Raw genomic sequence first — 60,948 nt, forward strand, 5'->3', positions numbered from 1 at the left:
ACTTAGGTAGCATGGTTTCACTTTTGAGTTGTGGGTGATTGTTTCCTGTGTCTGTGTTTGTACCACACGGGACTGTTTCGATTTTAATTTGTTCATTCACGTTGTTATTTTGTATTTTATATATTATTAAAATGGACACTTACCACGCTGCGCATTGGTCCGACCTCTCTCACTCCTTGTCAGAAGAAGAGGACGATCGTTACAGAATCACCCACACCCAAAGGACCAAGAAGCGTGGTCATGGGGAGCAGCAGCGATCTCCAGACTCCTGGACATGGGAGGAGATCCTGGATGGCACGGGACCCTGGGTACAGCCGGGAGAGAATCGGCGCCCCAAGGCAGAGCTGGAGGCAGCGAAAGCCGAGAGGCGGTGGTATGAGGAGGCAGCAACGGCAGCGCGGTTGAAAGCCCGAGAGGCTGCCCCAAAAATGTATTGGGGGGGGGCCACACGGGGAGTGTGGCTAAGTCAGGTAAGAGACCTGAGCCAACTCCCCGCGCTTACCGTGGAGAGAGGGGGACCGGGCAGGCACCGTGTTATGCCGTGAGGCGCACGGTGTCCCCGGTGCGCAGGCATAGCCCGGTGCAGTACATAGCAGCGCCTCGTATCGGCCGGGCTAGAGTGGGCATCGAGCCAGGTGCCATGAAGCCGGCTCAGCGCATCTGGTCTCCAGTGCGTCTCCTCGGGCCGGGGTACATGGCACCAGCCCTACGCATGGTGTCCCCGGTTCGCCAGCACAGCCCAGTGCGAGCTATTCCAACTCGCCGCACTGGCCTGGCTACGGGGAGCATTCAGCCAGGTAGGGTTGGGCAGGCTCGGTGCTCGAGACCTCCAGTGCGCCTCCACGGTCCGGTCTATCCGGTGCCTCCTCCACGCACCAGCCCTCCGGAGGCAGCCCCCCGCACCAGTCTGTCTCTACGTCTCCTCCCTACAGGTGCTCCCGTCTGTCCTGAGCTGCCAGAGTTGCCCGTCTGTCCTGAGCTGCCAGTGCCGCCCGTCAGCCAGGAGCTGCCAGAGCCGTCCGTCAGTCAGGAGCTGCCAGAGCCTCCCGTCAGCCAGGAGCTGCCAGATCCGTCCGTCAGCCAGGACCTGCCAGAATCGCCCGTCACTCCGGCCCTGCCGGAATCGCCCTTCACTCCGGAGCTGCTGGAGTCTCCCATCTGTATGGTGCTGCCGGAATCTCCCGTCCATTCGGGACCCGTGGCTTGGGTCCCCAGTCCGAGGTCGGCGGCAAGAATCCTGAGTTTTAAGTCTATACGTTAATAACTGACTGATTTACACAGGGTTGAATGCACTATTTCTCACAAACTGCAGGTTGGGAATGGCAAAACACTTTTAGGGTGATTTTAACCACTTCCGGTTGCTCCAGGAAGTTTGGAATCGACACAGGTAGACCTCATAGTGGCCTGATGGACTGTCATCGAAGACAGATTCATAAGACATTCATAACCCACAGAGGCTTCAGGTTGAATTTAGGGGAGCAGGCAATGTATTCCTATGGGGAGAGATGTCATTGTAATCTGTGAGATCAAAAAACCCTGTTTTACGGTTAAGGGTTAATGCCACACGGTCAAGGCTAGGCCTGCACAGATCGGGAGGACCTTAGGAACAATCCTGTGGTTGAATTGACCTTCTAAACTTAACGGTTCTGCCGCTGTCCCCCAAAAGCCCCTGAAATTTAGGGCCAGGCTACGGTCAAGCGGGGCTTCTCATTGAACTCGGCACGGTGTGGAGACTATGGTGATGCCATTTTTAGTGTTGATTTCGGAATGCCATTTTGGTGATGGTCCCTCTCTGTTTAAACATATTGCAAATGTACAAAAGTCAACTAGCAAGTCAGTGTCCATCAGTCAATTAGATGTCATTCTGACACCAAACTGATACCAACTGACACCAAACCAACTTTTTCCAACTCATTTAGAAGCCAACTATCACATATTTCAGAGCAGGCCCACCATTCACAGCGCCTTCAGTTTAAAACATAATACAAACATAAAACACGTAGTTACGTTCTAGCTGCGGGTCCAGTTCTGACAGTAATGTGTAGGCCTATGTGATGCGACCCCGAATCCAGAGTTTCGGCTCGATAGGTCATTCGGTGCCCGAGCACCTTAATTGGTGCTGAAAATCCACTTTTTTCCAAGCCTTGCTACGGGGACCTTGAATGAGCTATCGGACAGAAATGTTGGGGTCCGTCTCTATGGGCCGAGCCGGTTTCAATGCACCTAGTCTTGCGACTCTGGGACTTTTGTAAATGTCAACATTTTAATAATGGCCAAAATGAATTGAAGTCATTGAAATGACTGATTTACAGTTTATGAGGGTTGCCTAATAACACATATTAAGTTTTGAAAAGATCAGACCTTTTTAACCCTTCAAAACAGCACCTATGACACCATTTTAAGGCACTTCCGGTTTACACAGGAAGCTGAAAGTGAACACATATCCTCCTTGGGGTAGGCCCTTATAGAATTTTGAGTTTTAAGTCTTACTTTTTTACGGAGGGTTTAGTGAGTGTGTATTATTTTAAAAAATCACAGAAAATCACAGAAATCTCGCAGAGCTCCGAAGCACACTTTAAAAATATTCGTATGAACGCGCTGCAACTGGATCAACTTTCTTTTTTAAAAACTATTTTTGAACATCACCAATTTCACATTGTACGATTTCTCTTAAATTACGATAGATAAATGGCTGGTTCTTTTTTTATTGACTCCGTAGGTTCCATTACTTTGACGTGAAGCGGAAAAATTATTGCTCTATTTTCATTTTTTACCTTTAATCCCAGAGAAATGGCCATAACTCAAAAACTGTTGAGGCCTAGACGCCATCTTGTTCGGGGCCAACTGCCCGTTATGCCAAACCTATGCTCACCAAGTTTCGTCTTTCAAATCTTTTCCGTTTAGGAGATAAGGCCACGTCGTGATTGGTGATGTTTTGTACAATTGCAATATGATTCAATTCGCCCTCTTGTGGGATTTACCGGGAGAGGGAAAATTGCATCCAATTTATTGAGCCAAAAGTATACAGAACGGTGTCGTCTGTGTAGAGGTGGATCAGAGACTCACCAGCAGCAAGAGCGACATCATTGATGTATACAGAGAGTCGGCCCAAGATTTGAATCCTGGCCAGAGGCCCGGACAACAGGCCCTCCGATTTGACACACTGAACTCTATCAGAGAAGTAGTTGGTGAACCAGGCGAGGCAATCATTTGAGAAACCAAGGCTATCGAGTCTGCCGATGAGGATGTGGTGATTTACAGAGTCGAAAGCCTTGGCCAGGTCAATGAATATGGCTGCACAGTATTGTTTCTTATCTATGGCGGTTAAGATATTGTTTAGGACCTTGAGCGTGGCTGAGGTGCAACCATGACCAGCTCTGAAACCAGATTGCATAGCGAAGAAGGTACGGATTCGAAATGGTCGGTAATCTGCTTTTTGACTTGGCTTTCGAAGACCTTAGAAATGCAGGGTAGGATAGATATAGGTCTGTAGCAGTTTGGGTCAAGAGTGTCCACCCCTTTGAAGAGGGGGATGACCGCAGCTGCTTTCCAATCTTTGGGAATCTCAGAGAGGTTGAACAGGCTAGTAATAGGGTTTGCAGCAATTTCGGCAGATAATTTTAGAAAGAAAGGGTCCAGATTGTCTAGCCCGGCTGATTTGTAGGGGTCCAGATTTTGCAACTCTTTCAGAACATCAGCTGACTGGATTTGGGAGAAGGCGAAATGGGGAAGGCTTCGGCGAGTTGCTGTGTGTGGTACAGTGCTGTTACCGGGGTAGGGGTAGCCAGATGGAAATTATGTCCAGCCGTAGAAAAATGCTTCTTGAAATTCTCAATTATAGTGGATTTATCGGTGGTGACGGAGTTTCCTATCCTAAGTGCAGTGGGCAGCTGGAAGGAGGTGTTCTTATTCTCCATGGACTTTACAGTGCTCCAGAACTTTTTTGAGTTTGTGTTGCAGGAAGCAAATTTCTGCTTGAAAAAGCTAGTCTTGGCTTTTCTAACTGTCTGTGTATATTGGTTTCTAACTTTCCTGAAAAGTTGCATATTGATGCTAATGCAGAACGCCATAGGATGTTTTTGTGTTCGTTAAAGGGCAGTCAGGTCTGGAGTGAACCAAGGGATATATCTGTTCCTGGTTCTACATTTCTTGAATGGGGCATTGAAAAAATATAACCAGGCATCCTCTACTGACGGGATGAGGTCAATATCCTTCCAGGATACCCGGGCCAGGCCGATTAGAAAGGCCTGCTCGCTGAAGTGTTTAGAGGGCAAGTTGGTTAGGATGATATCTATGAAGGTGCCCGTATTTATGGATTTGGGGTTGTACCTGGTAGGTTCATTGTTAATTTGTGTGAGATTGAGGGCATCAAGGTTAGATTGTAGGATGGCTGGGGTGTTAAGCATGTTCCAGTTTAGGTCACCTAGCAGCACGAGCTCTGAAGATGGGGGGGCAATGAGTTCTCATATGGTGTCCAGAGCACAGCTGGGGGCAGAGGGTGGTCTATAGCAGGCGGCAACGGTGAGAGACTTGTTTTTAGAGAGTTGGATTTTTAAAAGTAGAAGTTCAAATTGTTTGGGTACAGACCTGGATAGTAGGACAGAACTCTGCAGGCTATCTCTGCAGTAGATTGCAACACCGCCCCCTTTGGCCGTTCTATCTTGTCTGAAAATGTTGTAGTTAGGGATGGAGATTTCAGTGTTTTTGGTGGTCTTCCTAAGCCAGGATTCAGACACGGCTAGGACATCCGGGTTGGCAGAGTGTGCTAAAGCAGTGAATAAAACAAACTTAGGGAGGGGGCTTCTAATGTTAACATGCATGAAACCAAGGCTATTATGGTTACAGAAGTCATCAAAAGAGAGCGCCTGGGGAATAGGAGTGGAGCTAGGCACTGCAGGGCCTGGATTCACATCTACATCACCAGAGGAACAGAGGAGGAGTAGGATAAGGGTACAGCTAAGAGAATTGGTTGTCTAGGACGTCAGGAACAGAGAGTAAAAGGAGGTTTCTGGGGGCGATAAAATAGCTTCAAGGTATAATGTACAGACAAAGGTATGGTAGCATGTGAATACAGTGGAGGTAAACCTAGGCATTGAGTGATAATGAGAGAGATATCGTCTCTAGAAACATAATTGGAACCAGGTGACGTCATCGCATGTGTGGGTGGTGGAACTGAAAGGTTGGATAAGGTATAATGAGCAGGGCTAGAGGCTCTACGGTGAAATAAGCCAATAAACACTAACCAGAACAGCAATGGACAAGGCATATTGACATTAAGGAGAGGCATGCTTCTGTTTTCAGCCACCTCGTGCGTTTCCGTCGGTAGATTAGTGGTGTTCCGTGTGGTAGAGGGGACCAATCCAATTGGCAAAATAGAGATAGTTATAATGACCCAAGAAAATTGTCCGATAAACCTATTCAGATAGCAGCCGAGAAGACAGCTAATGATTAGCGTTCCGCAGATGGGCGTTCAGGTAACGTCACGACGGAGGGGCCAGTTGGATAACTCCCTCGGGCAGAAAACGTCAGTTATCCAGTCGTGAAGGCCCCGTGGGGCTCTGCATCCGCAGTAAAACGTGTCTGGATTAGTGATTGTAACCCAGGAGTGGCTGATGGAACTCTTCAGCTGGCTAGCTTCGGAAATATTGATGTTTGCTCCGGGACCGACATAAGCCAATAGTCACTCGGATAGCAGCTAGCTAGCTGCAAGATCCAGGTGTAAATGTCCAGAGCTTGCGATAGAAATCCGGGGATATGTAGAGAAAATAGGTCCGGTATGCTCTGGTCTGAGTCACGTTGTACAAAACTGGCGATAGCTTTTCGAGCTAAAGGATAGCTGACTTGCCTCGTGTAGTGTGGTGTCCAAAAAGCTGTCCATAATAATATGTTTATTAAGGACAGACCTCTCCCCATGTTTACAACCATTGAATCTAAAGTTTTTTTTTAAAGAAACGTCACTTTTCAGGACCCTGTCTTTCAAAGATAATTTGTAAAAAAAAACTTCACATATCGTCATTGTAAAGGGTTTAATCACCGTTTCCCATGCTTGTTCAATGAACCATAAACCATTAATGAACATGCACCTGTGGAACGGTCGTTAAGACACTAACAGCTTATAGACGGTAGGCAATTAAGGTCACAGTTATGAAAACTTAGGACACTAAAGAGGTTATTCTACTGACTCTGACAAATGCCAAAAGAAAGATTCCCAGGGTTCCTGCTCATCTGCATGAACGTGCCTTAGGCATGCTGCAAGGAGGCATGAGGACTGCAGATGTGGCCAGGGCAATAAATGGCAATGTCTGTACTGTGAGATGCCTAAGACAGCGCTACAGGGAGACAGGATGGACAGCTGATCGTCCTCACAGTGGCAGACCACGTGTAACAACACCTGCATAGGATTGGTACATCGGAACATCACACCTGCGGGACAAGTACAGGATGGCAACAACAACTACCCGAGTTACACCAGGAACGCACAATCCCGCCATCAATGCTCAGACTGTCCGCAATAGGCTGAGAGAGCCTGGACTGAAGGCTTGTAGGCCTGTTGTAAGGCAGGTCCTCACCAGACATCACTGGCAACAACGTCGCCTATAGGCACGAACCCACCGTCGCAGGACCAGACAGGACTGGCAAAAAGTGCTCTTCACCAATGCAGTTTTGTCTCACCAGGGGTGATGATCGGATTGACGTTCATCGTTAAAGGAATGAACGTTACACCAAAGGCCTGTACTCTGGAGCGGGATCGATTTGGAGGTGGAGGGTACGTCATGGTCTGGGGCAGTGTGCCATACTGCTCGTTCTGTGTGTGATTTCCTGCAAGACAGTAATGTCAGAGTTCTGCCATGGCCTGCGACGAGCCCGGATCTCAATCCCATTGAGCACGTCCGGGACCTGTTGGATCGGAGGGTGAGGGCTAGGGCCATTCCCCCCAGAAATGTCCGGGAACTTGCAGGTGCCTTGGTGGAAGACTGGGGTGATTCGGTCCATGAGGAGATGCACTGCAGTATATAATGCAGCTGGTGACCACACCAGATACTGACTGTGGCTTTTGATTTTGACACCCCCCTTTGTTCAGGGACACATTATTCCATTTCTGTTAGTCACATGTCTGTGAAACTTGTTGAGTTCATGCCACAGTTGAATCTTATGTTCATACAAATATTTACACAAGTTTGCTGAAAATAAACACAGTTGACAGTGAGGATGTTTCTTTATTTGTTTTGACCATGACAGTTTACAAGATAGCCATGGTCTATGTCTGAGTGACAGAGTTCATTACACCCCTTTGGGAAATTATATTTTCTTTAGATGCCATCCACCATAGCCTTACGGATTTATTATAAATGTCAGGATGCAGGATGTTTCTTTTTTTGGTAAAAAAAAATATATTATTTGCCCATGCTTACTCGGATGCAGCACTTGTTGATTGTTTTCAAGATCAGGACAAAAAATAATATTCGTCATACTGTACTTATGTTGAAAAGCCAGGTCTAGGAAATCTCTTGGAAGGGGTTAGAGAGGATTATCCCCACTACAATCACAGCAAACCATAGAATCAAACAATATATCTAACATCACCCCGAATATTGGTTTGTCATCACTCACAATGTCTATACATTGCTCTATGCATAGCAAGTTACATAATATCGTTGTGAGCCTCTTACAGAATCCTGGAGTTGGTACTACCTGGCACTGTGTTATACATCCTCACATAAAACATGATAGCCCTGGCCTATTTCTTCCCGATGATAGCTTTTTGGCTTAAAGTTGTATAATATATGATGATGGGATGATTACGATACCAACAAGGCAACTTTAATTGAAATACGCAAACAGACCATAGACTAAAAATGATGGACAAAGCCATCGATGACATCACCCCATTGCTTCCTATGGGAAAGCTCAGTGGGGCATTTGAAGACCAGGAAGTGCCGTTGATGCATGTCGCCCATTGAATTATTAATGTTGTTATTCATTCGTTTTGGGTAAGAGAAGATATGTCCAACACAATCCATGAAAAGCTTACCTTGATAAATGAATGTAAGCACTTTTCATTTTCGTATGTATTGTTGTGATTGCGTAGACAGACAATTCAAAAATCTGCATGAACAATTACAGTTGAAGTCAGAAGTTACACCTTAGCCAAATACATTTAAACTCAGTTTTTCACAATTCCTGACATTTAATCCTAGTAAAAATTCCCTTTCATAGGTCAGTTAGGATCACCACTTTATTTTAAAAATGTGAAAGGTCAGAATAATAGTAGAAAGAATGATTTATTTCAGCTTTGAAGTTTACATGCACTCAATTAGTATTTGGTAGCATTGCTTTAAATTGTTTAACTTGGGTCAAACGTTTCAGGTAGCCTTTCACAAGCTTCCCACAATAAGTTGCGTGAATTTTGGCCCATTCCTCCTGACAGAGCTGGTGTAACTGAGTCAGGTTTGTAGGCATCCTTGCTCGCACACGCTTTTTCAGTTCTGCCCACAAATCTTCTATACGATTAAGGTTAGGGCTTTGTGATGGCCACTCCAATACCTTGACTTTGTTGTCCTTAAGCCACAATTTTGCTACAACTTTGGAAGTATGCTTGGGGTCATTGTCCATTTGGAAGTACCATTTGCGACCAAGCTTTAACTTCCTGACTGATGTCTTGAGATGTTGCTTCAATATATCTACATATTTTCCTGCCCTCATGATGCCATCTATTTTGTGAAGTACACCAGTCTCTCCTGCAGCAAAGCACCCCCACAACATGATGCTGCCACCCCCGTGCTTCACGGTTGGGATGGTGTTCTTCGGCTTGCAAGCCTCCCCCTTTTTCCTTCAAACATAACGATAGTCATTTTGGCCAAACAGTTCTATTTTTGTTTCATCAGACCAGAGGACATTTCTCCAAAAAGTACAATCTTTGTCCCCATGTGCAGTTGCAAACGGTAGTTTGGCATTTTTTATGGCGGTTTTCGAGCAGCGGCTTCTTCCTTGCTGAGTGGCCTTTCAGGTTATGTCGATATAGGACTCGTTTTACAATGGATATACATACTTTTGGACCGGTTTCTTCCAGCATCTTCACAAGGTCCTTTGCTGTTGTTCTGGGATTGATTTGCACTTTTCGCACCAAAGTACGTTCATCTTTAGGGGACAGAATGCATCTCCTTCCTGAGCAGTATGACGGCTGTGTGGTCCCATGGTGTTTATACTTGCATACTACTGTTTGTACAGATAAACGTGGTACCTTCAGGTGCTTGGAAATTGCTCCCAAGGATGAACCAGACTTGTGTTGGTCTACAAAAAAATATTTTGGTCTTGGCTGATTTACTTTGATTTTCCAAAGCAAAGAGCCACTGAGATTGAAGGTAGGCCTTGAAATACATTCACAGGTACACCTCCAATTGACTCAAATGATGTCAGTTAGCCTAACAGAATCTTCTAAAGCCATGACATCATTTTCTGGAATTTTCCAAGCTGTTTAAAGGCACAGTCAACTTAGTGTATGTGAACTTCTGACTCACTGGAATTCTGATACAGTGAATTATAAGTGAAATAATCTGTCTGTATACAATTGTTGGAAAAATTACCTGTGTCATGCACAAAGTAGATGTCCTAACCGACTTGCCAAAACTATGGTTTGTTTACAAGAAATTTGTGGAGTGGTTGAAAAACTAGTTTTAATGACTCCAACCTACTTAGGTAGGTAAAACTTCCGACTTCAACTGTACTTTTCATATCGCTAGAGGTGGTTGCGCGTGAGTTCTACTCCCAACTGGTAGTGGCACAGTCTTGTAAGAATATTTTAAACACAACTCAGAGGACTAGATTTCAATAGGAAATTAACGATCAATGGAAATGTTGTTTTTCAGGTCAACATCTGTTTAGAATCTGTGTGGGGGTTTCAGTCCTGGACTCATAGCTACATGTGGCAAGTTCTCATTGGCTCGAATGGTCTATATATTGAGCCTGAAATTTTACTGAATGGAATTCTAATTGGTCAACCACAGGCTAGGGTTGGGTTATAAATTACATCCTGTCGCTTTGTTCTGTGGAGAATCATTGAGGACAGGGAAGAATGAACATTGACCATCTACTTCCCAGCATAACAACTATGATTTGTTCTCTTTGAAGAAACCTATTTTTCTTCCACTGAATAACATCAACTGCTAACAGTCTGGGTAATGTGTGCAGGTTTTAAAAGTGAAAAGCGCTGGAGATGGGGTTGTGAGCAAGCGGGTCTGGGCAGGGGTGATGTTGTGGATGTTTGCGTGTGTCTGTATGTTTGCATATGCGTACGTTTTGTATTGTTAAAAAAAATTGCATATAGTAAGATATCACATTCAAACTGATCCCAAACACACAAAGTAAATAGCCGCTGGTGTTATAGATTCCAGGGAAAGTGGTGGTGTGCTGTGGCTGTGTGCTGTACGTACGCTGTATGTTCTAATGAGGTATTTTAGACCAAAAGCTTAACAAATAAACTTAAACAGCCATTGATTCTGTGTGCACTAGCCTCTTTCAAATCACATCTTATCAAATTGCTGAGATACAGTGTTGTAAAATAGCTGTGACATGATAATAACATGAGATTAGAGTAATAGCCTACATCAAATTACAGCCACATGGTTTGCTTGTTAAAACTGCAATGACAACAGACAATAGCAAAAACTCACCTTTATTAAAGTGTCAGAATATAAATATCTCCGTCCAAGAACATCCAATGCACCACCAATGGAATTACCTCTGTTAATTAACTGTTTGAGACTGCAATGACAACAGACACTAGCAAAAACACAACATCAAACACAAATACATCCTTGCATAAATTTACGAAGAAGAATGTCCACTGCACATAGAGGTTGTTAATACAATTTTTTTTTTAAAGTGAGTACCTCCTAACTACACTGGCATATTCAGACACACAATCTTTCAACATTGACAGTGCTCAAAACCTGGATTTTAATAGTTTGTCCTAATGTAGCCTCCATCACTGTAACTTAACATTTGGTTAATGTGCATTCATATAGGAAGAATAAGAGTGCCAGTTAGCTAAATTATCAAAATGTTAGCATAAAATCACACCAAAAAGGAAATAGTCTACATGTAGGGCCTGTTGCTATGCCTGTGGGAGACAATGTCAACAACAGAATGTTTAGTGCCAGGCATTGTCCATCAAGGACGTTGCAGAACTCCACAGCGGAACGCTGTGTAGTTTATATAGGTACTTGGCACTTGCAGGAGCTGCCCACAGATATGGGCCACAGGGCGTCTTTGAAGTCCCTTCAGGTCTGTGAATTCAACTTGTTGAATGACAAAATACAACATTTTTGTCATCCTCTCACTGTCCAGTGATTTGACCAACAACTTCCTAAACTGCATTAAGTGAATTTGAGCTGCATCTTTTTACGTTGGCAGAGAGTAAGTCGACCATGTTCTTGTTGGTGGGCTTTTTCACTGCATACATGTGTTTTATGTCAGCTACACTTGGTAGAGTGGTCTTCATGGTGGGTCGAGCTGTGGTGGCCACGTCCAAAGCATACTTGGGTTCTTGGATCAGCTGCTTAAGCACCACCTAGACTATGGCTTATTTCATGTTTCACTCAGTTGGGATGGAATGGCTGCCCATTCTCGAAAGAACATCTAGCTGTTAATCTTCGTCACACACAGCAGCAGAAATGGTGTCTCTCTCAAATTGAGTGATGCACCAATTGAAAAAAAACATTAAGGTTTTGAAAGCCATAACAACTCAAGAGGTGTATTGTTACGTTTCAGGATGTATGATTGTATGTAGGGATGAAAGGATGTAATGGGGGGACTCCATCATTATCTCTGGGGTTAAATGAGCTTCTCCGTGTATGAGAGCTACCATGAAGGACAAAGAAAGATTAATGGGGAAGTAGCTGACTTCAAGGAATCCTTTGACTAGTATGCAGCCAACAGCTTCCCACTGCTCACGTCCATAGTCAGGACACAGCAATGGAACTTTATCTATCTAGCCTTCTGAACAGTTTTGAAAAAATGTTTCCCAGAAGGCTGCAAATGCATCTCTGGTGATACCTGATGTATCCACTCTGCTCTCGTCAATAAACCTCACCGCTAGAAGACTGTTCACTAGGTTTGGATTTTGGAATTCATGAAGTTTGTCTTTCAGTATGTTGACCATTTGTAATTTCAGAACAAGGGTTTCAGGTTGTTTCTCTTTAACACTCTGGGATGGAGGCTTTCCCATAGTGTAGCGTACAGCAGGTCAGCCACCAGGGGGAGACTTGTCGATGCCTGGTGACAGACGGAGTCCTACATCATGAGGCGATGGCTCCCTCTGCTAGACGTGCCAGGTCTCGACGGGCTCTTCGGCCAGGACTAATTGGTGCTGATTGTGGTTGGTGAGTAATCAAGGGCTGATTGCTCACCATCTGGACGAGTCCCATAAGGCTGCCAGAAGGGCAGCACACGGGAGAAGCGACTGGGGGAAGGAAGGTTACTCCTGTATAGTTGGGCACAGTCCCAGAGATAAAAGGAGGGAGCTCAGTTTTTGTTCCCCGCAGGACCCAGAGCCCAGAAGACGGTCTCCCGTAGAGGGTCTCATTCTTTTTGTTTGTTATTTAAATAAACACCCTTGAAACCGAGCTCTGTCCGTGTCTGATCTGTGTAAACGTTTTGACAAAACCAACCTGGTCTGAAAAAATAGTTTCCATTTCTGACTCTTCAGTGTAATTTCTGGAGACACGAGTGATTGCACAGGTACTGAGTCTTGGTCCCGCACTAGTGAGTACCTGGGAATGTCTGGAGGATTGTTACTTGTGTTAACAGTGGCTTTGGATGTGTAATCACCATCTGTTACAGGGCCAAATTGTACCTCATCTGCACCATCATCATCATCAGATATTACATATGATTCAGAAGATATGGGACCTGCAGAAGCCTCCTCTCCACCCGCATTAACCTCTTCTTTCTCTACACTTGCGGAATGCTCTTCTTCATCCACAGATGCCTCTTCTACAGAAGGTTCCTATTCACCTGCAGAAGTATACTCTTTCCCATACTCCTCTTCCTCCAAACAACCTTGATTCCTCACTGTCATCAGATGTGTTACTGTATTTATCTATTTCCTCAGTTGCCAAGTAAAATATTAATTCATCAATTTTTATTGCCAACATTCTTGCCAAAGAGGCATCTCTTTTCTTTGATGTCCCAGACTTTGAAGGAGAAATCCATTTCTGTCCCTTTAGTGGAATGGCCGTTGTAGAAAATCAACTTTGACCAATTTTTGATTGGTTCCTGATTCCTCCACCACTTCTGGTCCTAACCTGTTTGCCGTTATGGATCCATCCCAACTCAACTGCTCGGGTGCTCCTGGCTGCATTCTTGTTTGCCACACTTAGTCTTCTGCTTCATTCTGTTTCCACTTGTTCATCTTTGTCCTCTAGACTTTTTTTTGGTGCGCATTATTATTTTCATCCTAAGTACTTCCAACAGGTCCATCTTTCTTTTTCTACTTACCTTGCTGTGTTCTTGTTGTCTCACCGTGTCTACATTGGACCACAGTGTCACCAAGGGCAGGAAGATATAAAGACAGAAGACGAGACCCAGGTGCAGACACAGGAGGCAGATGGTTGGAGTCTTACAATGTTTAATAATCCAAAGGGGTAGACAAGTGAATGGTCGTGGACAGGCAAAAGGTCAAAACCAGATCAGTGGTCAAGGCAGGCAGAATGGTCAGGCAGGAGGGTACAGAGTCCAGAAACAGGCAAGGGTCGAAACCGGGAGGACTAGAAACAGGAGAATAGCAAAAGGAGTACGGGAAAAACATGCTGGTTAACTTGACTAAACATAGAAGACGAACTGGCACAGACAGACAGGAAACACCGGGATAAATACACTGGGGAAAATAAGCAACACCTGGAGGGGTTGTAGACAATCACAGGTGAAACAGATCAGGGCGTGACAGAAGATAGCTTTGTCATCCAATTACATTATGGCTTCTGCATCAATTTGTCAAATACAGTGCCTTTGGAAAGTATTCAGACCCCTTCACTTTTTCCACATTTTTTTAACGTTACAGCCTTATTCTAAAATGGATTAAATAAAATATTTTCTACGAACAATATCTACAAACAACACTCCATAATGACAAAGCGAAAAACAATTTATTTGCAAATGTATTAAAAATAAAAAACAGAAATACCTTATTTACATAAGTATTCAGACCCTTTGCTATGAGACTAGAAATTGAGCTTATTTGCTTCCTATTTCCATTGATCATCCTTGAGATATTTCTACAAGTTGATTGGAGTCCATCTGTGGTAATATCAATTGATTGGACATGATTTGGAAAGTCACATGTCTGTTTATATAAGGTCCCACAGTTGACGGTGCATGTCAGAGCAAATACCAAGCCATAAGGTCGAAGGAATTGTCCGGAGTGCTCCAATATAGGATTGTGTCGAGGCACAGATCTGGGGAAGGGTACCAAAAAAAAGACTCTTCCTAGAGCTGGCTGCTCGGCCAAACTAGGGAATCGGGTGAAGAGGGGCCTTGGTCAGGGATGTGACCAAGAACCGATGGTCACTCTGACAGAGAGTTCCTCTCTGGAGATGGGATAACCTTTCAGAAGAACAACCATCTCTGCAGCACTTCACCAATCAGGCCTTTTTGGTAGAGTGGCCAGATGGAAGCCACTCCTCAGTAAAAGGCACATGACAGCCCACTTGGAGTTTGCCTAAAGGCACCTAAAGGCTCTCAGACCACGAGAAACAAGATTCCCTGGTCTGATGAAACCAAGATTGAACTCTTTGGCCTGAAAGCCAAGCCTCATGTCTGGAGGAAACTTAGCACCATCCCTACAGTGAAGCATGGTGGTGGCAGCATCATGCTGTGGGGATATTTTTCAGCGGCAAGGACTGGGAGACTATTCAGGATTGAGGGAAAGATGAACAGAACAAATACAGAAAGATCATTGATGAAAACCTACTCCAGAGTGTTCTGGGGTGAAGGTTCAACATCCAACAGGACAACTACCCTAAGAACACAGCCAAGACAACGCAGGAGTGGCTTCGGGAAAAGTCTCTGAATGTCCTTCATTGGCCCAGCCAGATCCCGGACGTGAACCCGATCGAACATTAGTACTGTCCATGGTGCTGAAGGGATTTGGGAAGGTCAACGTTCATAGGTAGCCTACGCCAGGGTTTTCAAACTCGATCCAGGAGCCCCCCCCTGGGTACACGTTTAGTGTTTTTGTTACGACTCCTACCCTTCCCGTTCGGGTGGAGCTCGGCGGTCGTCGTCATCGGCCTACTAGCTGCCACTGATCTTTTCCTCCCCCTCCTTGTCTGTTTATTATTGTGCACCCAGGGGGAACCCCAGGATCGAGTTTGAAAGCCCTGGCGTAGGCAACCTATGAACGTTGACCTTCCCAAATCCCTTCAACACCATGGACAGTACTAATGGTCTACTGCGCCTCAAAAGTGTATTTGAAAAGACAGCTTACTTTTGAATGCATTTTGTCCTGCATTTAGGCAATTCAAAACTGTTAAAAATCCTGGTTCGGTAGCATATGTAGCAAACACATTTTTTTTAAACAAGAGCACTGTCAGCATTGAAGTAGTCTGAAGTTGTGGAATATGCCAGTATAGTTTCGATGTAATTTTTTCATATATTTTTGATACACCCTCTATGTGTGGTGGATATTATTCTTCATAACGTAATACAATAATGGAAATATTTGTTGGTTTCAAATCAAAGTTTATTGCTTGTGTACACAGTTTAGCAGGTGGTATAGTGGGTGCAGCTAAACGCCCAATTTTCAGTTTTTGAATTGTTAAAAAAGTTTGAAATATCCAATAAATGTCGTTCCACTTCATGATTGTGTCCCACTTGTTGTTGATTCTTCACAAAAAATTTTTTATACAGTTTATACAGTTTTATATCTTTATGTTTGAAGCCTGAAATGTGGCAAAAGGTCGCAAAGTTCAAGGGAGCCGAATACTTTCGCAAGGCACTGTACATTCCATTTTAGACTATTGCTCACCTGCTGTGATTTTAGATGTTACTTAAATTTATTTTTTAAAGTGTTTTTACTATTCAAAGAATTTTGGGTTACTTAATTTATTCATGATTAATATGATTCAACTGTGAATAGTGTTAATTCTCATTTATACTGTAGAGTATATGTATTTCATGTGGTCATATGAAAAAAATGATCATTTTCTTTGCATATAAGTTATTTTTGGATCATGATCTTTAAGTGCTTTGCTATTGATGCTGCATATGTTGGCCTGGATCTATCCTCTGAATGTAGTTCACTGATAAGCGTTGGAAGTGTACAGTTAGTTAATTGTACTCTTCCAATTTAATATTAATGGCTGATAAATACCTTGACCAAACCTTGACCATCAAGAAGAATAGAGCACTTGGAAACATGTTCATTTAAATTGTGTCATAAGGTCTGCATGTCTTCATATGGCAGCAGTCGAGTCATAAACCTTTTTAAAATGCTGTAGATTTAAAAATATATATTTTAAACAGATTGTACTATCCATATATCCTGCCTGGCAAATGTAAATCAAACAAACGGTAGCCTACTATCCTCACTGCCTCAAATGTACAGTGGGGTTAGAAATTATTGTCATCCTTCATAAATATGAGAAAAACGGACTGTATTCAAATAAATAATACAAATACTGAGAAATATTGTATTAAAAAAAGAAAGAAATTATATTATTTTATACTAATACAATTGCTCAGAGAAGGAGATTTTGTTTAACAAGTAATACTTTTTTCTCAAAAAGGTAGGGGTCAAAATTCAAAAAGAAAAACGCAAAGTGAGGTATTGAAAGGTACTGAAAACAGGGGCATCAAATGTATTGGTCGAATACACATTTAGCAGATGTTATTGCGAAATGTTTGTGTTCCTAGCTCCAACAGTGCAGTAATATCTAACAATTCACAACAATACACGCAAATCTAAAAGTAAAAGAATGGAATTAAGAAATATATAAATATTAGGATGAGCAATGTCGGAGTCCGGAGTGTGTGTGTGTATATATGTATATATATATACAGTTGAAGTCGTGGGTTTACATACACCTTACCCAAATACCTTTAAACTCATTTTTCCCAATTCCTGACATTTAATCAGAGTAAAAATTCCCTGTTTTAGGTCAGTTAGGATCACCACTTATTTTTAAGAATGTGCCAAAAGGCACCTAAAGAATCTCAGACCATGAGAAACAAGATGCTCTGGTCTGATGAAACCAAGTGTCACGTCCTGACCTTAGAGCTTTTTATGTCTCTATGTTGGTTTGGTCAGGGTGTGATTTGGGTGGGCATTCTATGTTCTTTTTTCTATGTTTTTGTATTTCTTCGTTTTGGCCGGGTATGGGTTCTCAATCAGGGACAGCTGTCTATCGTTGTCTCTGATTGGGAACCATACTTAGGTAGCGTTTTCCCAAGTGTTTTTTGTGGGAAGATGACTTTGTTAAGAGCACATAGCCGTTGAGCTTCACGGTTTGTTTTTGTATGGTTTATTGTTTTTTGTCGGCGCCATTTTTATAATAAAAGAAAATGTACGCTGACCACGCTGCTCCTTGGTCCTCCTCCTTCAACAGCCGTGACAGAACCACCACCAAAGGACCAAGCAGCGTGGTAAGGAGGAGCAGCGTGGCTAGGGGTATGAGACAACCTGGGAGGAGGTAGAGAGGTGGTCGGTCCACCCAGGAAGAGTGCCAGAGCCAACTCCCCATGCTTACCGTGGTGGGCGTCATACTGGTCAGGCACCATGTTATGCGGTGGAGCGCACGGTGTCTCCATTACGTTTTCTTTGCTGGGTGCGCTACATCCCAGCTCCCCGCATCTGCCGGGCTAGGGTGAGCATCCAGCCAGGAAGGATTGTGCCATCCCTGCTCTCCAGACCTCCAGTGCGCCTCCACGGCCAAGTGTATCCTGTGCCTCAGCCAAGGACAAGGCCTCCTGCATGTCTCCCCAGCCTGGTGAGTCCTGTGCCTGCGCTAAGAACTAATCATCCTGTATGTCTCCCCAGCCTGGTGAGTCCTGTGCCTGCTCCCAGAGCCAGGCCTCCTGTGTGTCTCTCCACTCCAGTGATGATCTATGGCAAGAAGCCTCCAGTGATGATCCATGGCACAAAGACTCCAGTGATGATCCATGGCAAGAAGCCTCCAGTGATGATCCATGGCACAAAGCCTCCAGTGATGATCCATGGCAAGAAGCCTCCAGTGATGATCCATGGCAAGAAGCCTCCAGTGATGGTCCATGGCAAGAAGCCTCCAGTGATGGTCCATGGCAAAAAGCCTCCAGTGATGATCCACGACAAGAAGCCTCCAGTGATGATCCATGGCAAGAAGCCTCCAGTGATGATCCATGGCAAGAAGCCTCCAGTGATGGTCCATGGCAAGAAGCCTCCAGTGATGATCTATGGCACAAAGCCTCCAGTGATGGTCCATGGCAAGAAGCCATCAGTGATGATCCATGGCACGAAGCCTCCAGTGATGATCCATGGCAAGAAGCCTCCAGCGACGGTCTCCAGTCCGGGGCCTCCATCGAGTGTCTCCAGTCCAGAGCCTCCATCGACGTTCTCCAGTCCGGAGCCTCCAGCGACGTTCTCCAAACTGTAGTCTGGCTTTCTTATGGCGGTTTTGGAGCAGTGGCTTCTTCCTTGCTGAGCTGCCTCCCAGGTTATGTTGATATAAGACTGGTTTTACTGTGGATATAGATACTTTTGTACCTGTTTCCTCCAGCATCTTCACAAGGTCCTTTGCTGTAGTTCTAGGATTGATTTGCACTTTTCTCACCAAAGTACGTTCATCTCTAGGAGACAGAACGCGTCTCCTTCCTGAGCTGTATGACGGCTGTGTGGTCCTATGGTGTCTATACCTGTGTACCATTGTTTGTACAGATGAACGTGGTACCTTCAGGCCTTTGGAAATTGCTCCCAAGGATGAACCAGACTTGTGGAGGTCTACAATTTATTTTCTGAGGTATTGGTTGATTTCTTTTGATTTTCCCATGATGTCAAGCAAAGAGGCACTGAGTTTGAAGGTAGGCCTTGAAATACATCCACAGGTACACCTCCAGTTGACTAAAAGGATGTCAATTAGCCAATCAGAAGCTTCTAAAGCATGACATATTTTTCTGGAATTTTCCAAGCTGTTTAAAGGCATGGCCTACTTAGTGTATGTAAACTTCTGACCCACTGGAATTGCGATACAGTGAAATATAAGTGAAATAATCTGTCTGGGAACAATTTTTGGAAAAATTACTTGTGTCATGCACAAAGTAGATGTCCTAACCAACTTGCCAAAACTATATACAAAATATAGATTTTGTTAGGTCTTATTCTAAAATTGATTAAATAATTTTTTTCCCCTCATCAATCTACACACAATACCCCATAATGACAAAGCAATTACAGCGTTGAGTCTTCTTGGGTATAACGCTACAAGCTTGGCACACCTGTATTTGGGGAGTTTCTCCCATTCTTCTCTGCAGAACCTCTCAAGCTCTGTCAGGTTGGATGGGGAGCATCGCTGCACAGCTATTTTCAGGTCTCTCCACAGATGTTCGATCGGGTTCAAGTCCGGGCTCTGGCTGGGCCACTCAAGGACATTCCGAGACTTGTCATGCATTGTCTGTGCTGTGTGCTTAGGGTCATTGTCCTGTTTGAAGGTGAAGCTTCAACCCAGTCAGGTCATGAGCAGGTTTTCATCAAGGATCTCTCTGTACTTTGCTCCGTTCATCTTTCCTTCGATCCTGACTAGTCTTCCAGTCACTGCAGCTGAAAACATCCCCACAGCATGATTCTGCCACCACCATTCTTCACCGTAGGAATGGTGCCATGTTTCCTCCATACGTGACACTTGACATTCAGGACAAAGAGTTCAATCTTGGTGTACGGGTGTCGTCGTCAGATGAAGAGGAATCAGACCAAAGCACAGCGTGCTAAGTGTTCATGACTTTTTATTTAAACTGAACACTAAACAAAATGAATAACCGAAACCGAAACAGTTCTGTTATTCTCAAGAAGGTGTTTAGCTTGTCCGGGAGCAAGACGTTGGTGTCCACGACGTGGCTGGTTTTCCCTTTGTAATCCACGATTGTCTGGAGTCCCTGCCACATATGTCTCGTGTCTGAGCCATTGAATTGCGACTCCACTTTTACTATGTACTGTTTGATTGCCTTACAGAGGGCATAACTGCACTATTTGTATACAACCATATTCCCAGTCAATTTGCCGTGGTTAAATGTGGTGGTTTGCCCTTTCAGTTTTGTACAAATGCTGCCATCTATCCACGGTTTTTGTTTTGGGTGGGTTTAAATAGTCATGTTGGGAACAACATCCCCTATACACTTCCTAATTAACTTAGTCATTGTGTCAGTGTATATGTCAATTGTCACGTTCTGACCTTTATTTCCATTGTTTTGTATTTATTTAGTAGGGTCAGGGCGTGAGTTGGGTGGGCAGTCTATGTTTGATTTTCTATGATTTGGGATTTCTATGTTTCGGCCTAGTATGGTTCTCAATCAGAGGCAGGTGTCATTAGTTGTCTCTGATTGAGAATCATACTTAGGTAGCCTGGGTTGCACTGTTTGTTTGTGGGTGATTGTCTATGTTAGTGGCTTGTGTCAGCACAGGTCTCATTTGTAGCTTCACGGTCGTCATTGGTTTATTGTTTTTGTGTTGTGTTGCAGTGTTCAGTGTTCTCTTTATTAAAATTCACTATGAACACATACCACGCCGCATTTTGGTCCTCTGATCCTTCTCGCCTCTCCTCTTCAGATGAAGAGGAGGAAGACCGTGACATCAATGTTATTCTTAGAGGCAACCTGGAACATATTCCAGTCCGCGTGATCAAAATAATCTTGAACGGATTCCGATTGGTTAGACCAGCGTTGAATAGACCTTTGCACAGGTACTTGCTGTTTGAATTTCTGCCTGTAGAAAGGGATGAGCAGAATGGAGTTGTGATCTGATTTGCCGAACGGGGTTCGGGGGAGGACCTTGTAGCCATCCCGGAGTTTTTGAAGTGTGAGTACTACAGGCGAAGTGTTGATAGAACTTCAGTAGCGTTTTTCTTGTTAAATGCGGCCTCAGGATATATATGGTTTCTGGTTTGCACAACGTCCAGTGTAGTTCCTGGACGGCCGTTGTGGTATCGGCTTGAGGGGGAATACACACGGCTGTGACTGTAACCCGAAGAGAATTCTCCCGGGAGTTAATGCAGTCGGCATTTGATTGTGAGGTATTCTAGGTCAGGTGAACAAAAGGACTTGAGTTCCAGTACGCCACACCATGAGTAGTTAATCATAAAACATACACCTCTGCCTTTCTTCTTCCTGGAGAGTTCTTTCCTGCCTGCGTGATGTACTGAGAACCCAGCTGGCTGTATGGACGGGGGCAGTATATCCGGAGAGCGCCATGAATCAGTGGAACAGAGTATGTTTCAGTCCCTGATGTCTCTCAGGAACGAGGTCCTCCCCCTGAGCTCGTCTACTATATTGTCCAGGGACTGAACTTTAGCAAGTAATATACTCGGAAGCAGTGGATGGTGTGCACACCTCTTGAGCAGGACTAGAAGTCCACTCCATCCACTCAGAGCTGCTATGTCTATTGGTGCCAAGTTCATGATGCTGTTGACCTAAACAAGGGCCCCAGGACCAGTGGAAGCAATATAGCCCCATAGCATCAAAGATTCACCACCATATTTTTCAGTAGGTATAGGGTTATTTTCTGCTTATGAATTCTCATTACGATAACAAACCCACCACTGGTGTCTGGCCAAAGAATTATATTTTCATGTCATTGGGGTTAATTGGCCTCTAGACTTGAAATCCGTTGAAAACCTGTGGCTTGAATTGAAAACGGCAGTCCATAAGCGCAGAGGAAGGATATCAAGGATCTGGAAGGAGTCTGTATGGAGGAATAGTATAAGATCCCTCCCAATGTGTTTTCCAACTCATAAAACATTTTAGAAAAAGGTTCAGTGCTGTTTTCCTCACAAGGTGAGGTGTGTGTAAGCATTTATCAACAAATGCTGTCATTTCAATGAATGATTTTTTTATTATTATTTGAAGTTAATAACATTTGATCAACGTGTCTCATTTTACATAACTTTTTTTTAATCCACAATTCATATCAAGAACTTGAAATTAGCTCTCAGTTGTGTTGTCCATTTAGTGAATCACTCTCCTCTCCATATTCTATTAGCTTCTGATAGCCTTCCCCCTCCATTTCCCCTTAAATGTTTTCTTCCTCCTCCAATTCATCTGCTGAACTTTTCCTCTTTCCCTGTTCTCCTTCTCTCTCCGATCGGATGGATGGTATCCCCACACTCCTCTGTCTTGCAAGGGAGAGAGCTATGCCCTTCTCATAGTACGCACATTCGTTAATGAAGAATGGATAGAGTGGCTCAGTCCCTTTGTACTTTAGTGTCTCTCCAGAGAAAGTCTGGAACACAGGGTCATTGGGTCGGAGGAGGCAGAAGTCCCGATCCTGAGAGAGAGGGGGGAGAGAGAGACAGAGGAGTTAAAGAGTGGAGGAGTGTGGGTATACCAAATCCTGACCCAGAGATTGCTTTGCTGTTACTTAGCAAGGAACTATTGTGCATCCCATACTGAGTGAGTGTCCAGTTGTTAAAGTTTCAAGGGCATTGTATACCTGGAGTTGAGGATGAATGGCGGCTGTAATACCGTGGGTCTCAAAGTCTCTTGGGTAGTCCACATTTTTCACCATGGTGTACACATCCACTTTTCCTCCTTCAAATTGGGTACCTGTGAAAGAGAGAGACAGCGAGAGGGGGAGAGAAAGAGGGGAAGAGAAAGCTCTGTGGGATGAATCTGAATGAGGGGTTACAATTCAAGCATGTGGGACAGTGAACTATTTCAATCTGAAAGCAGCGCTGAATTGAATGTTGGAAAGGATTCTATAGGCCATGTACCTGAGTTAAAGAGGTGGACCCATTCTAGCATGTGCTGGACCCCTTCTTGCATTGTGGATAAAATATTGGACCTGACTACTCCATGGGCCTGAGGACCAATCTCAATCGCTGCAGAGGAAAAAAGACACATTTACATGAATTGCATTTCAAATACACATATGACCTAGTATGATTCCAATACATCGTACGCAATTATAGCATGTATTGCAACATTAGTTTTACAATTCCTGCCTTAATCTTTCTCTGGAGAGACACAAACAAATATATATCAAGGGTAGGACAATAAAGTCAGTCACGTATTTCCATTGTGATGGAAATACGTGACTGACTTTATTGTGCTATCCTTGATATATATTTGTTTATGTACAGTATGTACTGGCTGTATATGTGCTTTTTAAATTGTCAAAACAAACTCAATCAACTAAGCACCGTTAAAAATGGAAAAGAAGGTTCCATTTTAAAAGTATGAACAAAATCTAAATGCAGAGAGATGTGCATCATCAGACTACCATGGCAAAAAAAAAATGAAAAATGTACTGGTAGTAAAGAAGCCCACCTCCCTACTAACTCACCAAAGCCATGTTTGCCTACAGAATCGAGGGAATATGCTTCATTGAGGGGAAGGTCAAAGTGAATGAACCTCACAGGTATGTCAGACATTTGTCTCTGGAAAACAAAATCAATTGTCAATACCCCAGTGGTAACCTGGCAGAAATCATCTCAAGATAACGTGGGTAAGATCATAGAATCGCAGATCTTTTTTTCCACCATGATTGTGTGTATCCTCAAAATAGATCTGGTTCAAAGTTCTTAGCATACTTTAGGCTACTATTCAAAGATCATTCCGAATTGTTAGAAGCAGACTAGTTAAGGCCAACCTCATTTTCTACCCTACTGAGTTCCTAAATTAATTGAAAAAAAAAAAAACATTGTATACCTCGTTAACTTTCATTCATCCATATTGATCTTTAAGAATAGAACTATCCCAATTTTCAATCTAATGAGAAAATGCATCCAAAATAATGAGTCTCTGTGAGGATTGTTTTCTCTTGCCTGCAGGTATCTGTAGATGTGAAGAGAGATCCAGTCACAGTCTGAGTAGGCGATGAGGCACAGGCCCATGTTAGCGGTAGTGTTGTGGAGGTCACACACCAGGTCCATGGCCTCTGGACTACCTTTAGGACCTAGTAGGGTGTTCAGCTCCTGGGACCGGACTATCTCATAGGGGGTTTTGTCTGTCACAGGCCCACTAAGAGGGAGAGAGAGAAGGATGAATGGATGGTCATTACCATCAATACTAATACAACTTTTGTCTCCAACCTCATCATCATGCTCTTTATCCTGCTCATTCTCATCATCTCCTTCCTCACTTTCACCATTACCAACGTAAGACCATCATCATGATCAACAACATTATACCTTTTGACATAAATGTCATCATCGTCATGTCTCTTTTCTACATTACTCATAATCACTATAATCTCCACCATACCTTCTCCCTTATACTTTATCATCATAATCATCATCATCAGACCTAAGGGTGGCATGGGTGAAGCAGCGGTTCAGGTCTGTCTCTGTGTATCTCCGACACTGCTGGACAGCACGCGGGTTGGACATCACGGTCACCACGGAGATGTGGTCTTCTTCCACCTTCCTCTTCCTCTTCAGCCGCTCTCTCACCAGGTACACTCCTGACAGCTCATTGCCATGGGTACCACCACACAGTGCAACGCGGGACACAGTCGGCAACACCACCTCCCTTCCTTCCATCTATGGGATGGCAATCCGAGTTACAGTAAAATGTAATTTTAACAGTATCACACACGTGGAAATGTCACCTGTACTAGCATTCTGTTTCTTGATATAGTAGCTCACTAGCTTAGCGTTAACAGTATGACGAGTTTAAAAAAAAAACTTGGTTGCCTTGATGCATATTGTACCCACACCCCTTAGTGACTTCTAGTTCTGTCATTCCCAGCTCTCATCCATTCTCTAATTGGAGGTATGAAAGACTTCCGGTTGCTGACAGAGCAGGTAAACAATACCAGCAAACACCATTGCTGCAGAAATCCATAAGAAATCATGTTGTCAAATTCTTACCTTGGCTTCCTTTCCTGGTCTGCAGCAAGGTGTACGGCCACCTCAAGCTCACCGTGAACGTTTAACCTATGAACTTTCACCTATAACAAAATCACCAAACACACTTTCACTGAATGGTTTGAAATTAACTGAATGTCTGGACCTTGATTGAAATTTACAGATATTGAAACCTTAGATGCAAGGTAAACCTGTGTTTATATTTGTCCTTCACAAAGATACATTTAACTACTCTTTTTTAAAAGGATATCACAATTCTTACCCTTGCGGCTATCTTTCCCTTCCCTCTCTCCTGCAGTTCACCCTCTCCCACCCTCTCCCTGGCTATAATGCAGTTTCACTGATTCAGCGTTCTCATCCCTCCCTCTCAATAGTAATGTAGCCTGTGCCGGCCTGTATGCTGTTGTACAACCCCCCTCCCCTTCTATGACACTCCTCTCCAGTGGACTGGCGGTACTGCACAGTGATGCAGACAGCAGTGTGTGTACTCAATGCGATGTGGAAACTCCACCCTTCCTTTCACACAGCCTCGGTCCCAACGGCTCTGTCCAGTCAGCCTGCTCCAAAGCCCCTCGCCAAGCAGGGTCTCTCACACACTGTACAATGTATAGGATGGTAGGTTCCAGTCAGCCCTTTCAAATGTTGGCTCAAAGCAAATCTGCTCCATTGACAGAGGCCAGAATTACATACTGTATAGTACACGTTGGGAGAGATTGCTAGCCTTATCATAAAATGTAATTCAAATATAAAGACAGAGGTGTGAGCCTGTGACAGGAGAATTAATAGAGAATAGTCATACACAGTTCATTCTGAAGAATTCAATTGTTTTAGTGATAACTTATCTTTGCAAAGGCTACACACCTCTAAATAAATGGTGTCTTAATCAAGTGTTTTTTTAAAAGGTTTTGGACAGTGGACTTGAATTTAAAAGACGTAAAAATCAAGTTAATTACTATAATCATGTTCAATAAAATTAAATAGAAACAAATAGAATTTTTTTTTTTGCCAACCACCAGACCATGGAGGGGGGATAACCGATTCTCAGGTCAGTTGTAATTGGAGAGACTTGAAAAATAGTGTGAGGAATACAACATAAACGATCATTAGTGTATGCGCAGAGATGACTTACAGACATCCCAGCATCCAACCCATTTGAACAGTACCAACATTCGATGTCTTCCTCATAATAACTGCAAATGGTTTTAATGCAACTAGCACAACACCCATCAATTGAAACGATGTGAAACAAACAAAAGGGCGGGGCACACCCTGAGAGAGATTGAGACTGAGGAACCAGGTATATTAAGATCAAGCTTGATCCAAATGACAAAGAAATATATCCAGATACACACAAATGACTTCATGTAACTTTTTTAAAATTTCGTTGTCAAAATCTTAAGTAATCGCCACCAATATCGCACAGCTTCCACTAAACAAGACAGATATATTATTTTCTATTGAATTTCTTTGGCAACCAACTTTCCTTTTTTTGTTATCCAATAACTGTGAAAAATATTCCACATAGAACTAAATAAATGAGGGACAAAAGTATGAAAAACACATTACAGCAACCTGTTTGACATTCTGGTAGTAATTGCTTAAAATATAGTGTCATATGTCCTTTCACACACATGATGATTACTGTTTTGAAAGGGATCTCCCTTTCCGCTTCAGGAAAAAAACAACACCAAAACCAAATAAAACAACCATACCATTATCATCATTACTATTTGGTAATCCATTTTCTATACATATATAACATCATAGTTATTTGCAATGGTTTTAAATGAAACAAAGTAAATCTGCTCCCTCTGTCCTGTTATCTTCTCTGCACTGATTGGACGGTAATGTTCATGTTTTAACCCCTCTCTGTCCTTGTCGAGGTGCCCCAAGGATTTTATTGTTTGTAAAACTTTAAAACAATTGAGAGCTCTCAGTTAACTTTATCTGCCAGCTTACAGTATATATACAGAATATATACAGTACACACACTTACCTAGAAACATATATATTCACACACACACAACCAGTCAAAAGTTGACACCTACTCATTCCAGGTTTTTTCTTTATTTTTTACACATTTTCTACATTGTAGAATAATAGTGAAGACATCAAAACTACGAAATAACACACATGGAATCATGTAGTAAACAAAGAGGTGTTAAACAAATAAAAATATATTTGAGATTTGAGATTCTTCAAAGTAGCCACTCTTTCCCTTGGCAGCTTTGCACACTGTTGGCATTCTCTCAACCAGCTTCGTGAAGTAGTCACCTGGAATGCATTTAACAGGTGTGCCTTGTTAGAAGTTAATTTGTGGAACTTCTTTATGTCTTAATACTTTTGAGCCTACCAATTGTGTTGTGACAAGTTAGGGGTGGTATACAGAAGATAGCCCTATTTGGTAAAAGATCAAGTCCATATTATGGAAAGAACAGCTCAAATAGGCAAAAAGAAATGACAGTCCATTACTTTAAGGCATGAAGGTCAGTAAATCGCAAAAACCATCAAGAGCTATGATGAAAGTGGCTCTCATGAGGACCGCCACAGGAAAGGAAGATCCAGAGTTACCTCTGCTGCAGAGGATAAATTCATTAGAGTTACCAGGCTCAGAAATCGGCAATTAAATGCACCTCAGATTGTACCTCACATAATTCAAGACACTGACATCAACTGTTCAGAAGAGACCGTGTGAATCAGGGCTTCATGGTCGAATTGCTGCAAAGAAACCACTACTAAAGGACACCAATAATAAGAAGAGACTTGCTTGGGCCAAGAAACACGAGCAATGGACATTAGACCGGTGGAAATCTGTCCTTTAGTCCCGAGTCCAAATCCAACCTCTGTGTCTTTGTGAGATGCAGAGTAGATGAATGGATAATCTCTGCATGTGTGGTTCCCACCGTGAAGCATGGAGGTGGTGACATGGTGTGGGGGTGCTTTGCTGGTGACACTGTCAGTGATTTATTTAGAATTCAAGGCACACAACAAGCATGGCTTGTAACCACAATGTCACAAATAATTTGTATCTACCTTTCCAATTACTTTTATAGATTGGGATTCATTTGATTAATAGTATGGTGTTTCTATTCTAAGAAAAACCCAAAACCATCCGGGTTTCTGGTAGGATGGAACTGAAAATATTGTGCTGTACATTGTGACGGCATGCAGTACAGTACTGGGCTATTTAGCTAAAGAATCCCTGTGTCGTGCGGCGTGCGGGAGACCCAATTCCCGACGAATTCCCGTCCTTGTAAATAAGAATTTGTTCTTAACTGACTTACCTCGTTCAATAAAGGTTACACTAAGAGCATAAGATTTCTACACCATAATTTTCTACTGTAACCAATATCCAAACGGAGATTCAGTCAAAATAAAATCTCATTGATTTATCAAGACCAGTCCCCATGCTTGTCTCAGAGCAGCGCAAAACGATGCTAAAATAGTTGTAGGCTATTGCTTCAAATCCTATTGCTTCTAACTTCAATATGCTCTTTAAATAAAAGAGACCTACACCATTTATAACAGCACATTACTCAACAATTACATATAGAGGATTGGAGGATATTTCTGTAATTCAGTGGTATTTATTCCCATAGTAATTCGTTATGGATCCATAACTAAATCAACATCGTCATTTTGAAAGAGTATTTTTATCATTATTTTATTAACGAAAGCATAGAGATGCCATTATTAGTTACATTGTTTTTAGTTTGAACGTGCAGACTGGCTCTAAGAACAGAACATCGGGAACGTTTCCCTAGTCAGTGCCATTATTAGTGCAATGTCCCTTGTTGCCGTGTGCTGGGGTACATCCTCACTCTCCCTCCTCCTCCCTTCCCCATGGGCTAGGTCGGTCTTCTGTGCCCATCCCGTGACCCCTGCCCTCGTGCCTCGAACCTTGCCAGCTTTCAGTGGATACAGCTGGAGACCTGCAAGGCAATCCCATTGTGCACCACTCGGGAGCCATGAACAATATGACCAATATATATTACCCTGCTAATAACAGGGTTAATTATATATCTGTGAGAATATCCAACTGGCTTTTATATAAATAATCCTAACAAAATAAAATAAAAACCTTAGCGTAACAACAGCTTTAGTAAGTAATACTGAAGTTGTGCACAATTATCAGTTTCTATTTAGGTTTATGTCGCCCATTCATTGTCGAGACACAGTAGGACCCAAAAGCATAATCAGTGCTCCATCTCCCCCTTGCGCTGGTCTGGGGCAATGAAGTGCAGGGAACCATACTAAACCACAAATTACATCTAAGTCCCACATCATAATCGCAAAACTTTTAGTGGAGCAACCACTGTACATGTACAGACAATCCATTTGATATGAAAGTAGATCTCTTTAAATTATTTTGCAAGATTAAACTTAAGGACGTGTTCTCTCAAAACACTGTTTCAGGCCTAGAAACCCAACAAAGAACTGGTACCCATTTTAAGCCCAAAAGCAAATTCTGTCCTATGGTTAAAAACTCTTCAATTAATACCCATTGTAGGTTAGTCGAACAAGAAGCCATGTCAGTATATTTGAGAAAAACAAACCACATTCAGAAGAACCGCACTAGAACAGAAGAACAGGAATGAGATAAACGAATGAAAGATTCATCTTTGGTTATTAAATCTGCAGACAACGGGGGTGCTGTGGTTGTTTTAGACTATGAAAAATACAAAGAGATTCAGAGACAACTCAGTAATGAACGTTTCTATAGAAAACTGAGTGTTGATCCACACAGGTGTTCCAAAGGGATATATGCTCTAATCTGGAGCAAGCCCTATTAAATAACCTTATCTCAAAACCTGAATACTGTCAGGATGCACCTAGGGGTCATGATTTGGGGCTGTACAAATGTTTGATGTATTAGAATAATTGATTATGCTTATGTTATATTAATAATAATAATACCCCTCCCGCCTTACATTTATAGGGTCCTAGACTACAGATTAATAACAATATATTAATTATATAGTTTTAGAATTCTTCCACAGTTGTTTTCTCTCTCACTCACTCACAATGTGTGACTGAGACAGAACTCTGCAGGGGAGTGTGGGAGACGAGACTACTCAGACATTCCACACTAAATCAACTTTGGGGAGGGGACATTTATAGCCTAGCTTTTAGATAAACACTGAAACTCTATGTTTATACAGCTGTGGATGCAGGGTTTTGGTCTCAGGAGTAAAAAGGTAATGATGTGGTCAGTGACATCACTAAGGCGGAACTTCGGTTTAATAAAACAACTTGAGACCTTTTGTTTGATGCAGAACTTACTCAGAAACATGCGTGCTATGTTCCTGTTTGTCAACTTCTGTCTGCAATTGCATTAATAAAGGTTTTTGAATTATTTAATTAAAGATAGTCATAATGCTAATTTCACCAATGAACCAATGATTGACAAGAAAGGAAAAAATGAACCTAACAATACCTTTGCTGCAAATGTGACATATATATGTCCATGCCTCTACATTTTGCTGAAATTACACAAACCTAACACACAACAAGGCAATTATCGAGGCAGACCAGTGGTGGCAGGAATGGGCTCAATGTCAGAGCCATTGTTGAACTTTGTAGACTTTTATTAAAACTCATGTGCAAGCATTGCCATCATATGGGAAAGACTCTATATACTTCATAAACAAGATCACACCAATAACGGGTTTAACAGAAGAATGTATTTTGGTCACTTTAGATGTTGGGTCTATATAACAGCATTCCCCATACGGGGGGCTGGCAGCCCTAGCTCACTATTTGAGAGACAGAGATACTAACAAATACCCACCAACAACCTTTATTCTAGAGCTGGCTTGCTATGTTTTGATGTCTAAGTATTTCAGGTTTGATGATGAATACTATCTCCAAACGAATGGAACATCGATTGGCACCACATTCGCTTCGAGCTATGCGAACCTTTACGTGGGTCTTTTTGAAGAACGTTTTGTTAATAATGAAAACTAAAATCAATTTTTGAATAAAGTCCTGAAGTGGTATCGATATATTGACTACATTTTTGGCATATGGGGAGGAACGGGAGAAGATCTGTCAGCATTATTACATGACATTGACCCCAATCTCAAATTCACTATTGAATGTGCTCATTACCACGATATGTGGATTGAGAAAACAAATGGAACCCTGTTTACAACTCTGTATAGAAAAGAAACATAGAAAAGAAACAGACATAAATACTATTACAGGGGGACAGCTTCTACCCTGAACCATTAAAAAGCGGACTTCCAAGACTGCGCCGTATATGCCACTCCACAGAGGACTATCTAGAAAAAGCAGAGGAGATGAGCAATAGGTTTCTAAGAACAAGCTATTCTCCACAATGTGTGGATGAAGCTCTTCATTTGGCATTGGGGAAAACACAAGATTAAATACTACAAAAAAAGAGACCACTAGAGCTAAAGAACACTCTGTAATGTTCACAACCACATACTTTCAAGATGCTGTCAATTTGATTTGATTTGATTTGAAGAAACACTGGCATGTTTTATCATCGGACCTAGTTTTGCCAGCTGGATTTAAGAATCCACCACTTATTGTATATAGGAGAGGTCGCAATTTACGCAATAAATTGGTCCATGCCAACTGCCAGCCACAAAAGAAAATCAGCCAGGCTCTTTTACGCCCTCTTCCAAATGGTAGCTATAAATGCAGAGGATGCGCGCAGCGCAACAATATGATGAAGTGTTAATACTTCTGCCACCCCCATACAGGAAAACGGTTCCAAATAAATTACATTATTACGTGCTCCACAAATAAATTACATTATTACTGCTATGTTATCTACATTATTAAATGTCCATGTGGGCTGGGCTATGTAGGTAAAACCTCTCGTTCTCTCAAACAGAGAATCATAAAACATAAAAGTCCAATTAGGAGAAAAGACAGGGATTATACAAACAGAGAATCATAAAACATAAAAGTCCAATTAGGAGAAAAGACAGGGATTATACAGATTATCCACATTTTAAATTACCTCTACTTTTTAGATTTTGTGGCATAGAGAAAGTTAAGATATCAGACAGGGGAGGTGACATTAATAATATTCTGAGCGAAAGAGAATGTTTGGGGATTTTCACCCTCCAGACATTATTTCCTAAAGGTCTTAATGAAATGCCTATGTATGTTATGTTGTGAATTTGAACATGAATTATGCCCCTATTTCAGATTACTCTGATGGTTTTCTTGCGCTGTACCCAATGATTTATGAAAACTTGCTTGGTAGGTCAATGTCCTCATTGTGGTTTTACAGACGTGTTTAATACGTTTTATGTACACACTTTTTGAATATTTATGAAATGCATATTGTTATATTTGGAAGCACTTGATTTCCCTCAAATCCAACCACATTTGATGCGTGGAACATATGTGGGTGGGGCAAGGTCTACATAAGGGTGCTTAATTGAAAAAACTCAAAAGCTCTGACGAAGGCCATGAGGCCGATACGTAAAGCTAATTAAAGAGCAGTGATACTATCAAGAGCAGTGTGTGGATTCCCTCCTTTTATTAAACTGTTACCATCCACCTGCAAAAAAGATAGGTCAGATGTGCGAGTGCCTTTTGAATTTTGAGTTTAGCTAGAGTGACATTTTCATACTCCAAGGAGAGAACAAGGCACTCACAGCTAGGGTTGCAAAGGGTCGGAAACTTTCCATGTGAAGTTAAGCCCGGGAATTTGGGGAATTTTTCTCAAATTCATCAAAAAAGTTAGCTTATAACAGTGAATCTTTTTTGTGGGTGTTAATATAGTTTAATTATGCCAATGTGCTTTCATCAATTGAAAGCCCTTAATCTATTTTATGAGAATTTGTAAGATTTCTTGTTTGCATAAAATAGACGCAGACCAGTCTTTCAATAATAGGTAATAGAATTTATTCTTGGAGCGTGCTACCACTTAAACACATGCAGCAGTTTATATACAGATCATGACGTCATTTCACTGCTTTAACAGAATCCCCTCCTCTCGACCGGGACAAAGTAAGGTGAAAAGTTCATTCTAACTTACTAACACACTCCCAGATAACTTTTGACCCCTCAACATTATCGATCACCACTGAACTGACAGTTTTAATGAACAGAAAACCTACGAATGCACTCACTGCCTTATCTAAAAAACCCAGAGCTAAGTTTCAGTAGGGTCAACCATAGGCTAACGACCTTATGTGTTTTCACAGTCCACAACCCATTCGTTTCTGCCTAGTTGGAATGGTGTTCATTAACTTTTTATTACTCCTTGTCCGTGTCTCACAATCCCTTCTGATGAACTCATATTGTTAATCAGATATAATAAAACAGAGTATAAGTTTACTTACAGTTCCATTTAAAATGATTTGTTCAGTCATATTAATCATAATTTCCTAACAGTGGGACACACAAGGCAATTCTGGGTCTTGTAGCATATTTTGGTTAAACTACCTCCAATTCAATGGAATTGCAACCCTCTGCATACACAGTGCATTCTTCAATCACATGTGCAGTGCACTCTTCCATCACACTAATGAGATGCTATTGAGCCCACACAACAACACTGTCTGAGCCAAGGACTACATGATTTCTGAAGTTTTGATTACAATACTGGGTGGGGTGAATATATTTTACATGACATACATGATTTTTTGTTAACTAGTAAATAGTAGCCTACAGCAAAGTGTGTTAAAAAAAATTCTGCTAGTTAGTTTTTGCTACCATGTGGGTTTTAGCGTGCTTGAGCCTGCTAACTTGAGGAGTGTTAATTCACCTGTTCCCATACAGATAAAATTATCTTACAAAGGAGTTGTTTAATCTAACTGCTTAACTATTTATCTGTACATGGAATTGTTTTTGTTTTTTTTCACTAATTTTTCTAGTCTTTACAGGAAAATGCCACGGGCACTATCTGATGTGTGGAGATATTTCACTGCAGCTAATGAAATCTGTGTACATTTGCAAATACTGTGCCAAATCATATGTGAATAATGCAACAAAGATGCAAAATCATCTGGCCAAGTGCCCAAAGTTCCCTCAGCGCTCACAACAAGCAACCTCTGACAAAAGTCCCTCTACTTCTATTCGAGGTGAAAATTATGAAATCAGACACTTTATCGATAACAACAGCTCATGGTCCTCCTGGAACCAGAAGTTTTTTGGACTCCATGGAGGAACGTAGTCAGAGAAATGCTGATAATGTCTTGCTCGAGCTATGTATGCAACTGGTTCACCTCTGCTGTTCACAGCATACACCACTCCAACCAGACATGCTTTATCTGCTAATTTGCTGGATGCAGAGTTCAGAGTTCAAGTGAAGGTCAGGCAAATAAAAGAGAAAGGAGACTGTATTGCAATCATCTCTGATGGGTGGTCGAACATTCGTGAGCAAGGAATATTTAAGTACATCATCTCCACCCCTCAACCAGTATTCTACAAGAGCACATACACAAGGGACAACATACACACTTGTCTCTACATTGCAGATGTAGGCAGTCATCTTTGACCTTGGACCACAGAAGGTATTTGCACTGGTGACAGGTAGTGCTGTGAACATAAAGGCTGCTTGGTCTAAAGTAGAAGAGTCCTAGCCTCACATCACACCCATTGGCTGTGCTGCTCATGCATTGAATCTGCTCCTCAAGGACATCATGGCACTGAAAACAATGGATACACACTACAAGAGAGCCAATGAAATTGGTTAGGTATGTGAAGGGTCATCAAGTTAAAGCAGCAATCTACCTTACCAAGCAAAGTGAGAAGAATAAGAGCGCCACATTGAAGCTGCCCAGCAACACCCGTTGAAGTGGTGTTGTCATCATGTTTGACAGTCTCCTGGAGGGGAAGGAGTTTCTCCAAGAAATGGCCATATCACAGTCTGCCGATATGGACAGCCCCATCAAGAGGATCCTCTTGGGAGAGAGTGGTAAGCAGCCTGAAACCTATAGCAGTAGCCTTTGCACGGATTGAGGGAGACAATGCCATCCTGTCTGATGTTCAGACTTTGCTTGCAGAGGTAAGAAAATAAATCCGTACTGCCCTGCCCACTTCACTGTTGCTCCAAGCAGAGGAAACTGCAGTTCTGAAATACATCAAAAAGCGTGAAGACTTCTGCCTGAAGCCCGTACACGAGGCAGCATACATGTTGGACTGCAAGTATGCTGGCAAGAGCATCCTGTTTGGTGCAGAGATCAACAAGGCCTATGATGTCATCACTTCCTGGGTGAGGGCAAGGTTCTTGGCAGTCTGGCGAAGTACACTTCCAAGCAAGGGCTTTGGGATGGAGATGTAATATGGCAGTCGTGCCAACATATCTCATCAGCCACCTGGTGGAAGGGACTTTGTGGATCTGAGGCTCTTTCCCCCGTTACTGCATCAATGCCCGCTACAATAGGGCGCCCTGGATGTTGTGTAACATTCTTGTGTAATTTCGGCAAAGTATAGAAAGTGGCAATTTTAGGGTGTTGAATAGCCAAAAAAGCATGTTATTTTTTGGTTATCTGACCAGAACTTAAATACCCATCTAGGACAGTCAAAATAGTATTCTGAAATTGGGAAGTGGGGTCACTTCTGAGTTTCTTGCAAAAGCTGTTGTCAAGCATCTGTCTATGACACTCATGTACATAAGCTGTCCTATCCATGAGTACAACCGACCCACCCTTATCAGCGGGACGAATAAGGACTGACGTATCAGATTGTAAATCAAGCAAAGCTTGTTTTTCATTATTGGGTTTGGATTTGGATCCCTGTTTATTCTTAAGGAGAAGTCCAACATCATTTTCCACAAGTCTGCAATATGCGATTGGCTGGAGGTATAAAATAACTCTTGCTTCTAAAAGGTATTTTATACTGATAACAAGTTCAAACAGGTGCCATTAATACAGGTAACGAGTGGAGGACAGAGGAGCCTCAGGTCTGTGAGAGCCAGAAATGTTGCTTGTTTGTAGGTGACCATATACTTATTTTCCACCATAATTTGCAAAATAATTAATTAAAAATCCTACAATGTGATTTTTTTCTCATTTTGTCTGTCATAGTTGAAGTGTACCTATGATGAAAATTACAGGCCTCTCTCATATTTTTAAGTGGGAGAACTTGCACAATTGGTGGCTGACTAAAAACTTTTTTGCCCCACTGTAGGTCTATAACAGTTTGGGTCTAGAGTGTCTCCCCCTTTGAAGAGGGGGATGACCGCGGCAGCTTTCCAATCTTTAGGGATCTCAGACAATATGAAAGAGAGGTTGAACAGGCTAGTAATAGGGGTTGCAACAATTTCGGCTGGTAATTTTAGAAAGAGAGGGTCCACATTGTCCAGCCCAGCTGATTTGTAGGGATCCAGAATTTGCAGCTCTTTCAGAACATCATCTATCTGGATTTGGGTGAAGGAGAAGCAGGGGGCCTGTTGGCCGGGGTAGGGGTAGCCAGGTTGAAAGCATGGCCAGCAGTAGAAAAATGCTTATTGAAATTCTTGATTATAGTAGATTAATCGGTGGTGACAGTGTTTCCTAGCCTCAGTGCAGTGGGCAGCTGGGAGTAGGTGCTCTTATTCTCCATGGACTGACTGTGTATATTGGTTCCTGACTTCCCTGAAAAGTTGCATATCGCGGGGGCTATTCAATTCGACTTTATGGATCTAGTCCCCCGATGAGATGAAGTCACAAGTATTTGGACAAATTCACTTCCAGTGTAGTCAAAAGTTTAATATTCCTAGCAAATGACTACATCAAGCTTGTGACTCATTGGATGCATCTTCAGTTTGTTTCGGGATATTTTATGCAGTGCCATTGGACAATACAGAAAGTTATTTGCTGTACGGAAAAAGAGCGGGAGAGACAGACCACCATGCCATACCTCAATAGTCTCTAATTGGTGAAATTTGTGTGGAGACTTTCTCAACATTCCATTTACAGCTAAATATCAGTACTGTATTGTGCTGTATCTTATGGTGGCTGGCAGGAAAAGAGGACACACAAAACAAGTCAGACACTCACGGTAGAGGGTTTTTCCACCACAGCTCCCTGGCCTTGAGCGTCTGGTAGACAGTCTTCTGTTGGCCCTCGGTGCCGTTCTCTCCCTTGCTGCTCTGCATGACCCTGGAGAACTCCATCTTCTCATCCCAGGTCCCCGGCAGCACATAGTGCGCCTTCCCATCCTTATCCATCACCTAGACGGAGATATGGAGAGATACAGAAAAGGCAAAGGAACCAGAAATACAGGTGGAAAGAAGGAAAGGTACAGATTTATGTCTTCTTTTTAGTCTGTTACATAAACGTCAAATGTGTACACCTCCTACCTTCCTGGCCACATCTCTAGAGAAGTAGCTGTAAGGAGCAAACTTCAAATGGCAGCGATCTCCCGTCTCTTGATTTACCACATCAATGTCTCCAGACTAGAATTGAAGATTGGGCATAAACCAATACCCACTGGCAAATAATCATAAAAGAAAAATACACCTACAAGGGTTTTTCTTTATTTTTACTATTTTCTACATTTTAGAATAATAGTGAAGACATCAAAACTATGAAATAACCAAGAAAGTGTTAAACAAATCAACATATATTTTATATTCTTTAAATGGCCACCCTTTGCCTAGATTATAGATTTGCACTCTCAAGCAAGCTTAACCTGGAATGCTTTTCCAACAGTCTTGAAGCAGTTCCCACATATGCTGAGCACTTGTTGGTTACTTTTCATTCACTCTGCGATCAGACTCATCCCAAACCATCTCAATTTGGTTGAGGTCGGGGGCATGTGGAGACCACATGGTCAAATAGCCCTTGTGTTGGGTCATTGTCCTGTTGAAAAACAAATGATAGTGGGACTAAGCGCAAACCAGATGGGATGGCGTATCGCTGCAGAATGCTGTGGTAGCTATGCTGGTTAAGTGTGCCTTGAATTCTAAATAATCACAGTGTCACCAGCAAAGCACCCCCACACCTCCTCCTCCATGCTTTACGGTGGGAAATACACATGCGAAGATCATCCGTTCATCCACAGCACATCTCACAAAGACACAGCGGTTCGAACCAAAAATCTCCAATTTGATCTCCAGACAAAAGGACAAATTTCCACCGGGCTAATGTCCATTGCTCGTGTTCCTTGGCCCAAGCAAGTCTCTTCTTCTTATTGGTGTCTTTTAGTAGTGGTTTTCTTTGCAGCAATTCGACCATGAATAACTGATTCATGCAGTCTCCTGTGAACAGTTGATGTTGAGATGTGTCTGTTACTTGAACTCTGTGAAGCATTTATTTGGGCTGCAATTTCTGAGGCTGGTAACTCTAATGAACTTATCCTCTGCAGCAGAAGTAACTCTGGGTCTTCCATTCCTGTGGCAGTCCTCATAAGAGCCAGTTTCATCATAGCGCTTGATGGTTTTCGCGACAGCACTTAAAAGAAACTTGCAAAGTTATTGACATGTTCAGTATTGTCTGACATTCATGCCTTAAAGTAATGATGGCCTGTCGTTTCGCTTTGGTTATTTGAGTTGTTCTTGCCATAATATAGACTTGGTATTTTACCAAATGGGGCCATCTTGTGTATACCCCCATTACCTTGTCACAACACAACACCAAAAAAATCCACAAATTAACTTTTAAGAAGGCACACCTGTTAATTGAAATGCATTCCAGGTGACTACTTCATGAAGCTGGTTGAGAGAATGCCAAGAGTGTGAAAAGCTGTCATCAAGGCAAAGGGTGGCTATTTGAAAAATCTCAAATATAAAATATTTTGATATGTTTAACACGTTTTGGTTACTACATGATGTGTCATTTCATAGTTTTGATGTCTTCAATATTATTATACAATGTAGAAAATAGTACAAATAACTAAAAACCCTTCAATGAGTAGGTGTGTATTTTTGTTCCCTCCAAGTTCATCTCACCTGGTCGATCCACAGTTTGCCGACTATGATGTTGTGCACGGTGGTGGTGACCTTCTTCCATGTGTAGTGGTTGTTGCACTTCTCAAAGATGGCATGGATTGTCCCTACGGGAGAGGGTCAACGAATAAAAAAACCTGTAGTGCTGAAATCAAAGGCCATATGTATCAAGCGTCTCAGAGAAGGAGTGCCAATTTACACAGAACAAAAATATAACCGCAATATGTAAGGCGTTGGTCCCATGTTTCATGAGCTGAAATAAAAAGATCCCAGATAAGTTTCTTTCAAATGTTATGCACAAATGTATTTACATTTGTTGTGACTTGACTATAACATTGATCTGAACACTTATTTATCTAACTATGTTAAATTGTTACCCGATTAAATTAATCATGTAACAATTAACTCATTAGGATCTAGGGCACCACAAGAGCGGTTCTTTAAAGAGTTACCATATCCCCAATTAAACTCTAGAAGGTCTTTAGCTATCACATTTATAAAAATGAGCATCTGCTAAATGACTTAAATGTAAATGTAAACTTATTAATCATAACCTCGTATCATATCATTCTGACCCATCATAACCTTCTTGCGTCTGCATAAACCCGAGCCTTGCTTATGATTCAGTACTACACTAGTTGATTTAATTATTTATTTACTAGCTAATTAAATTGTGACTAGATAAACATACACATTTAATACATTAAAAACAGGTCCCAAACGGAATGACAACAACGTGGCTGCTTGTTACAAAAGAGATGGAGGGGGAGGGAGAGAGGGGGACAGAGACACTTAACATTGGCACTTTCAAAAACGACTCACCTACAGTAACCACATACAGTTGAAGACAGAAGTTTACATACACCTTAGCCAAATACATTTAAACTCAGTTTTTCACAATTCCTGACATTTAATCCTAGTAAAAATTCCCTGTCGTAGGTCAGTTAGGATCAACACTTTATTTTAAGAATGAAATTTCAGAATAATAGTAGAGAGAATAATTTATTTAAGCTTTTATGTCCTTCATCACATTCCCAGTGGGTCAGAAGTTTACATACACTCAATTAGTATTTAGTAGCATTGCCTTTAAATTGTTTAACTTGGGTCAAATGTGTCAAATAGCCTCCCACAAGCTTCCCACAATAAATTGGGTGAATTTTGGCCCATTCCACCTGACAGAGCTGGTGTAACTGAGTTAGGTTTGTAGGCCTCCTTGCTCACACATGCTTTTTCAGTTCTGCCCACAAATTGTCTATAGGATTGAGGTCAGGGCTTTGTGATGGCCACTCCTATACCTTGACTATGTTGTCCTTAAGCCATTTTGCCACAACTTTGGAAGTATGCTTGGGGTCATTGTCCATTTTGAAGACCCATTTGCGACCAAGCAAATGTCTTGAGATGTTGCTTCAATATATCCACATAATTTTCCTGCCCTCATGATGTCATCTATTTTGTGAAGTGCACCAGTCCCTCCTGCAGCAAAGCGCCCCCAGAACATGATGCTGCCACCCCCGTGCTTCTCGGTTGAGATGGTGTTCTTCGGCTTGCAAGCCCCCCCTTTTTTCCGCCAAACATAACAATGGGCATTATGGCCAAACAGTTATTTTTTGTTTCATCAGACCAGAGGACATTTCTCCAAAAACTACGATCTTTGTCCCCATGTGCAGTTGCAAACCTTCGTTATGTCGATATAGGACCAGTATTACTGGGATACTTTATATAGATAATTTTGTATCCGTTTCCTCCAGCATCTTCACAAGGTCCTTTGCTGTTGCTCTGGGATTGATTTGCACTTCTCGCACCAAAGTACGTTCAGAACGAGTCTCCTTCCTGAGCAGTATGACGGCTGTGTGGTCCCATGGTGTTTATACTTGCGTACTATTGTTTGTACAAATGAACGTGGTACCTTCAGGCATTTGGAAATTGATCCCAAGGATGAACCAGACTTGTTGAGGTCAACACATTTTTTTCAGAGGTCTTGGCTGATTTCTTCGGATTTTCCCATGATGTCAAGCAAAAAGGCACTGAGTTTGAAGGTAGACCTTGAAATACACCCACAGGTACTCAAATTATGTCAATTGGCCTATCAGAAGCCATGACATTTTCTGGAATTTTCCAAGCTGTTTAAAGGCACAGTCAACTTAGTGTATGTAAACTTCTGACCCACTGGAATTGTGATACAGTGAATTATAAGTGAAATAGTCTGTCTGTAAACTGTAAATTGTTGGAAAGAATTACTTGTGTCATGCACAAAGTAGATGTCCTAACCGACTTGCCAAAACGATATAGTTTGTTAACAAGAAATATGTGGAGTGGTTGAAAAACAAGTTTTAATTACTCCAACCTAAGAGTATATAACTTCCTACTTGTGTGTGTGTGTGTGTGTATCTTTTTATTTCACCGGGGTTAACACCCTACTCTCACAATAAGTGCCAGGTAAATTGACTGAGAACACATTCTCATTTACAGCAATGACCTGGGGAATAGTTAAGGGGAGAGGAGGGGGGATGAATGCGCCAATTGGAGGCTGGGAATGATTAGGTGGCCGTGATGGTATGAGGGCCAGATTGGGAATTTAGCCAGGACACCGGGGTTAACACCCTACTCTCACAATAAGTGCCATGGGGTCGTCAGTGACCATTTTTTCTTAACTTAACTTTTTCTTAACAATTGATTGGTGGCGTAGTCCACTATAATAGAGTTGGCTCATAGTTTAATGGTTGGGAGTTCTAATCCCACATGGGGCAGATATATTTTTTTATTTACAATATTCATCCCGTGCCCACACACTTCTAATTCTGAAATCTGAAATCACACCTGTGAGCGTGGTCACCCTGGTAGCAGTTGTAGGTTTTTATACAGTACCCGAGAACAATCTGTGAGTTAATTTGACCATTGGAAAAAGAGCTACTGCGTAAATATTGAAATGCGGGTTTGATTGAATTCCCACAACTTTCACCTAAATGCATTTTTTAATTGAAGGGGTTGGGCAAAGGCTGAAATTAGCATTGAGAGTTACCCTTAAATGAGAAAGAGTCCTTTCATGACATTAATTATTCAAAGCTGTTGACTCGCCAGGGGATGTTATGAAATCATTAAAGCTGCAGATGGTATTAATAAGCTTGTTCAACATTGCAGCCGACTTTGAAGGCTTTGATGCTATCCTACATGGCCATAATCTGGTTCAGACTTCAAATATTCATGATCAAGACCAATTGAAATCAATAAAGTCTGACATTGCCAGGTCACGTGACAGGCAAGAGGTATTTCCTGGGTGGATTTGAGCAAACATTACACTGATAGCATTCCGGACATTGTATGGTATCCAATAGGAAGCAACCTTTTATGGTGCATACAGTCACCTTTAGGAACCGACACAAAATAACCCTGCTTGAGTACTGGCTAAGGAGACCAGCTCGGAATTTCCAGTACAAAAGACAAGAGCAATTTTCATCACCTTTGCAAGTCAGATTTTCCACATATATTGCCTTGGAGTGTCTGTAAATGGTGATGATAGCGTGTTTAGTATACTCCCGAGTGGCACACCGGTCTAAGACAATGCATCTCGGTGCAAGAGGCGTCACTACAGTGCCTGATTCGAATCCAGGCTGTATCACAACTGGCCGTGATTGGGAGTCCCATAGGGCGGCGCAATTGACCCAACTCATCCGGGTTTGGCTGGGGTAGGCCATCATTGTAAATAAGAATTTGTTCTTAACTGACTTGCCTAGTTAAATAAAGGTTAAATAAAAAACTACTGCATTGTTAGCTCTACTTTTGTAAAAGGACCCAACAGGGACTATTTTGGAAACTCCTCAGCTTCACCTGGATGGATTTGTCCTTGATGTCGCCCTACCCCTCTGCATGTAATCTTGGAGACAAAACTACAATTCAAGTAGAGGATACACAGAGCTGGCAATCACCCGTTTACAAAGATGCGCAACTAAATTAAAATACATGCTAATGAGTTTCATTTCATTTCCTAAACTGAATGAATACTGAATTGGGCCCCAACCCTGTTCAGTGGAGTAGAGGTCTTACCTTTTTCCTGTAGCCGCTGGCCCCCATGGTGAGCAGGGTGATGAGCACATCCGGGCAGGGGGAGGCTGATGCTTGACCTGTAGACAGAGGGCAGTCAACATCATACTAAAAGGGCACAAACACTTTCTAACATGAACCCTTACTATGACTGTATCAATTTCAGTACCAATACTGATTCCTCTCAATTATTTGTTTCCTTAAATGGTTCCAATTCATATAATGAATTGATAATTATTATGGCTTTGAATGCTTCAAATCTAGCCCAGTGGTCTCCAACTCCAATCCTAGAGAACATTATTACAGGTAAAAGGAAAGGAATGCACTCAAATCTATATTCTTAAGTAAAAACAGAGAAAGGAAGCTTGAAGTCAACAGTCAATCACATAACAAGGAAAAAAGGGGACCAGCACTCACTTGAAATAGTTGCAAACTGATATTTCTGTTTATTTTATTCTCATCTTTTAGGCAACGTATCCTACTACAACACATACTACCACATGCAGGTCTTTATTGTAGCCAAGCACTAACATACCTGATTTCATGACATGTTGATTATTTGAAACTGGCATTAGTGCTGGGCTGGAATATAATCCAGCACACCAAGTAGCTTCCCCAAGATGGGCATTAGATCGAGACCTTGTGCTACCAAAATGAACAAACTTCCAACATTTCAGAGGGGAAATGGAATGTGGCACCAGCATAAGACAGGCAGAGACAATACAGACACACAGGAATACAACAGAGCACAGAGACACTGAGAGCTGGCGGAACAATTACACTAGATGAGCCCTATGATAACAGTAAACTAGTAGCTAATCCAGGTAATAGCAACTTTACACAAAAATGTTGCAGGCTTGGTTCAAACACATATGGCCCTTAGTGATATGAAACAGCACTAACCTGGATACATTCTGCTGATCTCCTGAAATAAAAGACTCATTGAAACCAGCAATTGTGGCACCACCTACTGGAACCATGAAGTTTTTGTCCAGGCTTTGTACAAAGGCATCGATTCTTCCAACATGAGCCCCCTGAATAGATTATGAAAATAACCCAACTTTGCTATGCCTATGGAACGGAAAAATATGATTTATGAAAGAGGAGTTGGAGCAGTAGTACCTGCTGAATAAAGTGCATACACTTGGATGACTGCACTCCATAAGAATTGTTGACAACATGGAGGATGTCATATTTGGCACACATTGTGGCTAGCTCCTCCAATCTTTCAGAACAGAGGAAAGTCATTATCAAATAATGCCCTGGTAATCTTCACCCAACATACACTGTAATAATATGGAAGTATGCTTCTGTGAGTAATGTCATGACGTATATATAATAGACTATATAATAAAACAGCATGCAGACTATACAAATAACATTTGTTTCCAGTGATACCAGTTATAATAGCACATGATAATAGGACATGGACATTTTATTTGTTACAGCTCTATTTAACCATGATTAGATGGCAAAGCAAGAAGTAGTGGAGTGGACACAAAGGATGTTCTCTGCTCCCAGCTCTTGCATCTTAAGGTCCACAGACTCCAGATCTGTTCTCAGCTCATCGCCTTCCAAAATGTTCTCACCACTACGGGTTCAAACCCTGTTCATGGTTACAACGAGCAAAAGTGGTCAATGTTGGGGTTGGACAAGAGTTGCCTTGCAGGGGAGCTACAGTGGGGTAGTGGACGCATAACGTTTGCCGGCATGAGCAGAGCGCAAGATACTTTATTAAGTGTTTTCATGTGTGAGCCGTGCGCCGAATTCTTGAAAATAGAAACAGAGAGAAATGTTGCACTAAGCAGGGATGAATGAATGGGAGCATGTCACACTCTGCAAAAGTTAGGCCCTACGAGTCAAGTATAGCATGCATTTTAGGCAGCTCTTAGAAAAGTTAAGTCATTTTCAAAACTAGCTGAACTGATAGGTGCATCTAGAGCAGGAATGGGGAGTACAAGAAACTGTAGGGCATAACTTACTTTTATAATGTTACAGAGAGTGGTATTGAACACGGTCATGCTAGTACTTAACCTGCAGTGATCATGGCATTGAAGCAGGACTTCTGGTCAATGAGGGGCCAGATGATGTAGCGCGCCTTTGGTCTCTTGTGGCGAAGTGTTAGGAAGCACAGTGTCAGGCTCATCCCGGTTGCCATTGGAACTACAAAACAACTGGCCACACTTTGCACACCTGTAAACATGCACAATAACAAACAAGCTAGGAACAAAAGTGTGCACATAGTGTAGCTCTACTACAGAACTGGAGGTGTCCATTACTGTCATACATTTATCAGTAGGCTAAATGCAATCTTAGTTACACACCTGAGTTTTAAAATGTCCAGTACAAGTGAATTAGTCAGCTTGCTCAGCAGACTGGAACCTGCATCCTTAGGTTGAGTTGCAGCGATGTCACCAGATCGTCCTATCCCATGTATTAACCTGTATAAAGCAACACACACATATCTCATGATCATGACTCCACTGAACATGTATGACAAAACAGGTAGCTACTTGGAATTTAACAAAGCAATAGAAAATTCCTTTACTTTGAAAAGCAACAGTTAATAAGAACCTGTAATGTCGTCGGGCCACCAAACTAGAGGCCATTCTGCCCTCCCTCTCACCAACACCACAGTTTCCAAAGAAGTTGTTACTGTCCATCACAGCCAGTTCATTTTGCTGTTTGGTTCCTAGTGAATACACCCCTGATGTAGTTACCTGGCAAATGTGCAACTGATCTGATCATCTTATCGAAATAATAGAATTTGAAGGAATGTTATTCGGATATTAACGTTACCTGGTCCAAAAGCTGTCTAATCAGCTGCTCATGACTGTCACGTGCCTGTGACCCCTGGCGAATGTAGGATGCCGACACAATCTTCTCACTTATGGAAATTTTTCACTATTCATCTCAAAATTCGCTGTTAAACAGATAAGAGTAGATTAGCATATGCAATTCTAGCCATAATAGTCAGTAGAAACGTGTACTTTAGCGAACGTGTTCATCACAAAACTAAAGTACAACCTTCTAACGAGTGGTGTATTCAGGGCTAATGCCGAATCAAAGTAATCCTCAGCTCCGTTTATGCTAATATTGATTTGGCTACTGGTTATTGTAGTGTTTATCTTTTTAAAAATCTGCCTTACCTTTGCAGCTATTTTCACTGTCAAGAACCCGATTTCATTCTCTCAAGTTTTGAATTCTACTTCCGAGTTTTCTTCTGTGTTTATCATCGGATGGCCAGCCCAGAAACACAAAACATCGCCTCCGATTGGATGGAGAATGACTGCTCCCTCTCATTGAAGCTCCGAAGCTCAAAGTCGATGGGTGTACTGCGGGCTGTTGTATAGTAGAGTCAGAAAGTATTCAGACCCCTTCCTTTGTCCACATTTTGTTACGTTATAGCCTTATTCTGAAATATATTAAATACATAAAAGGCCTCATCAATCTAAACACAATACCCCATAATTAACGGGTGTGTTTTGTGAAAATTTATAACAAATAAAAAACAAATAATTAAAAAACAAATAATTATGTAAATTTGCTATGAGACTCGAAATCGAGCTCAGGTGCATCCTGTTTCCATTGATCATCCTTGAGATGTTTCTACAACTTGATTGGAGTCCACCTGTGATCATTTCAATTGATTGGACAGGATGTGGAAAGGCACACACCTGTATATAAGGTCCCACATTTGACAGTGCATGTCAGAGCAAAAACCAAGCCATGAGGTTGAAGAAATTGTCCGTAGAGATCCAAGACAGGATTGTGTCGAGTTACAGCCCTGAGGAAGGGTACCAAAAAAATTCTTCAACATTGAAGATCCCCAAGAACACAGTGGCCTCTTCCTAGAGCTGGCTGCCTAGCCAAACTGAGCAATCAGGGGAGAAGGGCCTTGGTCAGGGAGGTGACCAAGAACCGCATGGTCCCTCTGACAGAGCTCCAGAGTTCCTCTGTGGAGACGGGAGAACCTTCCAGAAGGACAACCATGTCTGCAGCACCAGATTTGGCCAAAAGACACCTAAAGGACTTTGGTCTGATGAAACCAAGATTGAACTCTTTGGCCTGAATGCCAAGCATCACACCTGGAGGAAATCTGTCATCATCCTTATGATGAAGCATGGTGGTGGCAGAATCATGATATGGGGATGTTTTTCAGCAGCAGAGACTGGGAGACTAGTCAGGATTGAGGGAAAGTACAAAGAGATCCTCGATGAAAACCTAAACCTGCTCAGGACCTCAGACTGGGACGAAGGTTCACCTTCCAACAAGACAACGACTCTAAGCACACAGCCAAAACAATGCAGGAGTGGCTTCAGGACAAGTCTCTGAATGTCCTTAAGTGCATCCAGCCAGTGCCCGGACTTGAACCTGATCAAACATCTCTGGAGATAGCTGAAAATAGCTGTGCAGCGACGCTCCCCATCCAACCTCACAGCGCATGAGAGGATCTGCAGAGAAGAATGGGTGGAACTCCCCGAATACAGGTGTGCAGAGCTTGTAGTGTCATACCCAAGAAGACTTGAGGCTGTAATCACGGTCAAACGTGCTTAAACAAAGTACTGATTAAAGAGTCTGAATACTTATGTAAATGTAATATGTTTTTTAATTTTTTTAAATAAATGTGCTAAAATAAAAAATGAACTGTTTTTGCTTTGTCATTATGGGGTATTGTGTGTAGATTGATGAGGAGGAAAAAACTATTTAATACATTTCAGAATAAGGCTGGAACGTAACAAAATATAGAAAAGTCAAGGGGTTTGATGCTTTCCGAATGCACTATATAAAGAAAGAAGGATCCCCATTATAGTCAATTGAAAAATAGCAAAAAGTTGCAGATCCATTATCATTTTCTGAAAGATCAACTTGCAATGTAAGTATAAAAACGTCATTAGAAATGCCAGACGAGCTCATTTTTTCCAAACTGATCATTTACTAATCAGAATAATTAGAGAGTGCTCTTCTCAAACATTGATGGCCTGAAATCCTACCCCCGTAAACTTACAGTATGTGAACTTTCCTCCACATCTAAATGTGATGAGTTTGCGGAATATTTCAGAGATACCCAGCCTAAAATTGGTTATCAGTCAAGCAAGACCAGATGAGAAGTTTGATAAGTGCCCTAGCCTACCCCGCAAAGGCACAATGGATTTATTTTCCCTGGTTGACACAGACATACTCAGGAATGTGATTGCACTATATTGCCTTGCAAAAGTATTCATCCCCCTTGGCATTTTTCCTATTTTGTTGCATATATATATTTATCTCATGTCATTGCTTACATGTATGCATAAATAAGACCTTAATAGATGCCAAGTCTTGGTCATGATATGGTTTCAGTTTTAATTTAACTGTAATTTAAATGAAATTTTATTTGGATTTCATGTAATGGACATACATAAAATAATCCAAATTGGTGAAGTGAAATGGAGAAAAAAAACTGGAAAAGTGTTGCGTGCATATGTATTCACCCCTTTGCTATGAAGCCCCTAAATAAGATCTGGTGCAACCAATTACCTTCAGAAGTCACATAATTAGTTAAACAAAGTCCACCTGTGCCCAATCTAAGTGTCACATGATCTGTCACATGATCTCAGTATATATACACCTGTTCTGAAAGGCCCCAGAGTCTGCAACACCACCAAGCAAGCGACACCATGAAGACCAAGGAGCTCTCCAAACAGGTCAGGGACGAAGTTGTGGAGAAGTACAGATCAAGGTTGGGTTATAAAAAAAAATATCAGAAACTTTGAACATCCCACAGAGCACTATTATATCCATTATTAAAAAATGGAAAGAATATGGCACCACAACAAACCTGCCAAGAGAGGGCCGCCCACAAAACTCACGGACTAGTCAAGGAGGGCATTAATCAGAGAGGCAACAAAGAGACCAAAGGTAACCCTGAAGGAGCTGCAGACCTCCACAGTGGCGATTGGAGTGTCTGTCCATGGACCACTTTAAGCCATACACTCCACAGAGCTGGGTTTTACAGAAGAGTGGCCAGAAAAAAAGCCATTGCTTCAAGAAAAAATAAGTAAACACATTTGGTGTTCGCCAAAAGGCATGTGGGAGACTCGAAGAATGTACTCTGGTCAGATGAGACTAAAATTGAGCTTTTTGGCCATCAAGGAAAATGCTATGTCTGGCGTAAACCCAACACCTTTCATCACCCTGAGAATACCATCCCCACAGTGAAGCATGGTGGTGGCAGCATCATGCTGTGGGGATGTTTTTCCATCGGCAAGGACTGGGAAACACGTTCAGAATTGAAGGCATGATGGATGGTGCTAAATACAGGGAAAGTCTTGAGGAAAACCTATTTCAGTCTTCTAGAGATATGAGACTGGGACAGAGGTTCACATTTCAGCAGGACAATGACCCTAAACATACTGCTAAAACAACACTCGAGTTGTTTAAGGGAAAACATTTAAATGTCTTGGAATGGACTAGGCAAAGCCCAGACCTCAATCCAATTGAGAATCTGTGGTATGACTTCAAGATTGCTGTACACCAGCGGAACCCATCCTACTTGAAGGAGCTGGAGCAGTTTTGCCTTGAAGAATTGGAAAATCCCTGTGGTTAGATGTGCCAAGCTTGCAGAGACATACCCTAAGAGACTTGCAGCTGCAATTGCTGCAAAAGGTGACTCTACAGAGTATTGACTTTGGGGGGGGGGGGGGGTAGTAATGCACACTCAAATGTTCATTTAAAAAAATATATATTTCTTGATTGTTTCACAATAATAACATATTTAGCATCTTCAAAGTGGTAGGCATGTTGTGTAAATCAAATGATACAACCCCCACAAAATCAATTTTAATTCCAGGTTGTAAGAAAACAAAATAGTAACGATGCAATGGGGGATAAATACTTTCGTAAGGCACTGTATGTATACAAAACTATGAGGACACCCTTCAAATGTGTCACGCCCTGGGGCCTGTTGCACAAAAGTAGAATTAAGACATCCGGGATAAATGACTCAGCTGAGCTCAATGAAGCCAAAACATGTGCGTCCAGGCTTAATTGGTTGCACAAAGACCAAGCCAGGATGAGCAGACACGGATTCATTAAACCAGGTGAAACCAATCCTGGATAGGTGCGCGCTCACGGCTCACTCAAATAGACCCCGCCACAGATCACAGATTAACTGATTTACCATGGCAACTAGAGCCGCGTACTTTTCCCCGTCGGAAGCACAAATCCTCATGGAGGCATACGAGGAGGTAAAAGATATAATTAAGAAGAAAGGCAACACCGCCACAGTGATAAAGCAAAGAGAAAAAGCGTGGCAAAGTATTGCAGACCGCCTGAATGCGTAAGTAGTGCACAATTACACACTCACCGCTCCGCTGAAACATCACAATTACAATTCAAATATTTAATTCACATCTCCAAAAATGCAGTTGTACTGTAATTATGAAACGGTTAAATTTTTAATTGAAATGCACTGCAGATATGAGTGAAATTGTGTAAAGTAACTCCATCACACTGTATAAAGCTATGATACATTTTTTGATATTTTTACTGAAAACAAGACAAAAATACCAAGTAATTTTTGCAGTGTGACTCCATTAAATGTGTGTGTGTGTGTAGATTAAACATGAACGGGCCAAAACGGACATGGCAGCAGGTCAAAATCAAATACAAGAACATTCTGCAGAATGGTATGGTCCCTGACTAATATTTAACAAAGCACAAGCATATATTGTACCCAGAAGGTGCCTGCTCACACATTGTCTGTACTGTTTTAGCAGTGAAAAAGAATACCCACAGACAAGGCACGGGTGGTGGGTCACCAAAGGCTGACCTTACCCCAGCAGAGGACATGGCCTTGGAGCTAAATAAAGGCAGGCCCGTCTTAGAGGGGATCCCTGGGGGGAAAGAGACGAGCATAGGTTCCTCCCAAGATGCCACCCGCTTCATTCAAGGTATGTCCTTCCATCTCTACATGGGATACAACCACATTCATATTGAATCAATTTGGACTGTTTGACTTTGGTTTACCTATTGCCTTGCAGTGCCTGGCAGCACTGTGTTCCTGTTAGAGCCACCAGCACAAGCACCAGACGATGCTGATCCAGTGAGTACTCCATCAAAGGCATACTGTAGGCCTGGCATGTCTTGTCTACTAGCTTCAATATGAATCCGATTAAATGTGATAGGGTGAAGGCCCCAGTGCAGCAGCAACAGCACATGATGGAGACGATGATGAGGAGGAGACCATCTCTCTGGATTCCAGAAGGCATGAGGTATCATGTTAAGACTGTGAAAGTACTATTTACTCTACAATGGTGAGGAGTCCTCATCAAAATCAAAAAATCTAATTTCTTTTACAGGACCCAGATGCTATACAGTGGGAAAACCAGCCTGGCAACATAGTGCGTATTAATAAAAGGACACCACATCCTGCCAAATTCCAGCTGCGCTAATTGTATTGTGTTCACAGAGCTCACAAGCTATCAGAAAGTTGTATGGCAACCACCTCCGGCGCCAAATAGAACTGGCAGACATAGACATTCAGTACAAGAAGAAAAAGATGGAAAATCTTGCACTGGAGTCTGAAATAAAAAAGAGGACAATTAGGAAACTGGACCTTGAAATAAAAAAAACTTGAGAGGGAGGTGAGATATGCCTTCAATGTACACTGTATGCTAACTGTAACACAAATGTATTAATCATTATTTTTCTTTCCTCCCCCAGCTCCAAGAAGATGACACAGCTCAAAATAAAAATGAGGTATATTCTCGTAAAGTCAAGTGAGCCATGACATATGAGCTCTTATTGTGAGCACACAGGACGGTGGCATCTTTCTAAGGTTTTTTTTATTTTCCCAGCAATCAGTACAACCAAGTCATCGTTATAAGGCATCGCCCTCTTTTGCCCACCCCCCCAGCACCAGGTGTGGCCACTAGCCTATATGAAGGCCCAAAATTGTGTGTTCCTTTCTGCTCTGACAATGGCATGCCCATTCGTGCGAGATGTGGTGGATGAAGAAGCACTTGTGCTGAGGAGAGCCTTCAGGCGAGAAAGGGTCTTCAGGGACCGGTTGGACCCACTGGCCTTCCCTGATGACCATCTATATGAAAGATACAGGTTTTCTGCAGATGGCATCAGGTATCTATGCAGACTACTGGGTCCCAGGATTAAGCACCGCACTGCACGGAGCCATGCACTGAGTGTGGAGCAAATGGTTTGTGTGGCGCTTTTTTGCTAGTGGAGCCTTCCTGTACTCAGTGGGGGATGCAGAACAGCTGAACAAGGCCACAATTTGCCGCACAATAAGGAGTGTGTGTCTGGCTATCAAAGCATTAGCAGATGTCTTCATCTCCTTCCCTGGCCACAGAAGACTCTGTGACATCAAAGAGGAGTTCTATAGGATTGCAGGTAAGAGGATCTACAAATTACAGGACAACTGTTAACACATAGTAGGATACTCATTACTTTGTGTGACAGGTTTCCCCAATGTCATTGGTGCAGTGGACTGCACACACATAAGGATAAAAGCCCCCTCAGGTGCCCATGAGGCCGATTTTGTGAATAGGAAATCCTTTCACAGCATTAATGTTCAGGTGAACATAACTTTTTGATATTGTCCATTGACGAACACTCTGCATTGCCAGTGATGTGCATTGATTGGTGTAATATTCCTCATCTTATGATTTCAGATGGTCTGCAATGCTGACTGTGTGATCAGCAATGTTGTGGCAAAATGGCCTGGCTCAGTCCATGACTCCAGAATCTTTCGGGCCTCTGAAATCTATCAGTGCCTATCACAAGGTAAGCCACACAACCCCTATTTATAACCATCATGGCTGTGTCAAGAATATCACTGTGTTTATGAGGTAGTAATGATGAGATTTTGTGTTGACAGGTGAATTCTCTGGTGTGTTGCTGGGAGACAGGGGGTATGGCTGCCAGCCTTTTCTCCTGACACCTTTCACAGACCCCAGGAAGCACAGCAGGCCTACAACCATGCCCATGCCAGGACCAGGGCCAGAGTTGAAATGACCTTTGGCCTCCTGAAGGCACGCTTTCACTGCCTTCACAAATTAAGGGTCAGCCCTGTTAGGGCATGTGATATTACTGTGGCTTGTGCTGTCCTCACAATGTGGCCTGCCTGAGGAAGGAGAGGGCCCCCAGAGTGCCACCAGCCATGGACTGGGACAATCCGGCAATCTTCCCTGATGACGACAGTGGTCGGCTGCTGAGGGACCAATATGTGTTGAATTATTTTAGTTAGTATGTGTGCTTTCAATTTTGGTTAAATATGTCCTGCGGTGGCAGAGGAATTTGGGTTTTTTTGGGTTCGTTTTTGACGAATTTGGCCTCTTATGATGTTTGTGCGGTATACTGTGTGTAATACAAGGCTGCAGGGAGGCTACTGCATCCATTCATTTGTCTGTTCAGTTGATGTGTATGGATTTGTCCTGCATTTATTTTAGTGTGCAGACATGCAGGGTGTGTTATATACAGACCTTTGAATGTGTATGTATCATTTTGTATAATATGCTTGGATTCTGTGCTTTCCATCTTGTAGAGTCACTGTGACTTCAGTTTCGAAAGGAGCTGATGGTTTACCTGCTTTGTTTTGTCCTTATTCAATAAAGGAACATAATGTTACACATTGTGTTTTTATATTCATATGGAATGTGTATTTGTTTATATGACAGAGTACTAGGGCCACACTGAAGAAAAAGGATAAAGTCATAAATTTATGAGGCTGGTTCTTTCTGCAGAAAAGCTACATATTGTTTTTACAGTTTTGATACTTATGACAATGTGATACTTAATATTCTGGCACATCAGCATGTCTTTGTTTATGAAACCATACTGAAGTACAATTTCACGAAATGCCCCACATCTGTCATTTTAACAACTGTCCTCCTTTAAAACAACTGGTTACAATATTATGACTTGTGTTTTTTTCCCCTCTGTGGCCCTAATATTCTATCATTTTATATATAGTCTTATAGTCTATGGGAAACTGTAAATTATCTAATGATAGCAACATCATCTAAAAATCATTTTTTATCCAAAATCATTGAAATTAATGATCACAAACGTTTAAATAATAACAGTGGGTCTAGTTATATGTGATAACAATGTATAGTGAGCAGTGAAATAACTATTGGTTTCCATTTGTGGTGACTGCTGACTGACATTAGGGATGAGATTAAATAGATCCTGGAATTTAGCCTGGTCTGGAGCAGGCTAGCTCCACAGAATAAATCTCCATGGTAATTTATACCATAACATATCCTCCTGCCCCCTATCCATCTTTAGTGCAACCGGATTACGGATCAATTGAGCCAGGATCACCAAGATATCCTGGCTTAATCCCTTATCCTAGTTTTGTGCAACAGGCCCCTGGTTAGAGGTTAGTAGACACTTGTATAGGCTGTTTTCGGTTTTCGTTTTGTAGTGTTAGTGTTTTGTTGTGTGTTACGTTTGTTTATTAAAGATGAATCACAATAGACACGCTGCAGTTTGGTCCGGCTCTCCTTCACCATTAGAAAGCCGTTACAAAATGAGTGGATTTGGTTATTTCAGCCACACCCGTTCCTGTCAGGTGTATAAAATCGAGCACACAGTCACACAATCTCCATAGAGAAACATTGGCAATAGAATGGCCTTACTGAAGAGCTCAGTGACTTTCAAGGGGGCTTTCAATGTGGCACTGTCATAAGGATGCCACCTTTCCAACAAGTCAGTTCATAAAAGTTCTGCCCTGCTAGAGGTGCCCCGGTCAACTATAAGTGCAGTAATTGTGAAGTGGAAACATCTAGGAGCCACAATGGCTAAGCCGTGAAGTGGTAAGCGACACAAGCTCACAGAACCGAACCGCTGAGTGCTGAAACGCGTAGTGTGTAAAAATCGTTTGTCCTCGGTTGCAACACTCACCACCAAGTTCCAAACTGCCTCTGGAAGCAATGTAAGCACAATAACTGTTTGTCGGGATCTTCATGAAATGGGTTTTCATGGCTGAGCATCCACAGACAAGCCTAAGATCACCATGCGCAATGCCAAGCGTCAGCTGGAGTGGTGTAAGCTCACCGCCATTGGACTTTGGAGTGATGAGTCACGTAATCCCCGAACTGACAAGGTAAAAATCTGTTGTTCTGCCGCTGAACAAGGTAGTAGTAGCCTAGTTAAATAACGATCAAATTAAAACAAAGAATGTATTGTTCAATGAGCAGGTGTCCACATGTAGTGTATCACAATTTAAGCCTTCTCAAATCAAATCAAATTTTATTTGTCACATACACATGGATAGCAGATGTTAATGCGAGTGTAGCGAAATGCTTGTACCTGCCTTCTCGATCCTATCCCCACTACATTATTCAAAATAGTTGTTAATTGCATATCTGAAGAAGTGCAATCTTTTGTTAGTCACTCCCTGTTCACAGGCACTTTCCTGACTTCACTAAAAACTGCTATGGTGAAACCCCTTCTGAAGTAATCTAAACTCAGCAAAAAAATTACATTTTCTTTTTCAGGACCCTGTCTTTCAAAGATATAATTCGCAAAAATAAAAATAACTTCACAGATCTTCATTGTAAAGGGTTTAAAAACTCTTTCCCATGCTTGTTCAATGAACCATAAACAATGGATGAACATACACCTGTGGAACGGTCATTAAAATACTAACAGCTTACAGACGGTAGGCAATTAAGGTCACAGTTGTGAAAACTTAGGACACTAAAGAGGCCATACTACTGACTCTGGAAAACACCAAAAGAAAGATGCTCAGGGTCCCTGCTCATCTGCGTGAACTTGCCTTAGGCATGCTGCAAGGAGGCATGAGGACTGCAGATGTGGCCAGGGCAATAGATTGCAATGTCCGTACTGTGAGATGCCTAAAACAGCGCTACAGAGAGACAGGACAGACAGCTGATCATCCTCGCAGTGGAAGACCACATGTAACAACACCTGCACAGGATCGGTACATCCGAACATCACACCTGCAGGACAGCTACAGGATTGCAACAACAACTGCCCGAGTTACACCAGGAATGCACAATCCCTCCATCAGTGCTCAGACTGTCCGCATTAGGCTGAGAGAGGCTAGACTGAGGGCTTGTAGGCCTGTTGTAAGGCAGGTCCTCACCAGACATCACTGGCAACAATGTCGCCTATGGGCACAAATCCATCGTCGCTGGACTAAACAGGACTGGCAAAAAGTGCTCTTTACTGACTAGTCGCGGTTTTGTCTCACCAGAGGTGATGGTCAGATTCGCATTCATTGTCGAAGGGAGGAATGAGCGTTAAACCGAGGCCTGTACTCTGGAGCGAGATAGATTTGGAGGTGGAGCGTCCGTCATGGTCTGGGGCGGTGTGTCACAGCATCATCGGACTGAGCTTGTTGTCATTGTAGGCAATCTCAACGCTGTGCGTTACAGGGAAGACATCCTCCTCCCTCATGTGGTACCCTTCCTGCAGGCTCATCCTGACCCTCCAGCATGACAATGCCACCAGCCATACTGCTCATTCTGTGCATCATTTCCTGCAAGACAGAAATGTCAGTGTTCTGCCATGGCCAGCAAGGAGCCCGGATCTCAATCCCATTGAGCACGTCTGGGACCTGTTGGATCGGAGGGTGAGGGCTAGGGCCATTCCCCCCCAAAATGTCTGGGAACTCACAGATGCCTTGGTGGAAGAGTGGGGTAACATCTCACAGCAAGAACTGGTAAATCTGGTGCAGTCCATGAAGAGCAGATGCATGGCAGTACTTAATGCAGCTGCTGGCAACACCCGATACTGATGATTACTTTTGATTTTGACCACCCCCCCTTTGTTCAGGGACACATTATTCCATTTCTGTTAGTCACATGTCTGTGGAACTTGTTCAGTTCATGTCTCAGTTGTTGAATCTTATGTTCATACAAATAAATAAAATAAAATACAAGTTTATTTGTCACGTGTGCCGAATACAACAGGTAGACCTTACAGTGAAATGCTTACTTACAGGCTCTAACCAATAGTGCAAAAAAAGGTATTAGGTGAACAATAGGTAAGTTAAGAAATAAAACAACAGTAAAAAGACAGGCTATATATGTAGCGGGGCTACATACAGACACCGGTTAGTCAGGCTGATTGAGGTAGTATGTACATGTAGATATGGTTAAAGTGACTATGCATATTTGATGAACAGAGAGTAGCAGTAGCGTAAAAGAGGGGTTGGCGGGTGGTGGTTATTGGGACACAATGCAGAAAGCCTGTTTAGCCAATGTGCGGGGCCACTGGTTGGTCGGCCCAATTGAGGTAGTATGTACATGAATGTATAATTAAAGTGACTATACATATATGATAAAAAGAGAGTAGCAGCAGCGTAAAAATAGTGGTTGGGGGGGGACACACAATGAAAATAGTCCGGGTAGTCATTTGATTACCTGTTCAGGAGTCTTATGGCTTTGGGGTAAAAACTGTTGAGAAGCCTTTTTGTACTAGACTTAGCACTCCGGTACCGCTTGCCATGCGGTAGTAGAGAGAACAGTCTATGACTGGGGTGGCTGGGGTCTTTGACAATTTTTAGGGCCTCTTCCTCTAACACCGCCTGGTGTAGGGATCCTGCATGGCAGGCAGCTTAGCCCCAGTGATGTACTGGGCCGTACGCACTACCCTCTCTAGTGTCTTGCGGGCAGAGACCGGGCAATTGCCATAACAGGCAGTGATGCAACCAGTCAGGATGCTCTCGATGTTGCAACTGTAGAACCTTTTGTGGATCTCAGGACCCATGCCAAGTATTTTTAATTTCCTGAGGGGAAATAGGCTTTGTCGTGCACTCTTCACGTTTGTCTTGGTGTGTTTGGACCATTTTAGTTTGTTGTTGATGTGGACACCAAGGAATTTGAAACTCCCAACCTGCTCCTCTACAGCCCCATCGATGAGAATGGGGACGTGCTCGGTGCTCCTTTTGCTGTAGTCCACAATCATCTCCTTAGTCTTGGGTAGGTTGTTATTCTGGCACCACCCGGCCAGGTCTCTGACCTCCTCCATATAGGCTGTCTCATCGTTGTCGGTGATCAGGCCTACTGTTGTGTCATCTGCAAACGTAATGATGGTGTTGAAGTCGTGCCTGGCTATGCAGTCGTGGATGAACAGGGAGTACAGGTGGGGGCTGAGCACGCACCCCTGGGGAGCTCCAGTGTTGAGGATCAGCGTGGCAGATGTGTTGCTACCTACCCTCACCACCTGGGGTATTTACACATGTTAAGTTTGCTGAGAATTAACGCAGTTGACAGTGAGAGGACGTTTCTTTTTGTGTTGAGTTCAGATTCTTCAGCTCTTAGCAATTTTCGGCCAATCTCCAACCTTCCACCCTGGCGAAATTGGTGTTCAAACAGCAAAATAATTACTTAAGTGCTATCTGTATTTTTAAATTCCAATCTGGTTTTCGTGCCCAACACTGTACAGAGACAGACTTAGTTTAACCTCTCTGGGATGTTCGGGACGGTAGCATCCCACCCCGCCAACAGCCAATGAAAGTGCAGGGCGCCAAATTCAAAACAACAAAAATCTCATAATTAAAATTCCTCAAGCATACAAGTTTTACACCATTTTAAAGATAAAATTCTCGTTAATCCAGCCACAGTGTCTGATTTAGAAAAGGCTTTACAGTGAAAGCACCACAAACGATTATGGTAGGTCACCACCAATTCACAGAAAAACACAGCCATTTTTCCAGCCAAAGAGAGGAGTCACAAAAAGCATGATTTGATGATCTTCATCAGATGACACTCATAGGACTTCATGTTACACAATACATGTATGTTTTGTTCGATAAAGTGCATATTTATATCCAAAAATCTAATTTTACATTGGCATGTTCTGTTCAGTAGTTCCAAAACATGCTGTGATTTTGCAGAGAGCCACATACATTTACAGAAATACTCATAATAAACATTGATAAAAGATACAACTATTATACATAGAACTTTAGATAAAGTTCTCCTTAATGCAACCGCTGTGTCAGATTTTTAAAAAACTTTATGGAAAAAGCATACCATGCAATAATCTGAGTAAGGCGCTCAGAGACCAAAACAGCCAAAGAGATATACGCCATGTTGTGGAGTCAACATTCGTCAGAAATAGCATTATAAATATGAACCTCTTGCTCCTACTGAGATGCTTGCGTCCCATCCAGAGCTCTGGAAATGCAAATGTGCTACGCTAAATGCTAATAGTATTAGTTAAAACTCAAACGTTCATTAAAATACACATGCAGGGTATTGAATTAAAGCTACACTCGTTGTGAATCCAGGCAACAAGTCAGATTTTTAAAATGCTTTTCGGCGAAAGCATGAGAAGCTATTATCTGATAGCATGTAACACCACAAAAGACCCGCAGGGGACGTAAACAAAATAATTAGCATATTCGGCGCTACACAAACCGCACAATAAAATAGAAAACATTCATTACCTTTGACCATCTTCTTTGTTGGCACTCCTAGATGTCCCATAATCACTATTGGGTATTTTTTTCCGATTAAATCGGTCCATATATAGCCTTGATATCGTTATATGTAGACTGTGTGATAAACGGAAAAAAAAGCGTTTCATAACGTAACGTCATTTTTTTTAATTCAAAAAGTCGACGATAAACTTTCACAAAACACTTCGAAATACTTTTGTAATGCAACTTTAGGTATTAGTAAACGTTAATAAGCGATCAAATTAATCACAAGACGAAGTATATTCTATAGCTGTCCGTCTGGAAAAATGTCCGGGTAGAAACTCAACCAAAATATCCGGTCCGAGACCTGAAGAACTGCGCTCCCTTGCATCTGTTTGACCAAGAAACAAATAGTAGGCAAATGACAAGACTCTAGACACCGTGTGGAAGCTGTAGGTACTGCAACCTCAGCCCCATTAATTGTGGTTCACCTTTATCAATGGGTTCAAGTCGCGCAGGGATATATTTTTCCATTTTCAGTGATCAGATTTTCCTGCGCTTTCCGATGAAACGCACGTCATGTTATAGCCACAGCCGTGATTTAACCAGTTTTATAAACGTCTGAGTGTTTTCTATCCACACATACTAATCATATGCATATACTATATTCCTGGCATGAGTAGCAGGGCGCTGAAATGTTGCGCGATTTTTAACAGAATGTTCAAAAAAGTAGGGGGTAGGAGTAACAGGTTAACTTACCTTTGATGATCTTCATCAGAATGTACTCCCAGGAATCCCAGTTCCACAATAAATGTTTGATATGTTCGATAAAGTTAATCATTTATGTCCAAATACCTCCTTTTGCTAGGGCATTTGGTAAACAAATCCAAACGCACGTGTCCAGCCAAAAGGTCAGACGAAAAGTCCAAAAAGTTATATTACAGGTCGTAGAAACATGTCAAACGAAGTATAGAATCAATCTTTAGGATGTTTTTATCATAAATCTTCAATAACCTCACGTCACGAGCTCGTGGCAATCTGCCAGACACCTGGCTCAATCCCCTCTCATTCACCCCCTCCTTCACAGTAGAAGCATCAAACAAGGTTCTAAAGACTGTTGACATCTAATGGAAGCCTTAGGAAGTGCAAAACACTGACACTGTATATTGGAAGGGCAATGAGTTGAATTATGAATTATGTTACACTCACAGACATCATTCAAACAGGTTTAGAAACTTCAGAGTGTTTTCTATCCAAATATACTAATTATATGCATATTCTAGCTTTTATGGCTGAGTAGCAGGCAGTTTACTCTGGGCACCTTATTCATCTAAGCTACTCAGTACTGCCCCCCAGTCACCAAGAAGTTAAAAATTGTTTTTCAACCACTCCACAAATGTCCTGTTAACAAACTATAGTTTTGGTAAGTCGGTAAAGACATCTACTTTGTGCATGACACAAGTCATTTTTTCAACAATTGTTTACAGACAGATTATTTCACTTATAATTCACTGTATCACAATTCCACTGGGTCAGAAGTCTACATACTAAGTTGACTGTGCCTTTAAACAGCTTGGAAAATTCCAGAAAATGATGTCAAGGCTTTA

The 60,948-nt window shown here is 42.2% G+C and overlaps 3 protein-coding genes and 1 long non-coding RNA gene across 7 annotated transcripts; 1 reads left to right on the top strand and 3 right to left on the bottom strand.

Annotated features, from left to right (window-relative positions):
• Positions 1 to 22,046: 22,046 nt before the first annotated feature.
• LOC115138221 (N-acyl-aromatic-L-amino acid amidohydrolase (carboxylate-forming) B-like) lies at positions 22,047 to 26,992 on the bottom strand. The gene is made up of 8 exons (XM_029674834.2): positions 25,306 to 26,992; positions 25,047 to 25,126; positions 24,481 to 24,716; positions 24,000 to 24,195; positions 23,519 to 23,612; positions 22,947 to 23,054; positions 22,667 to 22,779; positions 22,047 to 22,501 (listed from the first exon to the last, which is right to left on the bottom strand). The coding sequence occupies exons 3-8, from the start codon at positions 24,714 to 24,716 to the stop codon at positions 22,247 to 22,249; spliced, it is 1,002 nt and encodes a 333-aa protein (XP_029530694.1). The 5' UTR covers positions 25,047 to 25,126; positions 25,306 to 26,992; the 3' UTR covers positions 22,047 to 22,246.
• A 99-nt stretch (positions 26,993 to 27,091) lies between these two features.
• On the bottom strand, positions 27,092 to 44,398 carry LOC115138222 (oxysterol-binding protein 2-like). 2 transcript variants are annotated; one of them, XM_029674837.2, is made up of 6 exons: positions 44,065 to 44,398; positions 42,946 to 43,022; positions 38,908 to 39,011; positions 37,318 to 37,413; positions 37,016 to 37,188; positions 27,092 to 27,317 (listed from the first exon to the last, which is right to left on the bottom strand). In XM_029674837.2, exons 1-6 carry the CDS (start codon positions 44,133 to 44,135, stop codon positions 27,314 to 27,316), a joined length of 525 nt encoding a protein of 174 aa, XP_029530697.1. In that variant the 5' UTR covers positions 44,136 to 44,398; the 3' UTR covers positions 27,092 to 27,313. The 2 variants fall into 2 exon arrangements, with proteins under 2 accessions (XP_029530697.1, XP_064881638.1); XM_065025566.1 differs by lacking the exon at positions 37,318 to 37,413.
• Positions 44,399 to 45,546: 1,148 nt separating this feature from the next.
• On the bottom strand, positions 45,547 to 46,199 carry LOC135574325 (uncharacterized). Its single transcript, XR_010465346.1, has 3 exons — positions 46,092 to 46,199; positions 45,742 to 45,865; positions 45,547 to 45,634 (listed from the first exon to the last, which is right to left on the bottom strand). It is a non-coding gene; the product is annotated as an uncharacterized LOC135574325 (long non-coding RNA).
• A 3,676-nt stretch (positions 46,200 to 49,875) lies between these two features.
• LOC135574326 (uncharacterized) lies at positions 49,876 to 53,589 on the top strand. Of its 3 annotated transcripts, XM_065025569.1 has the most exons (11): positions 49,876 to 50,263; positions 50,542 to 50,612; positions 50,700 to 50,876; positions 50,967 to 51,028; positions 51,111 to 51,197; positions 51,285 to 51,326; positions 51,395 to 51,569; positions 51,649 to 51,684; positions 51,783 to 52,332; positions 52,614 to 52,725; positions 52,820 to 53,589. In XM_065025569.1, the coding sequence occupies exons 1-7, from the start codon at positions 50,106 to 50,108 to the stop codon at positions 51,560 to 51,562; spliced, it is 765 nt and encodes a 254-aa protein (XP_064881641.1). In that variant the 5' UTR covers positions 49,876 to 50,105; the 3' UTR covers positions 51,563 to 51,569; positions 51,649 to 51,684; positions 51,783 to 52,332; positions 52,614 to 52,725; positions 52,820 to 53,589. The 3 variants fall into 3 exon arrangements, with proteins under 3 accessions (XP_064881641.1, XP_064881640.1, XP_064881639.1); XM_065025568.1 differs by having other exon boundaries at positions 51,649 to 52,332; XM_065025567.1 differs by having other exon boundaries at positions 51,395 to 52,332.
• Positions 53,590 to 60,948: the final 7,359 nt, after the last annotated feature.

Source organism: Oncorhynchus nerka, linkage group LG12 (assembly GCF_034236695.1).
Source record: "Oncorhynchus nerka isolate Pitt River linkage group LG12, Oner_Uvic_2.0, whole genome shotgun sequence".
NCBI classification, from domain to species: domain Eukaryota; kingdom Metazoa; phylum Chordata; class Actinopteri; order Salmoniformes; family Salmonidae; genus Oncorhynchus; species Oncorhynchus nerka.

Bases quoted from the DNA above. Each gene is read 5' to 3' on its own strand.
- LOC115138221 (XM_029674834.2), bottom strand. From the start codon at position 24,716: ATGGAAGGAAGGGAGGTGGTGTTGCCGACTGTGTCCCGCGTTGCACTG. The intron at 23,613-23,999 runs GCAAGAGAAAAC...TTTGTTTTCCAG, and splicing joins ACATCTACAGATACCTGCAG to AGACAAATGTCTGACATACC. The intron at 22,780-22,946 runs GTACATGGCCTA...TCTCTTTCACAG, and splicing joins GGTCCACCTCTTTAACTCAG to GTACCCAATTTGAAGGAGGA.
- LOC115138222 (XM_029674837.2), bottom strand. From the start codon at position 44,135: ATGACATCCTCCATGTTGTCAACAATTCTTATGGAGTGCAGTCATCCA. The intron at 37,414-38,907 runs GTGAGATGAACT...CTTCAATTCTAG, and splicing joins GCAAACTGTGGATCGACCAG to TCTGGAGACATTGATGTGGT. The intron at 37,189-37,317 runs GTAGGAGGTGTA...ATCTCCGTCTAG, and splicing joins CTAGAGATGTGGCCAGGAAG to GTGATGGATAAGGATGGGAA.
- LOC135574326 (XM_065025567.1), top strand. From the start codon at position 50,106: ATGGCAACTAGAGCCGCGTACTTTTCCCCGTCGGAAGCACAAATCCTC. The intron at 51,029-51,110 runs GTGAGTACTCCA...TAAATGTGATAG, and splicing joins CACCAGACGATGCTGATCCA to GGTGAAGGCCCCAGTGCAGC. The intron at 51,327-51,394 runs GTGCGTATTAAT...TTGTGTTCACAG, and splicing joins AAAACCAGCCTGGCAACATA to AGCTCACAAGCTATCAGAAA.